Raw genomic sequence first — 72,089 nt, 5'->3', positions numbered from 1 at the left:
AAGGTCTCGTTGTTGGTATCGAAGCAATAAAAAGTTAGGCGAGAACGGACATCAAACGAAGAAGTTATGAATTTATAACGAAGTTTTTCTGTCGCGGCCTACTAAAAATAAATAATAAAAATAAAGTCAAAATTAGTCGACGGAGTCTAAACGAAAGTTGTAGAGCGTAGTCTCACCATCGCGTGGATATAAAGAACGTCGAAAACGGAGTTCGTATGAAGAAGATATGAATTTCCGAAGTTTATTAAATAAATTTTATTTATTTTTAATCTTTTAATCCGGCATTATCCGAAGACGAGTCACCGGTCCGATCCGACGTACGCCCCGCGTACTCCGAAGAGTGTCAACATTTCGGATGACGCATGCAGTGATGATTTCGGAAGCAGTACGCGCTGCGTACTGCAGTACGCCCCGCGTACTCCGAGGCTCCAGCCTCCTATAAATAGGATCAGAAGGCAGCCGAGTCTTTTGCCAATTTCTTAACTTCTCTCTCCCGTTTTGCATCGTTTTGCGTGCCAGAAATATCCCGAAGCCCCGGTATTATTCTCGAGCCCCGAGGCAAGTCCCGAGATCCCGAAGATCCCGAGAAGTGCGGTTCCCGAGCCGAAGCTCTGCCCGCGAGATGTTCGATTTTTGAAGAGATCTTCCAGATCTGCTGAGGATTACTACTTCTGCAAGTCGTAGTGTTGTCCGATCATCTTCTGCTCAGGTGAGTGTATACTACCTTTCACAAACACGATAATAATACAAGTATGGTTTGAGTGTATTAAGTATATTGTTGTTTATACGAGTAAGTGTGTAGTTACTTTCTTCTAACACATAAATATTAAGTATTTTCTATAAAATACGTGCTATGTGTATGATATAAAGTTGTTTATATGTGTGGGTGTATAGTCCCTTTCATAAACACGGGTATAATACAAGTATTGTTTGAATGTATCACGTATATGTTTGGGAGAGTGTGTGGTTACTTTCTTCCAACACATAAATATGAAGTATTTGTTATAAAATACGTGCTATGTGTTCATATATTGTTGTTTATTTGAGATGAGTATGGAATGAATGTCTTATATAGTTTTTAAATGAGTTAAACTGTATATGTATTCCATATCTACAAATATGTTGGGTAGAACATGGGTAGATGAGATAGTTGGTATGTGATAAAATGATGATGTATGTAAGATGATTAAGAATGATATTGGCAGATGCACCAATTAGAGAATGTCATAATACTAGCAGATGCACTCAAGCATAGTATTGGTAGATGCACCAAAGAGAAAGTGACATAATACTAGTAGATTCACTTAAGTATAGTATTGGTAGATGAAAATAAAAGAGCATGCCTTAATGCTAGCAGAGGCGCTTGGGAATAATATTGGTAGATGCACCAAGTAGTGAATGTCGTGATCTTGGCAGATGCGCCAAATAGAGATTGTCATAACAATAGCAGATACGCTTATAGGATAATCTTGGCAGATGCTCTTATAGGATAATCTTGGCAGATGCCCTTATAAGATAATGTCGGCAGATGTGCCTAAAAGAGAATGTCATAAACCTGGCAGTCGCGCCTCATAGTGTATGACGTAATCCTGACAGAGGCGCTTAAAGGATAATGTTGGCAGATGCGCCTTATGTAGCAATGGAAGTTTGTGTAAATTCCTTAGGTCAATCCTTAGGAATGAAGGAATGACGAGTAGTTGAATTCCTAGGGTAAAATCCTAAGAAACATAATAAGGATGAGTAATTGAGTTGATTGTTTGATGTTTGAATATAATAATTGTATTATTGTGGGTTGAAAACCCTATATGCTCACCAGGCTCCCAAGCCCGACCCACTCAGTTTTCTTTGCATTACAGGTAATGGCACAAGAGTATAAGTTGGTGGACTTGATGAGAGATTTTGGATTATAGGCCAGTAGTTATGAATAACTATTGTAAGGTCTATTTATTATTGTTTATGCTTTTGGTCTGTATCGGAACATGACATCCCGAAGTTTTATTATTTAATGAAAATACATTCTCTTTGAGAAACGTTTTGATAAATGGTTATCATATTTTATTTTGGGAACAAATTCCGCAACCGTTTTCTTTAAACGATCACTCTGATTTATAAAACAAAGCATAAACAAATCGGTCTTTTCTGGCCGTGAAAATGGGGATGTCACAGTTGGTATCAGAGCATTAGTTTAAGCGAACTAGGAATTTGAAGGATTTCTAGACTTAAACTTAGAATGCTAAGTGAAATTTTGAGATATGTGTCTGTGATGTTTTAGACACGAGCACTGGTTTATTTTAGGAAAGTTGCCTAAAATGCTTTATGTGCTAAATGTTATATGTTGCCATATATGATATTATTTGTTCGGATCTATGGTCTGTTGCCGACCGGATCTAGAAACCTTATGTGTGTAGGATTCTAAGCGTACGTCTACGATATTAGAACTAGCATGTAAACGTTTCGGAGTGATAAGGAAGATTTGAATATATATCATGATTGAGGATCTGATTTCACCTTATTCGGTGTGTAGATCAAAAATGTTGACAACCAGAAGTGGAGTTGGAAATGCTGACGAAAACAGGAATCAACCACCAGTGATTGAACAAGTACCTGTCGTAGCAGCAGCACCTGAGCCAATAACCATGGCTGGTGTGCAAATGATGATTCAGACGATGTTGGATCATCAGATGGATGAAACTAGACGGTTGCTTCAACAGAATCGTGAAGAACTGTCAATTCGTGTGGAGGAGCCTGAATTAAATGAAGGCCACTCGGAAAGTGGAAACTTCAGTGGGTCTGTTGGTCAAGCCAACCCACCGATAGTTAGGCAAGACAACCATGGTGGACGGAATGATGGAATGGGATGCAAGTACAAGGACTTTCTAACTTGCAAACCATCGACCTTCAATGGAAAGGAGGATCCGATTGGAGTTATGGATTGGATTTCCGAAATGGAGTTAGCCTTCATGACTTGTGGCTGCAGAGGCAAGTTGCAAACTATCTATGCAGTACGTCAGTTCAGGGGTGGGGCTGTTCGTTGGTGGAACACTTTGGGGAAGATCCTAAGTCCTAATGAGCCACTGCAACTGACCTGGGCAGATTTCTTGGTGCAATTCAAGCGCAAGTTCTGCTCGGCTCAAAATCTATTGGAGTTGGAGAATAAGTTTCTGATATTGAAGAAAGGCAGCATGTCAGTGGATGAATAAACTAATGCCTTCACAGACAAGATGGAGTTTGTTTTACGCATCGTCCCAGACGAACTGACAAAAGTCGACCGGTACGCAAAGGGACTCCCTTGGGAGTATGCGGTGCCAATGCGTCAGGCACCTACTCTAGAGGCAGCTATTTGGGCTGCCAAGTCTGTTGAGAATATGATCAAGGGGAGAACTGACAGTAAGGTTGAAGTTGGCGAGAAGAGAAAGTTAGAAGGAACTTCAGGTTCTAATAAGAAAAGAAAATCCTCGAAGTTTGGAGCAGGAGGAAGGGATGAGGCACGGTGGTGCGATAAGTGCAAAAAGAAGCACTCAGGAAAATGTGGCGTGGAGGTGACATGTTTCAAGTGTGGAAAGCATGGGCATTACGCCGATGAATGTATTTTCAACAAAAAGGTGTGTTACGAATGTAACAAAGAGGGGCACTTCAAGCAAGACTGTCCAAGGAAAAATCAAGCAGCAAGGCTAGAGGCGCCGCCAAAGCTAAAGGCAAGAGCATTTCAAATGATCCTTGATGAAGCAGATGGCAATGCAAGGAATCAGGAATAAGGATCTTATATCTAAAGATCAAGTTATAAACTAGCGATATGAAAAGTAACATGTGGTGTAGCCTATTAGAGGCATAGTATAGGGTGAACTTGAACTTTTGTGTAATCGTTTCAAGGAAATTAATATAAACCCTATTTTTGCTAACTGATGTGTTGAATGATTGTCTGATTTTCTTGTATGGTGACTTGGTCGATTGCGGGACTATACTTGGGACGAGTATGAGTAGGTGTGAAAGGTAGTAGATGCATATACTACCGGAAGCACATGACTCGCACTTGGATCAGGGAAAGTCACAAGGTTACCAAGAAGCTAGTGATTGATTCCATTTTATTCTGGTATGTCATTACCATTGTTTCGGTGATGACTAGTAAGATGGTTCTTGTTCCGACCCTAGTGGTCATGTTTAAATTTGAGTTCGACTACGAGGAGTATGTTACGTGGTCTAGAGGACCAAGTTAGATGTAACATCTGACTTAAGACAGAAGGTTGAAGTTAATGCGGTTGATAGTGTCGCGCTCGTTGTTAAAAGAAGTTTGCAGGTAGAAGTGCTACATGCTGAAATGTGATTATATCACATTAGAATATGAAGGAAGGTATATTCCATTCCGGAATTTAACATTATTAAAGACTGAGTCTAAGCGTCGCATCGTGCGATGAGAGGTCAATAGAACACGACCCATCGGTTTGTTACAATAGATAAAGGAAAGTATTTATCCTGAGAAGAAGAAGGAGTCCATAATAACGACTTATTTGGTAACTCGAGGGTTACGATTGAAAGTACAACATAGTACGATAAGCAGATGCAAGATTGAGCATCGTCTGCGGTCAAGAAAGCCATAGAGTTAAATACTCTTTCGAGGAAACATAGAATTTACGGTTATTACCTAGGATGAAGAGATAACGTGTGGAATCATTATGCAAGTCCTATTTCGTTGATGATTCCGGGACGTAATCATCCTAAGGGGGAGATAATTGTAACGCCTGTACATCAGGGCTAGTCAATTTAGAGATGATAGGCGTCAAAAATGACTTTTTGATGGAAGATTATCTAGAAGGATTAATCTTAACCAAGTTATAGTATATGTCACAAGGTTTCCGTGCATATAAAGAACGCCAAAATCCGAGTTATAACGAAGAAGTTATGACCTGTCGAAGTTTCGAGACAGAACCGGCACGGCACAGCGCAACGTAAAAAGTGAATTTACGTTAGAGCGGTATTTAGCTTTAGCAATCTAAACGAGGATCGAAGGTCTCATTGTTAGTATCGAAGCGCTAAAAATTTAGGCGAGAACGGACGTCAAACGAAGAAGTTATGAATTTATAACGAAGTTTTTCTGTCGCGGCCTACTAAAAATAAATAATAAAAATAAAGTCAAAATTAGTCGACGGAGTCTAAACGAAAGTTGTAAAGCGTAGTCTCACCTTCGCGTGGATCTAAAGAACGTTGAAAACGGAGTTCGTATGAAGAAGATATGAATTTCCGAAGTTTATTAAATAAATTTTATTTATTTTTAATCTTTTAATCCGGCATTATCCGAAGACGAGTCACCGGTCCGATCCGACGTACGCCCCACGTACACGAGTATGCCCCGCGTACTCCGAAGAGTGTCGACATTTCGGATGACGCATGCAGTGACGATTTCGAAAGCAGTACGCGTTGCGTACTGCAGTACGTCTCGCGTACTCCGAGGCTCCAGCCTCCTATAAATAGGATCCGAAGGCAGCCGAGTCTTTTGCCAATTTCTTCTCTTCTCTCTCCCGTTTTGCATCGTTTTGCATGCCAGAAATATCCCGAAGCCCTGGTATTATTCTCGAGCCCCTAGGCAAGTCCCGAGATCTCGAAGATCCCGAGAAGTGCGGTTCCCGAGCCGAAGCTCTACCCGCGAGAAGTTCGATTTTTGAAGAGATCTTCCAGATCTGCTGAGGATTACTACTTCTGCAAGTCGTAGTGCTGTCCGATCATCTTCTGATCAGGTGAGTGTATACTACCTTTCACAAACACGATAATAATACAAGTATGGTTTGAGTGTATTAAGTATATTGTTGTTTATACGAGTAAGTGTGTAGTTACTTTCTTCTAACACATAAATATTAAGTATTTTCTATAAAATACGCGCTATGTGTATGATATGAAGTTGTTTATATGTGTGGGTGTATAGTCCCTTTCATAAACACGGGTATAATACAAGTATTGTTTGAATGTATCACGTATATGTTTGGGAGAGTGTGTGGTTACTTTCTTCCAACACATAAATATGAAGTATTTGTTATAAAATACGTGCTATGTGTTCATATATTGTTGTTTATTTGAGATGAGTATGGAATGAATGTCTTATATAGTTTTTAAATGAGTTAAACTGTATATGTATTCCATATCTACAAATATGTTGGGTAGAACATGGGTAGATGAGATAGTTGGTATGTGATAAAATGATGATGTATGTAAGATGATTAAGAATGATATTGGCAGATGCACCAATTAGAGAATGTCATAATACTAGCAGATGCACTCAAGCATAGTATTGGTAGATGCACCAAAGAGAAAGTGACATAATACTAGTAGATTCACTTAAGTACAGTATTGGTAGATGAAAATAAAAGAGCATGCCTTAATGCTAGCAGATGCGCTTGAGAATAATATTGGTAGATGCACCAAGTAGTGAATGTCGTGATCTTGGCAGATGCGCCAAATAGAGATTGTCATAACAATAGCAGATACGCTTATAGGATAATCTTGGCAGATGCTCTTATAGGATAATCTTGGCAGATGCCCTTATAAGATAATGTCGGCAGATGTGCCTAAAAGAGAATGTCATAAACCTGGCAGTCGCGCCTCATAGTGTATGACGTAATCCTGGCAGAGGCGCTTAAAGGATAATGTTGGCAGATGCACCTTATGTAGCAATGGAAGTTTGTGTAAATTCCTTAGGTCAATCCTTAGGAATGAAGGAATGACGAGTAGTTGAATTCCTAGGGTAAAATCCTAAGAAACATAATAGGGATGAGTAATTGAGTTGATTGTTTGATGGTTGAATATAATAATTGTATTATTGTGGGTTGAAAACCCTATATGCTCACCAGGCTCCCAAGCCAGTTTTCTTTGCATTACAGGTAATGGCACAAGAGTATAAGTTGGTGGACTTGACGAGAGATTTTGGATTATAGGCCAGTAGTTATGAATAACTGTTGTAAGGTCTATTTATTATTGTTTATGCTTTTGGTCTGTATCGGAACATGACATCCCGAGGTTTTATTATTTAATGAAAATACATTCTCTTTGAGAAACGTTTTGATAAATGGTTATCATATTTTATTTTGGGAACAAATTCCGCAACCGTTTTCTTTAAACGATCACTCTGATTTATAAAACAAAGCATAAACAAATCGGTCTTTTCTAGCTGTGAAAATGGGGATGTCACATCAACCAACGGGTCCGTATCAACCCTCGAGTCCATAATGACTCCAAGCCCATACTAGCTCTCCCTCTCTCTCTTTATCTCTCCCTCTCTCTCTCTCTCTCTCTCTATATATATATATATATATATATATATATATATATATATATATATATATCAACCATAGTCATAGAATCATATACATCCAACACATACAAATCAGTGGGTCGGCATTGACGCCTTCGACCTACTGGTGTGGTAAGAAGACTCACTTCTAACTAAAGATAACTAACGTGTACACTCAATCTGCTGCGAACATGACTCCTCACACTCTAGAAGATGCACCAAGATGAGGAGATTTTGGATCCAACAAGCATGATAGCAATATCAGAACTCCTAGGATCTTCCTGGAACATTGGCGTTAAAAATCTCCCCCACTTGAATTAGACTTCGTCCTCAAAGTCTGTTGCTACAAATAAGTCTGGGTAATGCTCTCTTATCACGTCCTCAGGCTCCCACGTCCATTATGAACCTTTCTTGTGTTGCGATTTCACCATCACTAGGTTCTCTACTTTCTTGTGCAAAGTCTAGGTCTTCCTGTCAAGAATCACAATCGTTCTCTCTGTATAGTTTAGGAGCTCGTTGACCTGAACATCATCCAAAGGAATCATCGGCTATACACTTCCGCAACTGAGATACATGGAAGGTGTTGTCGATTTGATTGAGCTCATCAGGAAAATCCAACAAATATGCAACCTTGCCCATCCAGGCGGCAACCCTAAAGGGACCAATAAATCGTGGGCCCAACTTGCCCCACTTCCAAAATCAAATGACTCCTTTCCAAGGTGACACCTTCAGAAGCACCAAATCCCCCACCTAAAACTCGAGGTCAGAACATTTCCGGTCTGCATAAATCTTCTGCTGACTTTGTGTGACCCACAACCTATCGTGCACCTGCTGAATCAACTTGGTGGTCTTAAGTACCACTTTTATACTTCCCATGACCCGATGCTCGACCTCGCCCCAACAGACTTAGGTCCTACACCTCCTCACATACAACATCTCGAAGGGTGGTCGGTTAATACTGACATGATAATTGTTTTTGTAAGAGAACTCGTCCAGTGGAAGGTAAGTATCTCAACTCCCTCCAAAGTCCAACACATATGCCCGCAACATATCTTCGAGTGTCTGAATCTTCTGCTCACTCTAATCATCATTCTGGGGATTATATGTTGTATTGAAGTGAAGCTGAGTGCCCAAAACCTAATGAAACATCCTCTAAAACTTGGAGGTGAAATGAACATCTCATTCTGAAACTACCACCCCATGCCTAACCACCACCTCTCGAATGTAAATTTTGGCCAACTTTTCAACAGATATACTCTCGGAAATCAGAATGAAATACACACTCTTGGTCAATCTATCTACAGTGAGCCAAATAGAATTAACTCCTTGTGTCGTGCTTGGCAGCTTTATGATAAAATCCATGGTAATCTCTTCCCACTTCCACATGGGGATGGGTAATAGTTGCATCTTCCCATGAGGCCTCTAATGCTCGACCTTGACTTTCTGACAATTCTGGAACCACTCCACAAACCAAGCTATCTCCCTTTTCATACAGGGCCACCAATAACTCAGCTTCAAATCTCTCTAAATCTTTGTGGCCCCCGGATTAATCGAAAACTTTAACTTATGAGCCTCTTCTAAAGTTGTCCGCAGTCTTGGGCCTCTTTTCCTAGCCCATAGCTGTTTGCACATGCTTTGGCTTGCGGTTCGCCAAAGCTCCGGCTCAATCTCCCGATCATAGGCCTTCTCGATCAAATCATTCAGGGTCTTCCCCCCCTGAAAAGCTCACAAAATCTCTAATGTCATCCCTCAATATGTCATGATATCTCGCCTTCTTCATCTCCTCGTCTAAAATGTACTGTGGAACAAACAAAAATCTCTTACAGAACTTGGCGGTGATCTCCGCCATAGTCTCAAAACTTTTGCGAATGTCCTGAAACTCCCTCGCCAGCTGCTGCACCTTGATCACCGGTGCAAACTCCCTCTAAGATATCGTAACAAACTCCTCCCAAGTCATGACTTCCATAGCCATAGTCCCCATAACTCAACCAACCTCATCCCACCCATCACGTGCCCGGTCCCTCAGTAGGCAGGATGTAAACCCTACATTTTCCCCCCTCATGGAAAAAACTCATCCATCGAGCATTTTCCATGTCAGCGATCCAGTGTCAGCTAGAGATACGATCATTATCCCCAAAGAACTCAGGAGCTCTACAAGCTTTAAACTCCCGAAATGAGGAGTTTGTGCTCCTAACTGACCTACAACAATCTTGACTCGAGCAGCTCTGATCCGTTCATCCATAAGCTCCATAATCCCCTCCTTGATGGTACCAAACACCACAAGGGTCCCATCGAAATGTTGCGGGTAAACTCGATCGCACTAAGCTCACGCAGCCTCTCATCAATCGGTTCTTTGCCCAAGCTAGAACCTGAACTAGTACCAGAGCCAGAACCTACTCCTCAAGTGATCATTACCATTCTTAAACTCTAGCTGAAAATGAAAACATAAAATCGATCAACACAATTTGAGGAAACCCTCACACTACACATCTACTTAGAATCCCCAAGATTGTCATTGTCTCGAGTACAAGTATTATGTTTCTAGTAGTATGGGCATAATACTACATTTTGTACCGATCTGTACTCTCATAAAGCACCATCCCAGATCCTATAAGTTACCACACTAAATCCATATATCAATACTATGTTATACTGCATACAAGTTCTACTATAACATCTCGTAGACTCTTCTAGAAGGTCTCCCTCAACCGCCCAATCAATACTAAGAACTCTCAATCCATACTGTTGGTTGCCTTATGTATGCAAGTTGTACACAAAATGGGATCACATAGACTATCAAATAATGATTCTACCCTAAGTCTACAACCAAACAAGGAACATGAAATAAGGCTAAATCAACCATTTTAGGGCTATATGATCATAATCGTATACAAATTTTAAAGGATACACTTAGAAATTAACTTAGCTGATATCAATTCCAAGCAACATATAACATCCGAATCCCCAAGGCTATAAGGCATCACACAAATCAGGCGACTCTATCATACAATTCCTGAGGGTATCCTTATTCCTATGCTAGCATACAATTAAGATATCAGATATGCTAATCTTAACATATAAATATGGGTATTTCAGGAATTACTTACTTGGGCTCGGCTGATTGCACACATAAGAGTATGAGAATAATCATTAGAGTACAAATCCAAATCATAAAAAAGATTGAACATGGGTGGATGCACTGCCATCATGCATGGACCTTCCATCTTGAACCGTAAGTACCTAAAACCATAAAGATAATTGTAAGCACAAGTCTTAGCAAGATTCCCCAAAATACCACATACAATACACATTTCTACATTTGTCACTCATAGTCGTGGCTTATTGATTTCGTGTGGCAGGGTGTAGGTGCCCATGTCTGGTGGGGTTCGTTAGACATTGTTGGAGGAAGCGCAAAAGTGAAAGTTTTTGATCCATCTAGGCTACAAAGCTGTGTAGGGATCCAATACTTAGCTACTGGTGGCCCTATATGAAGAGGGAGATAGCTTGTTTTGTGGAGCAGTGCTTGACTTGCCGGAAATTCAAGGTCGAACATCAGAGACCCCATAGCAAGATGTAATTGTTAGACATCCCCATGTAGAAATGAGAGAGATCACTATGAATTTCATCACGAAGTTGCCTAAGACGACATGTGAGGTTAATACGATATGGGTTATTGTTGACAGGTTGAACAAGAGCACCCACTTCATCCCAATTTAGGAGAGTTCATCCGCCGAGAATCTAGCCGAGATTTACATTAAGGAGGTAGTTGCACATCACGGGGGTACCAGTTTCTATAGTTTCAGATCGTGATGTACGTTTTCCTTCCAGGTTTTGGAGGAAGCTTCACGAAGAGTTAGGTACTCGATTGTTCTTCGATACTGCTTACCACCCACATACTGACGGTCAGAATGAGCAGACAATTAAAACTATCGAGGATATGCTTAGGGCATGTGTTTTGGATATGGGATACCTTCCTTCTTTTGGATGAGTTGTCTTACAACAACAACTTTCACATCAGCATTGGTATGCCTCCTTTTAAGTTGCTTTGTGGGGGGAAATGTCGAACCTTGATTTGTTGGGGCGAGGTTACTTAGAAAGTGATGTAGAGCACTAAGGTGGTACTTAAGACTACATAGTTGATATAGTAGGTATATGGTAGGCTTCAGACCACACAGAGTATACAGAAGAGTTAAGTTGACCGACGATGTCTCGATCTTGATTTTTACGTTGGAGATTTTATGCGTCTAAAGGTGTTACCATGGAAAGGTGTCATCCGGTTCCAGAAACAGGGTAAATTAGGCCCTAGACATCGGTCCTTTCAGGGTTATTTCTCGGGTGGGAAAGGTTTGCTTATCGATTGGATCTGCCTGTGGAGCTTAGTCAGATCCATAACATCTTTTATGTTTGCATAAATTTTGGATTTTTATAAGTCTTTAGGGTCTCAAGAAGCCTTTTGGAAAGTTTGAGCAAACAGCTTAATCGATTCAGGGCTTAACCCATTAAGTTGTCTAAGTAGAGAAACCATGATGTGGCAAGATGCTCTCCACAACATGGTGAGAGAGGATTTCATGACTTTTTTTCGTGTTGTTGCCACGACGTGGTGGCAGAGCAGGTCGCGACTGTTTAAGTAGCCATGATGTGGCCAGTAGATTGGCAGCAATGTGGGGACCGTTGATCGTCGACTTTTAGAACTCGTTGGCTTTTGGTCAAATTGCTAGTTTTAGAGGGTAGACTAAGGTTTTGACCTTGGGTGTTTCGTTAGCTAGGGTATAGCACGTGTTTTGCGAATATACGAGTTTGGTGTTTTCGACTTTAAGTGTGAGGTGAGTTTCTCACTATACTGTATAGGATGCTAGATTGTCTTTGTGACTCTTGCATGTATGTTCGACGGGACCCGTTATATATGTGGGTGGGGCATGTTATATGTGGGCGGGGCTGGTTATGTATAGGCAGGGCCTGTTATGCATGTTGGGCGAGGCCCGTTATGTGATTTCGGTAGGTCCTGTTATGTATGTTGGCCATGCTCCGTATGATTATGTGGTATTTTTGGGAACTCACTAAGCTTTGTGCTTACGGTTTCATGTTTAAATGTTTCAGGTACTTCTGGTTCCAAAGGGAATGGTCTAGCTTGATCACACTCAGAGGAGAGTCTAAGTTGAAGTAAGGTAGGTCCCATGACCTACCTAATTTTTTAATTTTTCTTATAATATATTTAACAAAAGTTCTAGAAACCACCTTTAAAAAGTTTAGGAACCACCTTACGTTTTTGGGTTTAAGAACTTGCTAAAATCTTGAGAGTTTGGCAGAAAAAGTTCTAAGCTAAGTAAAAAATCAATAAACTGTTAGTGGCATGTATTTACAACTAAAATAAGATATATAATTTTTTTTTACCATACCTAGCACTCAAATTCTCAAAAAATCCAAAACATTGTGCTAATAAAAAAGAAGTACACAAGTCTTGCTTAATCTTATCTTTTATAAACTATAAAAAATAAAAAAATAGATCAAGAAACCTTCAAGTAAAACCTAAAAAAACCCTAACCACATATGTTGGTCTCCAGTCGCCGCTTTGAAATTTACGCCAAAAAATGAATATAACTGTCAATCTCTATCGCCCACGACTCATCTCATCTCAAAGATTTTGTTGTATTAACTCTTTAACTATACTTTTATAAACTCTCATGAATTGTGAATAGATATGATCTATAAAAATCTTTTATAAATAGTTACGGTCTGTATGCCATCAATGTAGAATAGTAGTCTAACATGCATCTCTCTAAGTAGTGTCAAATATATATTGTTTATGTAATAATATTACATAATCAATTTTAATCACTGATTCATGTTTATTGATTGTACCAAATAAACATCGTTTTAAGTAATTAAAATGAATCTAAAACAACATAATTAAGATTCAATCAAACATTATACCTATATATTTTCTATAATCAAAGTATTTTTTTATCATCAATAAGCAATCTACTTGATAGATAGATTAATAAATAAATTTTAATTAAGTTGGAATTATATATATATATATATATATATATATATATATAGAGAGAGAGAGAGAGAGAGAGAGAAAGAGAGAGAGAGAGAGAGAGAGATGATTTAGAGAACTATTAGTAGGGTACACTAAAGAGTTGTTTCATAGGGTATGCAACCTGGTTTTTCACAAATATTGTTGACATTTCTATTTTTATCGATTTCAATTAACTAGAAAACCATATGATTTTGTTTATAGATTTTCCACTAATAGGGAACCATGTGGTTTTTTGTTCTAGACTCGCCACTGATCGCACTGCGTCCCCTAAAGTTTTATTAAGCACTATCTATCTCATATTTTTACTCTGAGGTTTAAGAATACATTATAATCTGATTGCCTTTTGAAGAAATGAAAAATAAATTTTTTACTTAATAGTTTTGGGACGTTACATCTTGTATCAAGGGGAACAACCATACTTGATTGCATCGCATCTGGACTCAATAGACATTCGAATAAGATATTCCACCCAAAATCAACAGGAACAAGAAGTAAGGCTAAACCAAGCGTTCTAAGGCTATGAAATCTGAACCACATACAACCATACAATTTACACGAAGGAAATAGCAATTTTATCTTCAACCCTATAAGAGCATCCACAAGTAATCTCCTAGGCTATAGGGCATCATAAAATCAAGAAACCCTACTTGCAACTCCTGAGGGATCCTTAGCCTACCAACTAGCATGCATTTCTATCAACTCAATCACAGTAACTACAATACAACATATAAGAAAGTTATGGATATTTTGGGAGATCACAGCCTCAGGCACCAGCTAACTGCACACTATTCTTCTTGTATTCCTTCCGTGACATTCATTTTTTTGTAAAAAGGTTTATAAAACTTTCAGATCCTTAGTTTGAGTCTGGAATCGCATGAATGTTCATCCAATTCTCTCAAACCATGGCTCTGATACTCACTTGTAACAACCCAAAATTTTTTAAGAAACTTTTTATTTTTATTTTAGCAACCCCCCCCCCCCGGTATCATAAAACCAAAAAAAGAAATCCCAGTTGTATCAATACAATAATCGCAGATTAGAGTATCAAAATGTGGAAATCATAAAAAGATCTGGAAGGCGGAGTATACAGTCATGCCTTCACCTTCCCACAATCATCTGAGGTACCTGAAACACATATAATCCATAATTGTAAGCATAAAGCTTATTGAATCCCTCCCAAAATATCCATACAACACAAAATAATAAAAAATTATGGGTTATCAACAACCCTGAGCATTATCAACAATCTCAGTGGGCTAACAACACGCCTTATGGATTAACATCACGTTTTAGGGATTATCAATAACCCTAAGGATTTCAGCAGTCCCAAGTTAACAACAATTCAATTCAGTTAACAATAATCAACAATAAAGACCCAGTTGGACACAAGCATACTATCACACATGTATAAGTAGTGAGAAGACTCACCTCGAGAATAGCAGCTAGAAATATGACAACTCTCACACATAGGGTAGGCATGAGCAACGAGAAACCTAACATCTAGTAAAGTCATACCCTATCACCCTACATCCTTAAAACCCTAGTTTGACCCAAAAAGTCAACCATGGAAAAAATTCAACCATGGTTAACTTCATCCAACGGTCACGTCATGACCACCCATAGGTCACGCCGTGACAAGAAAATAACAAAATAGTTACGAACACCACATCTCATGACATGACATGTATTTCTCACGTGGTGAGATTTGTTCTAGATAACTTTGAGCATTAATCTCTTAATCCCTTAAGCCACTCCTTGAGACTTTCTAGAGGGTCTTCCCTAACTCTAAAGACCATAAAAATCATAGCTTTCCAGTCATGCATGTCCAATGCATGACTTGGACACTAAGTAGGTCAATAAGAAGATAGTGGGTTCAAGACTCATGCTTGGAGTCTAAACCAACACCAAACTTCATATATGAACTCATACTAAAAGGAAACACCTCAATGATCCATGAAGTTACTAAATTATAGATCCCATGCATGCTACCCAACCCATCCATGAAAAAGGAAAACATAAATCTTAGATCTAGAATGAATTATAGATAAACACAATAGCTTTATGACTTACAAAGGTCCAAAAGCACTGCAAGATGATGTGGTAGGAGCTTCATTGCCAAAAGGATGCATCCAAGGACTCTTCTTATTCTTTATACAGCCAAAAATCACCAAATGATCTCTTTAAGGTCACCAATGTAAGCTAAGAACGTTTTGGGCATGAAGGAGGTGATGAAGGCTGAGGGTATGCAAGCCCTAGCCCCCACTTCATTTAAATAGAGAGCAAAACACGAGATTAGGGTTAGCCAGATCTCACAAGGTGAAAACCTATGTGTGACTTCGTGAGCCTTAAAAATGGCCACCCGTCTCCGTCGAATGTCACGTCGTGAGACGTTATCTCTCACGTTGTGCCCCTCTTAAATTTTGGGTTTTTCATTCTTAATTAATTCAAATGTTGAAAGATCAAGTACTTGCAACAGATGTTACAGATGATCTTTTGATGAAATGGAATGAGTGGATTTTATCTTTTAAAATAAAAAATTTTCTATGAGATTTCGAGTCCTATATATGGCTTCATTTTCACTTCTTTTCAACACACTTTTCTCTCCAGAACTCATTCCCACACCTTCGAGATCTGATCTTTTGAGTTTTTGATCATCTTAGTGAGGTAATGCAATGACGAAAGGCCCGACAAAAGAAGTATTCAACTTCAAAGTTCTCTCAGCGAAGTTTTCGAGTTTTTCTCTAGAAAAACTGTAAGTTGAGTTGCACATTCTCTGCTTTTAAGTGTAACTTATATTTATGTTCACCAGACCTTCAGTCTATCAGGACTACTTTCAGAACCTTCAGCATGTCTGGTTCGCCCTACTGGGCCTTCAGCCTGTCTGGACCGTTCTCTGGGCCTTCGGCCTAACTGATATGCCCCAATGGGCCTACAGTCTATCCGGGCCCCCTGGGTATGTTGGCCTATAACACAAAGCATCCGGGCCCCCTGGGTATGTTGGCCTATAACACAAAGCAGGTCCGCCTCAACCCACCCCCAAATATACAATCAACACATAGATAACAATGCTAGCATGTATAAAAAGTCAAACCGATCTAACATATCACTAATCATAACATCACCCTATATACCAGGATACCGACCTAACAGGTCACTAAACATAGCATCATCCTATATGCCAGGATACCGACCTAACATGTCACTAAGCATATCATTATGTGATAACCAGGATAATAATCCAAAAAGAAGGGTTGGCATTGGTGCCTTCGACCATGTCAGTATGGTGAGGAAACTCACCTCACAATGTCGATCAAAACTAAAATATCAAACTCCCAAAAAACGGATCCAAACACCAACCCCTACAATCACCATTGATCCAATTCTATAAATTCCCAAATTACCAAAATACCCTCAGAAGTCAAATTGGTCAACCCTTGGTCAAAGTCAAAGTCAACGGTAAAGGTCAACAGTCCATGTTGACCCAACTCGTCGAGTTCCTTCAGAACTCAGAAAATCGCGAAAACCCTAGTCAACTCGCCGAGTTACCAAGTAACTCATCGAGTGCATGCATTATGTAGAATATCGGGAAAAACCTTGACCAACTAGTTGAGTCATCTCCTTAACTTGCTGAGCTCATGTTGAATCCAGAAAGCGGGAAGCCCACATCCAACTCGTTGAGTTGGCTATGCAACTCGTTGAGTTCCTTCTGTCCTTTTCTTATTTAGACGCTTTTAAGCAAAACCAAGGCTCCAAACTATAGATCTAGTCTCCTAGGGTGTAGTTATAACGTAAAGTTGCTAACTTTACGTGCACACAAGGATTCAAGAAGCTAAAACACTCAAAAATAGCCTTAGGAAGAGGTTTAGGACATGGAAAAGGGCTAGGGCTAGATAGTCAAGAACTTTATGTTCATGAGGGCCTAGAGGAGTCCAGATCTGAGACCACATTCTCATGACAAGATCAAACCAGAGAATGACCCCCTTTTTGCACCAAAAATGCCCATATACTAACATAAGAAAAGATCTAAGAAATGGAAAGCCAAGGTAAAGACTTTTTACCTTCAACTGGATGCCAACACGATGTAGATACTGGATCTATAAGCTTCTTCTCGTTCCAAGCCTCTTCAAGAAATGCACCAAATACACACTTTTAGCCTCACACACACTCAAAATAGGGTTAGGTAGATTAGGGTTTGCTTCTAAATGTGAAAAGTGGCAAGGGTGGCTTAGGGAAAGGAATTAAGGTACTTTAAATAGAGTGCAAACCCTAAAAATTAGGGTTTTCATGCACAACCTCTACTCGTCGAGTTGGGGTCCTCCAACTCGTCGAGTAGGTTCCATAAACCACGCATCCCTGATCAGTCTCTACACGACGAGTTAGGACAGCCAACTCGTGGAGTAGGTCTGTAATTATGAATATAAAAGCTTTAAAATTTAGACCTGGGGGTCGGGGAGTTACAATTCTCCCCACTTGCACTAGACTTCGTCCTCGAAGTCTGCTGCAGCAAACAGATCCGGGTAATGCTCTCGTGTCTCGGCCTCCGGCTCCCAAGTCCATTTAGATCCCTTCGATGCTCCCATTATACCTTTACCAAAGGTACCTCCTTGTTCTGTAGAACCTTCACTTTCCTCTCCATAATGGCCACTGGCCTCTCCACATAATTCAGGCGCTCATCGACCTGAATGTCATCTGATGACACCACCGCCTCCTCATCTAGTATGCACTTCTGCAATTACGAGACATGAAAAGTGTTGTGAATCTAACTGGTCTCCTCCGAGAAATCCAGTCTATATGCCACCTTGCCAACCTTGGCAAAAACCCTAAAGGGTCCAATATATCGGGGACCCAACTTCCCCCTCTTTCTGAAGCGAATCACTCCCTTCCAGGGTGAGACCTTCAATAATACCATGTCGCCAACCTGAAACTCCAACTCAAATCGGTGTCGGTCTGTGTAACTCTTCTGCCAAATCTGAGCATTCTATAGCCGATGTTTGGTATGTTGGATCCTCTCGGTAGTCTACAGGACTACCTCGGTCCATCACATCACCTTGTGACCAATCTCACCCCAATAGACAGGTCGGGTGCATGCATTATCCAGAATATCGAGAAAAACCTTAACCAACTCGTTGAGTCATCTCCTTAACTCGCCGAGCTCATGTAGAATCTAGAAATCGGGAAGCCCACATCCGACTCGTCAAGTTGGCTATGCAACTCGTTGAGTTCCTTCTGTCCTTTTCTTATTCAGACGCTTTTAAGCGAAACCAAGGCTCCAAACTGTAGATATAGGCTCCTAGGGTGTAGTTATCACGTAATGTTGCTAACTTTACGTGCATGCAAGGCTTCAAGAAGCTAAAACACTCAAAAATAGCCTTAGGAAGAGGTTTAGGACATGGAAAAGGGCTAGGGCTAGATAAAGTCAAGAACTTTATGTTCATGAGGGCCTAAAGGAGTCCATATCTGAGACCACGTTCTCATGACAAGCTCAAACCCGAGAATGACCCCCCCTTTTGCACCAAAAATGCCCATACACTAACATAAGAAGAGATCTAAGAAATGGAAAGCCAAGGTAAAGACTTTTTACTATCAACTTGATGCCAACACGATGTAGATACTGGATCTACAAGCTTATTCGCGTTCCAAGCCTCTAAATCTTGAAGCCTCTTCAAGAAATGCACCAAACACCCAATTTTAGCCTCACACACACACTCAAAATAGGGTTAGGTCAGTTAGGGTTTGCCTTTGGACGTTAAAAGTGGCAAGGGTGGCTGGGGGAAAGGACTGGAGATCCTTTAAATAGGGTGCAAACCCTAAAAATTAGGGTTTTCATGCACAGCTTCTACTCGTCGAGTTGGGGTCCTCCAACTCGTCGAGTAGGTTCCATAAACCACGCGGCCTGATCCATCTCTACACGACGAGTTGGGGCAGCCAACTCGTCGAGTGGGTCTATAATTATGAATATAAAAGCTTTAAAATTTATACCTGGAAGTCGGCATGTTACATGATAGAACTTAGCGCTCCTTGGGATTAATGAGGAATCTTAGATATTGTTATAATAGTCTCGCATAAAATAAACGATGAATGAAACGTAGTAATATTCGTATTTAGATCGTTTAAAAGGGAAAAACAGAAATTAGGCGAAGAGTTAACCTACTCGAAAGTCTTCCACCTTTAATCCGGTGAGTGTGTAGCTACTTTCATGACTTCCAATCTTAATAAAAGTATATGTTACTTAGAATATTTAATGTATATTGAATGCTTACTATTTGTATTGTGTGTTATAGTATTGCATGAACAAGAAATATTGAAAGTTGATTACATGTATTATAGTATGTTCTAGTTATAAACTAAGACTTGTAAATAATGTTTAATTCAAAGTAAGTTGAATAAGTTAGTAGTATTATAGTGAGGTGTGTGTATGATAAAAACGAAGAGTAGAGCTCTGTTCTTTGACAATATTATGTGTCAAGGTATGGGTTATGCACCAGAGTACTGCACTATTATTCCTTTAGACAACCATAAATTGTAGGTTTATATCAGGCAACCGATAAGGTATGTCTGTTCATCTAGCGAAGTAAAATGACAACCATTGACTATTCTAGGTAGTCTTGTTGAACATTGTTAGGTGTTCATTCTTGTAGGTGTTTTATACTCTATTCCCTAACATGGTTGCCTTAATGGATTTATACTTGCCAAGGAACCCCTAAAGTTGTGTAGTCTAATCATTGCTTACAGTGATCTATCAGGTTAGATCTTAAGGGATCATTGTTATAAGATCAATGTGTGAGAATTTACGGGTTGGGTAACTATGGGTATAATATCTTACAAATATCTATGTTGTAATATATGTCTATGTTGTTTGGTAATAGTTGGTTTTAAAGGATTATTATTTATGGATTATTATCATAATAATAGTGTGGGATTGAAAACATTATGTATCTCACCAGGTTCCCAAACCTGACCCACTCAAATTATATGCATCACAAGTAGCGATAATAAGGTTGTTTGAACTTGATTAGGTTGTCAAGTGAATATGAGACAACCTTCAATAGTATCCAGGACTAATGTGTCTTTACGTTGTAACTTATGCTGTGTATTGATTATAACATTATTAGGGTTTTTGGTATTTTGAAACAACATTTGTACTCAAAATGTTTTAATAAACCGAGACTTTCCAAAATGAAGACAACATGGTTTTAAAGGCATAAAGAACAAGTTTTATTTGGCTTTGAAAAATAAAGGATGTCATATCCATGATACAACGTAAGTTTCATACCTTATAAATAACATTAGTCTACGTTGTATATGGGGGAAACCATAATCCCTTTACTTTGATGCTCAGTCATTCCCTCTTTCTTACAAAATATTGACTTTACCATCAGAGTGTTTTCTCAAGTCCTGACTTGATATAATTTCAGTGAATAATGAAGTCGAGATCGGACGTTCCAGGTATACTTTGTGAATTCAGATACTCATCAAGGTCGTCGAAACATTAGTCAGGTAGCTTTTTGAACAACTATATTTTAAGCTACAAGAGTATTTGACAAGACTAATGTGTTTATTTATTGTCTTTACTAAAAAATATATATTTTATTGGAAATTAGAAGAATTTCGTTGAATTTCGTTTGAAACAAATTGGTATAGTTTTAGTCCTTTTACAAGTAGTCCCATGGTACAAACTACAAACATAAGGTACAACACAACATGATAACAATATATTTTAATGTCCACGTAAACCCTTCAACCTCAAGTCTTTTATGAATGGTCATAAGGTTGAGTGTAGAATGTAGATGACGATAATGTGGTATATATCTTCTCAATGAGAGAAATAAAAAGCTTTGACTATTGTGTCTTTTATCCACTAGGTTATAAAAAATAGAAATACTATAGCATTATTTATTGATACCAATATTAATGATGTATATAAATGTTAATTAATTGCTAGAAATGCAGATGAGAAACTTGACATGCTAGATAAAATATATGCATTTCAAGTTTAAACATAGCAAACGTTAACGGTAAAAGTATGGATGTCAAAAAATTTTGTAGCCAATATGTGATATTTGTTTAAAAATATTGGGGATGGACATGGTTATTCCACTTTGATTTCAATGGTGGGGTCGTATATTGATAATCAATCTTCCGACACCCCTATGAGGGTCTCCCGCCTTTTTTTTTTTTTTTTTTTTTTTAAATTTACAAAATATTTCTAAATATCTTCTATATCTTATAGAAAGTCTTGAACCTATAACATCTCATACCGTAGAGTTATTCTTTATGGTTAGACCTATTAATATATTATATATATAATAATTATATAGATATACTAAATAATAGCATGATTTTGAGCTACCAAAATTTAACAAAAAAAGAATTTTTTTAGTTGTTAGTATAATATTTTTGAGATGTTATAAAATTTTTGTTTTTTAACATGTAATAAATGACTATTGTTTATCTAAAAAATATCTTTTTTAGCAAAAAAAAAAACATTAGCTTCAATTAGTCCAAAAAAAAAGACAACCTAAAATCAAAGGCGAGAGCGGGGATAGAAAGGTTGATGATTTCGAAAACAAATACGGATACGAGGAACCTTGAGAAAATTCTCGGGATAACGACGATGACCGTCCAATTTGACCTCATTGAAATATAAATAAAATGTCAATGGTCGCAATATGTTTGGAGATAACAAAAGTGAGTAGTCAAAATATATTTAAAATATTGACTAATTTAAGAACCGAGTCCATATAATTTTTTATAAAAATGATGTAAAGGTAAAAGAGTGATAGGAAATGGATACAAAGAAAAGATTAGAACTGTCAATAATATTTATAAATGAAGTTGGAACTTGTTGATGATTACATTTTTTTGGTGGCGATAATAATTATTTAATTTATGATTTCATATGATTTATTTTAAAAGAAAAAATATATTTATTCTTTTATACGTGCTATGATCTATCATTTTTGTTTCTGTTTGGGGTTGAATTTTGGTGTGATTACGATCAAACAAAAAATCTCTATAAAATAAATACGATCATGAAAATTTGTTAAAATTTGAAAAAACAAATTCCCTTTGGTGGGCCCCATTAGGGCAAATGCTCTTCAGTGGGCCCTCATTAAAAAAATCTGAAAAAAAAAATTTAAAAATTTAATTATCTACAAAATGAGCATTGTTATGAAAATTTGATTTTTTTTTTAATTTTAAAAACAAATCAGAAAAAAAATCTCTAAAAATCATAAAAATTTAAGATACTTCGACTCAATACTTTGTAAAAAGAATTTTTCAAAAATAAAATTTTGAAGTATTTATTTTTAATTTTAAACGATATTAGTTTTTTTAAATGTTAAATATAATATGATTCAAATTTTTTTTATTCAACTTGTTTATGATGCTTAATTTGTTATGATCTAAATATTTAGACTCAAATAATTTATAATCCTTACTTATATCTTTTATGATTAAAAATTAAATTATTCAAAATAAATAATAATCCATAGTTTTTTTTTTGAACAAAAACTATATTTAATTAAATATATTATTGATCCAAAATCATATGATTCAAAAATGATTTAATTCAAAATACCATGATTCAAAATAATTTAATTTAAAATTTTATGATCAAAAAATAATATAATTCAAAAAGAGTATGAACGGAAAATATTATAATCTTTAATACTCTTTTTATTTAAAATTTTATAATTGTTAAACATTAAAAACTCTAACAGTTATTTAGTTAAAAAAAACAAAAAACAAAATAAGGAAAAACACTAGTACCTTCAAGTATGTAATATCGATATTAAAAAAACGAAAAAAAATAAAAATAAAAAACAAAAATAGTAATAAAATCCACTTAAATGACGTTCCATCGACGTTCGCCACACATGATAAATGCTCGAGTCAGTACTAGTTACCACGGATGTGAGTCACATGCGAACGCACCACAACCAAGTATTAGGGTTTAACGTTTGTGCCCTTGACGAAATGGTTAGTGGAGAATTATCATCGCGGTCCTCACCGAAACGAGACTCTTTATCTCTCTCTCTCTCTCTCTCTCTCTCTCTCTCTCTCTCTCTCTCTATATATATATATATATATATATATATATATATATATATATATATATATATATATATATATATATATATATATGAGATTCAATAGATAACTATTATTAATAAGAAATCAATCGTGACCGTCAAAAATCATAATGATCAACAGCTAAAGGATTGGATTTATATTTGTATATTAGACGTACATACGTCGGATTATACCAGAAAACCTACCTCTTTACCAAAAACTCACATCTTTTTTTTTCGTTTAAATTTTTTTTAAGCCATGTTTTTATATAGAAAAAACGAATATACCGTTGTTCACGATTTTCAACATGTTTCCATAGAGATCATTGTTGATATATAAAATTTTTTTTTTTTTTTCGAGAATCACTCACTTCGTTTTGTTGTTTTTTTTTTCAATATTTAAGTTTATTTTTATCCAAAAAAGCTAGTTATACTAAAAATCTCAATTTTTTTCCTCTATTGGTAAACCTTAATATCGATTTGAAAAAACTCGATCAGTTCAGGTCATACTGTCAATCTAAACTGTAAATATTTCAAGTTTAACATTCACAATATGAATCTGACTTACTATTTCAACTCTTTGATCATTTACAAATTAATTGAAATTTACACATGAATCGAAATTTATTTTCATCTAATTTTTATAATATTTTAACATTTTAATTACTCTTAAATCAGTTTTGTAAAATCAATAATTGAATTTATTCACATTGTGAATCTGAACTGTATATATATATTTTAGTTTTCAGAATACACAATGTGAATGTAACTTATTATTATTCACACTGTGAATCTAAGCAAATTCACAATGTGAAATTGAATTGAAATTACGATTTTTTTTAAACATCAATATAAATTTATGTTTAAAGAGTACCAAAAAATATGAATTTAGATATTTTTATTAATTTTTTTAATAAAAAATAGACCTTAAATTTTCAAAAAACAAAAAAAAAATGAAGTGGGGGGGTTTTTTGAAAAAAAAATCATTTTTCATATATCAATATAGATTTCTATGGAAAGATAATGAAAAATCATGAACAACGGTATATTCGATTTTTTTCGTTAAAAACACGAACTAAAGAAAATGAAGTGAGTTTTGTTATAATCTGATGCATATGCGTCTATTTTAAAAGTTTACAACCCTTCTTTTTACCGTTGATCGTTTTAAATACCGACGTTTTGAATTGATTAATTGGTTCCTCAATTAATTATGGTTCTCTATTGAATATATATATATATATATATATATATATATATATATATATATATATATATATATACACACACACACACACATACGCACACATATAGGGATGTTATCGGACCGGAATCAGACCAAATCGATCTCAAACCCAAATAACCCGAAAACCGAATAAAGGTAATTGCATGAACCAAAAAACGAACCTATTAACTAATACGGGTTCAGTTCGGTTTCGGTATTAATCAGTTCGGTTCGGTTATTATCCGAATAACCCGAATAATATGTACAAGATGATTAAAGACCTAATATAACCGAAAAAAACTAAATAAGTCGTATCATGATTCTATAACCCGAATAATAGAACTATAATGTATTTTTTATACATAAAATAAAACATTCAAAGACTAAGATAATACAATAACACATTGAGAGAATAACATTTACATAGTAGATTAACATAATGAGACTTAATTTCTTACTTGAGTTTCTTAAGTTGGAACCCAATTTTCCATGACCAGACAAAGTAGGAATTCGAGAATCCTTAAAGACAAAAAGAATGATCGATTTTTTGAAAGTCTGAAACATGAGGAAGGATCGAAAAGAATGATTTCGAGTTTGGAAATAGTTGAGAAGATTGATCGATTTTGAAACGACGAGAAAGAGAGTAGTGTTTCTTTTTCTATTATGAATGACGAAAACAAAAATGTGAATCATGATTTTGATTTCTGTCGGTTAGAGAAATAGGACAAGGAATGCGTATTCGTGTCAAGTATTTAGAACTGAATAAACTCTTATTTGAGTAATCCAGACCGAATAACCCGCGAACCAAATAAGCATAATATAGATACCCGAAACCCGAATTGAATTGTTTATTCAGACCTAATTCGGTTCGGACTATGATTCCGTTCGGGTTTCTAGGCCAAATTCTCATCCCTACACACATTGTATTATTAATTATTATGAACTAAGATATATAATAAATTAGTATGTGATGTGTCAATGGGGCCCATTTTGAAAGAGAGATGTTATTACGCTGATGTGGGTAAAAATTGCAAAATGATGTGGCACAACTGAAAGATTAGTGGCGTTGCACGGATGTTGATGATCTTATATATGCATTTTAATAACGTATACGTATTTTCTACAAGTTATAATTTATGTTGATTTTGATGTTTCAATAGTCGTATTAGATTTCATGTGGTCTTCACTAGTTGCTTCGTAACCATGCAAAAAATAGTAACGGCAAGCGGATACAAAGGAATATGTCGAGTATGGGCTTCAACGTACAAATTTGGCAGTATACAATATAAAGTTGTTACATTGCATAATATAGTTGTTAAAGCAAATACGTTGAATATAACAACAATATATATACTAGGATCCCTAAAATTTCGGATCAACAACAAATAGAGACAAATTAGGAATGTATATGACATATTAAAGAAAATATGTTGAATATAACAACAATATATATACTAGGATCCCTAAAATTTCGGATCAACAACAAATAGAGACATATTAGGAATGTATATGACATATTAAGGACGAATTAACAATGGATTATAACGGAAACGCAACAAATTAGAATTTTGGACCCCTTGACCATGGTCGGTCCTGAGGATTCAAATGCCCAGGACAAGCCAAAAAAAAGTTCTTAGGCCCTAACGTGTAACGAATTAAATTATATAATAATTTTTTTAAAACGACAATAAACTTTATAATAATAAACATAGCAAAATCATAGTTTGTGATGTCGATGTATCACAGGTGTTATTATGATACATGTATATATCTTTTGGGTATTGTATAGCTATGAGGCTAGTTGCACATGTAACCATATGATCCTTATATCTCAAGATTGCATTTGTTAGAAAATGAGGATTGAAGTGGTTTAAAATTACATTATTACCCGTGATGCATATAAGATTAGAGTAAAAGGACATCTCAAGGTATTATATCTTTCATTTTCTTAGAATAACCATTTCATTTTTAAGGTATAACATATAATTATCATGATGTTAAATATAGTACATCAATCTTCGAAGCTACTTATGTTTTGCATGATAGCATCTCATGGTTTATGAAAACCTAATATATACAACAATACAAAGAATTATCATATGGGACCCACAAAATAAAAATTATAAATGATAAATGGTACAACACATAAAATCTAGATATGAATATGAAACTAACAAAAAATAATACCCTCAATTGTGCATATTATTTTCTCTAAAATCAAGATTTTATGATACTTTATAGTTCATATGTTATCAAAATAACATTTTTCATAAAATTTATAACATTTCATCATTTAAAAACGCGTCAAGAATTCGAGAATTCGATATTCAATAATCTATCTTCCACCTACATATTTTGTTTCTTTTACTTCATCTTTGTTTGTAGATTCCTCAACATAGTAACTTTAGTTTCTTGAAAAGCTACCACTTAACTTCAAAAAACATGGAAATCAATGAAACCTAGTCCAACAATAGAACTACAAAAACCAGTTAACATGGAAATCAATATAACCTAGTCCAACAATAGAACTTCAAAAATAAAAAACATGATAACCTACCACTTAACTTCAAGTATTCAGTTTCAAATAATCTATAACCTTATCAATGGAATTTCTGATAATCTTATTCATTCAATTACAGAATTCTAATCACATAAATACATTCAATTTATGATAATATGATAACATAAAGACTAGAGTAATTCATTGCCTAATAACGTGATTATCAGGAATCAAGAGTGGACGACAAACCTAGTAATCGATTGAATGATCGTTTCTCGCCTTCTCGCTGAATAACCGCTTCTCGCCTGCTCACTTATGCTGACTGCCTTCATTTTCGCGTGTGGACTACTGATTTGACTATCATTTCCTTTGCATTTGGGCTTGATTAATGAATGTATATATAAAAAAAAAAAATTGGGCCCCTGAAAAAAAATGCCTTATGCACATGCCCATGTGACCCCATCTTAATATCAGACCTGCCCTTGACAACACGGGTCATGTACGGTAACACACCCTACATGTGCTTAGGATCGATCCTATATACAACAAATATATTTATAGCATTTAACTGTATGGATCAATTATATTAAAATAAAACAACAATTATACTATATACAATAAATATATTTATAGTATTTAACTGTATGGATCAATTATATTAAAATAAAGAGAAAATGACAAAAATAGCCAATTATACTAATTGCATTACAATAATAGCCAAAAAAAATCGGGATTACAAAAATAGCCACCCATTTCGCAGGTGAGAAGGCCCCATCTGCGAAATGGGCATCTCATCTGCGAATGTACAAGTGCCTGAAGCACAGCTGTGCTTCAGGCACTTGTACATTCGCAGGTGAGAATTTTTTTTTTTTTTTAATATTTTTCGGTATAAATAGGGGTAATTTCGCAGATGGAATAGGTCCCATCTGCGAAATCCTCTGATCCTATCTGCGAAATGATGATTTTTTTTTTTTATTTTTTTATTTTTTTATTTTAAGGTTGACTACGAAATGAATTGGTTTGACTGCGAAATGGGCTTTGCTATATAAAAATTTTTGTAGAAAAAATATCATTTTGGTTGTTATTTGGTTTGTGAAATACTCTCTATCTCTACAATTTGCTCAAAAAATGATTGAATATTTGGTTTGTCTTGTAACCGGTGGGAGATGGCAAGTTAATGGAACTAATCTGGAATACATATGTCCACAGGGAGGTATTTCTGAATTTGCTTTGATATTTTCTGAGTATATTAGTTATAGTGATTTTGTATCTATGGTAAGAAGCAAAATTGGTTTGTTAGACAAATATAGAATTAGTCTTCGTTTCCACCATCCTGAATTAAATTATTATATAGCTATAGTTGAAGACGTGGATGTTAGAATGTTGATAAACGTAATCAAATGTAGTGGAGGAAGGGCTGTGAAAGTGTTTGTGGTGGTTGATGAAGTTGAGGAGGTTAATGGGGGCGGTGAAATTGGAAACGAACTTGTTGGTAATTTATGCAGTTTTAAAGGGAGCAACGATCCGATAGGTACTTTCAATACTCCTAGTGTACCTCAGTTTCACAGTGTTGCTGAAAATGTTAATGTTAGTTATTCACCTATTCAATATGTGGATCCCGAGAATTACAAGTATGTTGGTGATGATGATGTTGGTACATATCTTAATCATGTTGGTGGTCGTTGTGATGATGTTGCCGAACAAGAAGTTAAACTTATGAATAGGCGTGTGGTAGATAAAACTAAAAAGAAAAAAAATTCAACTCAAAAAAATGAAAAAAATCATGTTTACGGGCATTATGTTGATGTTGGTGATGTATGTTTAGATATAACCGAGCTACAAAGTAATTCCGATAGAGATGAGTTGGGTGATGAAGTTAAAACTAAGTATCCCGATAACCTTTTTTACGGTATGCCCCCTGTACCAGCATGGCCAGTTGATAATAATGAAGATATCCCAACACAGATGGTAGACATTAATCTTCAAAAGATTCAATGTGAGAGTATATTTAAAAACAAAGAACTTTTAAAGCGGTGTATTGGTAAAAAATGTCTTCGAGAAGGTTTCCAGACGAGGACAAGTAGATCCACCAAATCAAGGTATGAAGCTGTGTGTGTTTCGAAAAATTGTTCTTGGTTACTAAGAGTAAAAGCAATTAAAAATACTGATGGACTTTTCCAAGTGAATAAATTTGTTGATGTACACACATGTTCTTCAACATTGTTGCAACCTAATCATCGACAAGCAAACAAATATGTTTTGGGTGAATATGTTGCTGATGTTTTGGCTGAAGACTATAGTAGAGTTTATCGGGGAAAAGAAATTGTTAATGATATGAATGCTCAATTGAATATCAATATCTCATACCATCAGGCATGGCGTGCGAAACAATATGCATTGTTGTCGTTAAGGGGTACGAAAGAGGATTCTTTTACCAAACTTCCGGCGTATTGTCACAACTTGGCCAAACATAATCCGGGTACTGTCACACATATTAAAACAGATGCTGATGATCGGTTTGAGTTTTTGTACGTCGCACTCGGTTGCTCGGTTAGTATTATCATGTTCTAATTTTTTTTTAATATTTATTTTGGTGTATTTGAATAGATATACAATGTATTGTAGGTACGAGCTTTTGTCAATTTTTGTAAGCCGACCCTAGTAGTAGATGGAGCTCACCTAAAGGGCGAGTTCAAAGGTACCATGCTACTTGCAGTTACTAAGGACGGACAAAATCAAATATTACCGGTTGCATATGGTATATGCAAAAATGAGTGTACTGATTCTTGGACATGGTTTTTTCAAAAACTACGTGATTGCATAGGAAATATGCAGGAGCTTACAATTATATCTGATAGGTCTCCATCTATAGCAACATCCGTTGCCAACATTTTTCCTCACGCTCATCATGGAATATGTGGTGTCCATTTGTATTTCAACATAGAATCTAGATTCGGCAAGAGTAAGACGGTTAAAGGAATTTTTTGGGAGGCATGTAGGGCGTACACAGTTGATGCTTTTGATGCTGCCATGGATGTTATGAAAAAGACAAAAGAACCAGTATGGGAGTACTTAAAAAGTATAAATCCAGAAACCTGGTCAAGGGCACATTTTAAAGGGAACCGGTACAATCTTATGTCGTCCAACAGTGCGGAGTCTATAAATGCATTATCTAGACACGCACGTAAGGTGCCAATACTTATGTTGATTGATTTTTTTCGTGCTACAATGCAACAATGGTGGTTTCAAAGACGTAACTTTGCAGGTATTACGTAAATTTGTAATATTAATGTTTTATTAGTTTCGATGTTATTGATTTTAACTTCTTCATTTTGGCTGTTTTTTTAGCGGAAGCAACAACAACACTTACCCCTTGGGCGGATGAAGTTGTAAAAGAAAACAAGAAAAATTTTACCAAATGGGATGTTCGCATGATCTCAAATACGAAATGCGAGGTCAAAAAGGGGGCACAAAATGTGATTGTTGATTTTCAACATATGACATGTACATGTAGGCATTGGCAACTTGATGGGATACCTTGTGGTCATGTCATAAGATGTTTAACAGTGAACAATTACCAAGACTGCTCGAGGTTTGCATTAAATGCTTACTTTACCGAAACACTGAGGAAAACATATGAGGAATCAATAAACCCTCTGCCGAAGCCATCCGAATGGGAGATCCCCGATGATTTGATGATTGTTAAGCCACCTATAATGGATAAACGTCAGCCAGGCAGGCCAAGAAACACAGACCGCATTCCATCCCAAGGCGAGGGTCCAATTATAAAAGAGTGTTCTACATGTGGTCACCTAGGACACACGAGAAATAATTGTACTGGAAGGGCGTCTGGTAGCAGAGCAGGTCACATAATTTCTCCTGCAGAAATGGCATATAATATTGGTGGTTCAGCGGGTTGCTCACAAACCCATAACGCTGATTTTGATATAAAACAACCTTGAAATTAAGAGTAATGACGAGTTGTTAGGTTATTATGTATTGTAATATTTTTATTAACTCTTACAAGACATTGCTATGCTTTCATATTTTAGTTAAGTTTGTTGATTATAACAATGAATGAAGCCTTTATATCATAAAATATAGTTTGCAGATTTATTTTAACAGTTACAACATGTTATTTAAAAAAAACAACAAACGATCATTTGGCAACCTAATCTGTTTCATGATAATATTACAACAACTTTATAACTAATTTTTAAACTCAGGGAACTGCAACGGGTACTTCTCTTTCTCCATTGTTATATAGTCATCCCTAATTCTCATTTTGTCTTCGAAACGATCCTTTTTTACCATAATGTGTATCAACTGCTCATCCTTCTCAGCAAGCCGTTTTTCAGTCGTTTTGATTGCCTTCTTACTCTTTTTTATCCAATCTTTATGCTCTTTGATTTTGTTTTTATTGAGGTCAATCCATTCTTCAGCTTGTTTGCATTCCGAACCTATATCATTAGCAAGTTGAGTGAGAAGTCGGGATGACTCTTTGTCCTCTTCTTGTTGTGCTTCAGCCTTCTTTAATTCTTCAAAATTTTCATGTGACATATATGACCCGGCTGAAGAGGGTGTAAAAAAAGGGTCTACCGAATCACAGTAGTAACAATCTACTTCGTTGCATGAGCAAATTTCGAATTTGTGTGAGGAACTCATAATAAAATCGATGTTGTATTAAACTGGAGCAATAAGTGGTATTTATACATACTAGACAGTAATGAGAAGTCCAACTTTGAAATGACTAGACAGTAATGACAAGTCACTGTAGTAACCTGCACATCCCAGTGGGTCCTTTTAGTGACAAGAGATAAATGACAGTTTGACATGACAAAACACTGCATAAAGCTGAAATTCATAGTCCAAATATAACCATTTCGTAGTCAAAGTATTATTTCGTAGTCTATTTATTTATATAAATAGATGTTTAAGATCTATAAACCAAACACCCAAATCACCTAAACGAAACGAATTCCCATTATTAGAAATGTCGTCGAATGCAGCAATAGGTGCGAATGAAGTACCTGGTTCCAATTCTGAAAGGCCATGGACGACAAACGAGGAAGTGACATGGTTCAATCGAGCATGTAGTTATGCGAAACGTAACAATGTTCGTTGTCGTGACGAAGAAGAGTTCTTGGAAGTTGTTACAGAGTTTTACATCTTTGAGCATGAAGGCAGAGACTTCGAATATGAGGAAGTTTGGAAGGTTGTTAGAGATAAACAGTATTTCAAGTAGACCGCTCTAATTTGTGTTAAGAATAAGCCATGGACTTGTGTTTTACGTTAATGCCTTGATCGTATTATGTCGTTTTTTTCATGTAATTGTTGTGATGTTTTAATGGTTCATGGAATCTTGTTACTAATGTATTCTAATATATTTTGATAACTAATGCAATGGCCATTTATTAACCCAAGTTAATCATACGAGTTTCTCACATACTAAACTAAAATATATTTTAAACATATGAAACACATACGAATTACATACGAAATACATGAAAATAACCTAGTACTCACATAATAAACTAAAATAGATTTTAAACAAACGAAATACATACGAAATACATAAGAAATACATGAAAATAACCTAGTACATGAAAATAACCTAGTACTGAAATAATAAACTAAAATAGATTTTAAACAAACGGGATATATTTCAAAATATTCCAAGGGGCTTCAAACTGGAATTCCAACCCGTTACTTAATGACTTGTATTCCTCCTTAGCAGCTTCCAAGATGACATCCTCAGTAGCATTTAGACGGGCGTCGTCAATTTTGGTATAAAGATCGTTGAATAATAGAACTTCGGTTTTCATTTCATACCATCTTTCTAAGATGTCTAGTTCGTCACGATCGTTTCTTGTAGCCATTCGGTTTGCAGCATTGAAAATATTTGTTAGACGGCTCCAAAACATTGGATCATTCAACTTGCTTGTCTCGTACACATGAATGTAAGCATGTGTAAGAACCAAGAACTCTTCATTGCTCCATGATATAGAAGTCATTTGGATTGAAACAAAGAGGGTAGAATCTAAAAAACAATATTTGAACAACTATATTGGTTATTTTAATAACGTTTTGCGTGTAACTTAGGGTCAATTTATAGTAGTTTCTACACAAAATCGCAGTTCAAACTTCTAATATGTCTGCAATTCATAGTCAAAATTAACTGACGAATGCAGTGTACTATACTTATAACACAACAGATCACTGTTCGAGTTGACAATTCATCCCCAGTTGAATGACAACACAATACATTGCTGTTTGAGTTGACAACTCATTGCACCAGGAAAGTAAGGAGTCGTTATAAATAGATTTCAATATCCGTTGTAATTGTATTCTATTACTTCCCTCCTTGCAATTATGGACTCACCACATATATGGAGGAACGCAGAGGAGGTCGCTTTGGTTCAAGCTTGGATTACAACTGTAGAGGTGGATTTTCCACCGGGTCCCCCACAAGTTCGTGCTGGATCATTTTGGTCTCGTGTCTGTCATTTGTTTCACCATTTAATGAACCGCACTCAATATCGAAGAAGAAGAGATGTCAAAGCGAAGTTTCTGAATATGAAAATGAAGGTGAAACAATTTCAACGTATTTATAACGAGTTGGATAACGAACATGCAAATACGGATGAAGACATTCTACGGCAGGTGGCTTTGGAACTATACCGCTTTCAATACGATGGTAGCGAGTTTACCCACTTAGATGCATGGAATGTTTTAAAGAATGTCCCTTATTTTTAATATGCATGTTGGTTAAGTTAATTGTTTTTCGTTATTTAAGTTGCTTTTTGTTGTATGTGTCTAGTCGTTACTATTTAATAAACGTCCATTTCTTTTAATGTATGTTGTTCCCTCAATAGCCAATATTTAGAAAGCAATAAAATAAAATCGGGGTACATAAATAACTAACACATAATACGACATAAAAAATAAACTGGATACATGGATAACTAATACGTAACACAACAGTAAAATAAAAACAGAGTACATAAAAAACTAATACATAATACTACATAAAACATAAATGTGCTACATGAATAACTACTGCATTGAGGGAGGTAACAGGACCACCGTTTCATTTGGTATTTCCCAATGCTCATATGATGGTATACCATTCACCAACTCAGATCCATATGCAACTCGATACACATAATTAGTGAACTTGTATTCAACCATTCTCTGAATGGACTCAGATGTACGGGTTCTTAGACATGCTATAGCGTGGCCACATGGTATACCGCTTTTTTGCCATTTACCACAACTACATACCCTTCGTTCAAGTTGTACGTTGTTGGTGGCAAAAGTGTCATGGACTTCAAATGTATCCCCATACAAACGTTTTGCATTACAATTGTAAGACTTGCTGAGACTTTTTTGAACCTTACTCTCAACGTAAGGGGTCAACCCACCAGACAACCTCCCTGTAAAATTTGATATTTTAATAAAAATAGCAGCACAATAAAAAAAACAAAACATAACAATCTCCCTTACCAGCCAGTTCGGCCCGCTCAGCATACTTTGATTTTATCGACGTGGTGGTTAACTCAATTATCGTTGTTATAGGAAACTCACGTGAGGATATAATTTGCAAAATTTCAGGGACGTCAATCGATTTAACATTGTAACGTATTTTTGGGAAAAATGCTCTTGTCCATTTTGAAATCGGTATATCGTCAAGCCAGTAAATTGGACTCATAAGCAAGGTGCAGAAAGGTGGTTGCCTACATGTACTTTGCAACCTTTCGAAACACAAGTAAAAATCATCAACGCTATATGCATTGCATGACTTCCAAAACAACGATTCGACTTCCGTATTGTTATGTCCGATAGACTCACGTATCTTTCGAGCTATATCTTTAGGACAATATCCATGATAGGAATCCGGGTAGGCACTGTCAACACCAAAGTCTATGTTATCACACATGTTGCTTATGAAACCAACCTCTGTGTCCTCACCTAAACAATCTCTTAACCTCATCATGAACCATCTCCATGATTCTTCACACTGTAAGGTTCCCAAACCAAGTGCTAAGAGTAGTGGCTCATGATTTCCATCTAAAGCCACTGCGAAGTACATTGTTGTCAGAAAGCTCCCAAGAAGGGGTAAATAACCTACATATATCAGCGGTATCATGCACCTAAGGAAGGTACGAATCTACATAAAAACGAAGACATATTAGTGTTATGTAAGAACTAATCGACATAGATTACCATGAAATATTGTATAACTCAATAAAAGAAGTATGTTATACCACGCAACCTAAAGCCACAAAACAGAATTGAAAGCGGTTGTTATCGGTTTTCTTAATGGCTGTGAAGGTATTAGGATTTGTTCTTTGAAGGTTATGCAAGAAAATTGGTAGTTGAGAAAAGGTTCTTTGGCTGTGACTACTCATTTTCAATACCGATAATTGTGCTCTACAATGATCACACAAATGGAATTATAAATAGAAGATATTGTATCTCTACTGATCAAAATTCATAGTTTAACCCTTTAAATTCGTAGTTGAACATTTTGAATTCATAGTCAAACCAGTTCATTTCATAGTCAAATTTCACTGACCGACATGACAATACTACAGAATGTACTTGTCTGCATTTCATAGTTGAACTTTTATGAATTCATAGTCAAACCAGTTTATTTCATAGTCAAATTTCACTGACCGACATGACAATACTACAGAATGTACTTGTCTGCATTTCATAGTTGAACTTTTATGAATTCATAGTCAAACCAGTTCATTTCATAGTCAAATTTCACTGACCGACATGACAATACTACAGAATGTACTTGTTTGCATTTCATAGTTGAACTTTTATGAATTCGTAGTCAAACCAGTTCATTTCATAGTCAAATTTCACTGACCGACATGACAATACTACAGAATGTACTTGTCTGCATTTCATAGTTGAACTTTTATGAATTCATAGTCAAACCAGTTTATTTCATAGTCAAAAAGAATTGTCCGTTATATGATTTATTCTATAAATGGGTGTCACTCATTATGAAAAAATTTAACTGAGAAAGTAACTCCGATTTAAAAGAATAAGAAGGCTAATGGCATACTGCAATTGTGGAGGAGAACGTATCGTTAGGATTTCGGGTACAGCTAAAAACCCAGGAAGATTGTTCTACGCTTGCCCGTATTTGGTATCATGTTCTTACCGTCATTCAAATTTAAACCCTTGTGTTTACATGACACAAATTTATTTTCTTACTGTGGATATTAAATTTAACAGGGACCAAAATGCGGGTTTATCAGTTGGGTTGATGAAGAGAAGGACCAATCTTCTATGGTAATAGCTAAAGTAGCTAACTCTAATAAGCTCTTTCAATCAGAAAATAAGAAGTTAAAGATAGCGTTGGTTTGTAGTTGGGTGTTGTTCTTGGCAGTTCTTGTTTACAAGTTGTAAGTTTTTCAATATTGTTTTTATGGTTTTGAAGTTGTTTGGTCAATAAATTGTTGTATTTGTAACGTTAAAACAAAAGTTGTGGTCGTTCTTATGTTGAATTTATTGATAAGTAATTAGTAGGTCATTAAATTGTTGTAATTGTCGTAACGTTATATTTTTTGTCATCCGTTGAGTAAACTCTAAAGATAAACTAATAATGAAATCCAACATTAATTTGTATATACATTTATATAATCCAACTACAGAGGAGCAAGACTAGACCCCCAAATAATTTTTGCCATCCGGAGACGGAACTCTAAAGCTGCGTTCTTTGGGTCAATAAGAACACGTATTGGTTGACCTGAAACCAATTGCTCCATAAACATACAAAGAAAAACACCGCAATCTCCCAAATGACTACTTTGTTGGGGAACGTTTTCTTCATAAATGAATTGCATATTCAATGGAATCCTTGGGATGTTCCTCCGCGCCCAATACTTAATCTTGTCCAAATAATTTGCCACCCGACGTTCAAATTTGGAAAAGATTCCTTCGGATTGGAATTTTTCATAAGCACCTCTACCAAGACTGTCATAAATATGCACTTCCATTGACGCTAATCGTAGTTCCCCAAATAGCCAATGATTAGGGGATGAATGAATCGGCAATAAGACCTGTATAAGGATCAGAAAATAAAATTATGTTTATTTACATCACAATACAAAAACATCACAATACAAAAACATAACAAAAAAACGATATTATTTTCAATATAAACTATTAAGTTTACCGTATCAACATCCCACCAAGCAACCATGAAGTTAGGGTATGTAGCAATACCAGCCATAAACGCCCTCCAGTCCTGTCCTTCTTCCAAAGCATGAGAAACAAAAAAATTTGGAGGCATTATTGTATGTCGGTCGCTCTCAAACCGTCTCTCCATCAAAAGTCGGTACCAAATGGTTATATGCTGCACACATGATACTTTTGTTATTGACTAAAAAACAATTAACTTTTAAAAGAATTTATTAACAATTTATTTACCGCTGACTCCAACCATCCGTCGTGTGTATGCCCAAACAATGAGCTCCAAAAATCTCTATCTAACACGAAATTAAACAAACGATGCTGCACATCGTATGAATGCAATACATAATTTTGGATGACATCCTCACCGCCTGCTACGTAAGGTTGCAGGCGCAACATGGAGAAGTCATGAGCAACACCAAAAAATGGAGGAGGAACGGGGCATGTTGATTTCGTACCAACCTTCTTTTTTGTTCTTCTTTTTTGTTTCGGTGTCGTGTGCAACTAAAAACAATATTCATATGTTTAAATGTATATCTTTCAGATAATTCACATAAACATAGATAATTCACATAAACATAAAATCATCAGTTTATAAATAAAACGAATACCTCGGTGTAAGGAGTGCATAAAAATTGTGATGGTTTTCGACTCCTAGGTTTATCGGGTGTAACTTCTTTGTCATCATCATCATCATGAAAATAATCTACATTTCCCGTTATTATTAGTTCGTCTTCATCCGGCACATCATCATCAAATTTGTTCCCTGCATTGTCATTCCTCTCCTCCCACTCCTACATTAAAGATAATACTTTATACTTAATAACGAAATACACATAATTTAATAAGCAATAATATCTAAATAAACAAAATATTAATATAATATTAATGTAACTATAATAACCTCTTTAACTTCACTATAATCGTTTACATCAAACACATCATCATCAAATTTGTTCCCCGCATACTGATTACTCTCCTCCAACACCTACATTAAAAATATAACTTTTTACTTAATAACGAAAGACACTTTATTAAAAAGTCATTATTAAAATCGTAAAGGTAACATCTATAACAACCTTGTCGTCTTGAGTATCACCAAAAACATTTTGAGTTGTATTGTTTTTATTCATCTCTTCATCTTGCACAACCTATATTTTCAAATATAAAATATGAACACAGGTATTCATATATGTTAATAAAATTTAATAAATAATGTAGCGTGTAGCTAACCTGTTCATCATAATTTCTTTGTGACACTGTCGGGTCCTCAAAAAAAATGTCGTTCCAAAATTGGTCATTATTCACTTTTTCAACAAAAACCTCTGTAGGTTTTTGTTGATTCATAAACACATGCTGCTCCAGTGCATGTACCCGTTTCAACAACTCGTCTAGCTTGTGTTTCCCACTGCCCCGACCTCTACCATGAGAGCGACCACTGGACGACATACTAGACGAAGATTCGTCTTGTCTCCTAAAATGGTCCCGTACTGGGGATGGAACTGCTTTCCCTTCACCATATACATACTCTTGAAATGACATATAATAAAAAGATGTCATCTCACCATCACCCGGTAACATGTTTTGTCTTGGTGGTAGCCCCTCCTAAAAAATTAAACATATTAAAAATGCATATAAAACTATAATAATCAACTTTATTAATAATAAACGAATTATTTTTAAACCTGCATCTTTGACCAAATCTTGTTCACGTCAACCCATTTCAATTTTTTTGTTCCGCTCCATCTTTTCATCCGAGGCAAGTCTTTATTTTTTCTCAATGCAAATCCACATGCACGAACAGCCGGAATCATCTCATATATCCATATCTACAATTTTGTACAATAACAGTAATAAAAGTTAAAATTAAAATAAAAAATATAACAATAAAACAATTTAAATAAAATAAAATTTTTATACCCTAATTGGAGCAGTAAATCCTGAGACGGAATACTTTAAAGTTTGACCACGCTCAGGAAGTGATAAATAATGATGTATCTTATTCCACGTATCCTCAAGGTCAACATAAGTAAAATCCCATAGATAGCTACCCCAAGCGAAGCTAACAAAACAAAAAAAAACAAAATTGATTATTATATAAATTATAACTTTAATAAAATAGAACTTTTAACGTAAAGAAAATATACCTATTCCAGAGATCCAAATTCTCAGCCAAATAAAACCAATCTTGTGGCACCCGATCGTTAACTTCTTTGCCCAAAAAACCTTCACACAAAATGTATATCAAACATACTCTAACTGCATCAAGGTCGTCAAGTGCTAGGAATGTTTGATTTAAAATTAAACTTTTCAGGTCGCCGATTTTCACCGAACTATTAGTATGGTCCGGAAATAGCCGTTCACGCAGTAAACATCTTTTTTTACTGCTTATTAATTTTTCCGACCCTTTTCTCCCAATGTTTTTTGGATACTCCCCAAAATTGAAGCCGGTAATCAAACAAAACTCTTCCGGCCCATAAACCATTTTGGTATTGCCTACTCGAAAATATAAACGTTTTATTCCATCTGGAGATAAAACAGGGTCCGGCCGGATCTGATGAAGGAACATTTTATGAAACAATAAAGTGTCCCCTTGTAAACGAGGGACATCAATAAAATAGCCAAAGACGGTATTTCTGAAAATAGCACGTCGGGCATCATCTAAAACTTCAAAGACTTCCCATATGTTACCGCCAGAGCCTTTTAGGTTCGCAAAGGCTTTCGTATTCATTAAACTAAAATCATGCTGCAAAAAAAAACACAAAAACAAATTAGATAACTAAAAAATATACTTTTTTTTAAATATATTACGAACTGCAAATACTTTCTTAATTACTAATATATATATTTCCGATAAAAAACAATAACATACACATATATAAACAATTTTCCAAGTTATACAACAAATATATTTACGATAGATCACAATATCATACATAATTATATAAATATTTTCAACTTAAACATATTTTCAACTTAAACAAATTTTCAACTTAAACGACAAATATATAAACAATTTTTATCTTTCTAATTAAAACTAACATTATATAACCATAACCATATAAACAAAAAAATTTAAAAATAAAACGACAACCAAACTAACAATTTTGCAAGTTATACGACTATTTTATACAAATTTTTCAACTTATACGACAAATAAAAACAATTTCTAACAATATATATACGACAAATTTTCAACTTATAAATGTTATACGACAAATATATATACAGTTTATATAAACAATTATAGGATAAAAATTTACAAGATTTCAGGTTATACAACAACTAAAAAAACTATAAAAATAACAAATTGTAAACATTATCCACGCAGTCTCTACTTGTCTCTACTTGCATTTAAACTTCAAGTATACTAAAAATATACTAAAACTATCAAACACAACAAAATTACCCTTTTTTAACACTAAATAATACAACAATTGATAAAAAAAAAATAACTTTAAACATTAAAAGAGTTAAAATCTAACCATATTTGCGGGATTGTTGACATAATCCTCCATTTTCTTCAAAAACTAGCCAAAATTCCGAGAAAAGCCCAAAGTTAGAGAGAGTTAGAGAGAGTTTTTGTGTAGAGAATGGTGAAAATGAAAAAAAAAAAAAAAAAAAACGTTTTTATACCTAAAAACACCCATTTCGCAGGTGAGAAGGCCCTATCTGCGAAATGGGCATCTCATCTGCGAATGTACAAGTGCCTGAAGCACAGCTGTGCTTCAGGCACTTGTACATTCGCAGATGAGATGCCCATTTCGCAGATGGGGCCTTCTCACCTGCGAAATGGGTGGCTATTTTTGTAATCCCGATTTTTTTTGGCTATTATTGTAATGCAATTAGTATAATTAGCTATTTTTGTCATTTTCTCTAAAATAAAACAACAATTATACTGATCTTAAAATGACTCGTATATAATGGATGTGATCATTAAAAGTTTCACAAAATGAATGATGGACATGTTTCGCATTTTCTTTTAGTCAAAAGTTAAGCGTCAATTTTTAGTTTTACCTTTGATGTATTCCCATGACCCATGACATCCTTATCCGATTGTTGCTAAGGAAGAATGTGATGGTGATCTTTCTAAGTGATCCACTTTTTAATTCCGATGTTGATTTGATTTCATAAAAATTAATTATCGCGATAATCATTTATATTGCACATACATCACATAATGTGACATGGTGCATGTTTACCAAGGTTCTAGAAATTTCGCTATGACTCCACGGTTTGTGCCTGTCGTAAAGCTTTACCAAAACGTCACCTTAAGTCACGCCTTACAAACGATGTGGCTTGTCAAAGCTCGAAAAAACTTGAAGTTTGACATTGCCACCAAATCACGCTTTATGTTATTTAGAACCTTGATATTTACACATTGTTTCCGAGTTCAACTCTTATGCTCAACTTAACGAGGGAAAAGAAAAGAAATTGGTGGAAGTGAAAGAAAATAAAAGAAATTAATGTTTCTAAGTTTCATTAAAGGAAAGAAATGAAAAAATCATTTTCCTTTCTAACTTTCTTTCCAACTTCCCATTTGAAAAGAAATAACAAAATATTTAATTTCCTCTCACTTCTTTCCAACACGGAAACACAAAATATAATTTTTTTTTCTTTCTCTTTTTTTTTTCCATTTTTTTCTTTGCTAAAACTTAAGAACTAGGAATTTACGAAGGAAATGAAAGAAAGTAGGTAGAAGTGGAAAAAAAGTAAAAAAAATTGGTATTTCTGAGTTTCGTTAAAGAAAGGAAGAGAAAGAAAATGAAATGATCATTTTCCGTCCTAACTTTCCTTTCGAGTTAGTCGGATTTGAAAAGAAATAATAAGATGTTTAATTTTTCTTTCATTTTTCTCTAACTAAGAACACAAAATACATATTTAATTTCCTTTTTTAATCTTCTTTTCTCTTTGAGTAAATTACATGAATGGTCCCTACGGTTTGGGATAATATGCACGTTTGATCCCTAACTTATTTTTTTAACTCGTAAGGTCCCTATTGTTTATTTTCGTTGCGCGTTTGGTCCCTACTGTTTGTTTTTGTTACACGTTTGATCCCTATCTTACCTAAAAAGACTGTTATTTAAATAGTGAAAAATAGTGGGGTATGTAAGGTAAGGTGAGGGGTGAAATTGGAGGTGTGTTTATTTAAATAAATCAAAAAATCAAGGGCAAAATAGTCTTTTTTAGGTAAGACAGGGACCAAACGTGTAACAAAAACAAATACTAGGGACCTTCCGAGTTAAAAAAATAAGTTAGGGACCAAACGCGCAAATTACCCTAAACCATAAGGACTATTCGTGTAATTTACTCTTTCTCTTTTTATTTTATTTTCCTTTCTTTTATATTCTTTACTAAAACTCTGAAAAATAAACGTTATTGTAACTTGCTGGTAAAGTAAACATGACAAAAAAAATGAAGTTAAATACTTAAATTTACCTTGTAGTCATGTACTCAAGATTCCGAATTATCATCCTTGTATATAGTTTTTTTTCTACATCATATTTCAACTAATTTTCTTAAACAAAAAGATATTGTTTTAATTTTCTCTGATAATTATCAAATTCTTAAAGTTATTTTTTTTAAATTAACCAATTTATCTTATTTTTGTTAAATGTTTTATAAAATCTTTTCGTCTTAGTTGTTATTTCTAAGCACATGTAATATTTACAGAATTAAAAATACTTAACATCAACGTTAAATTAAGTCAACATGTGACAATAAACACAATTAAAACAAATACTAATAAATTAAAGTAAAACCTAATATAGATTTGAAGGTTAAATATAATGAGAGGAGTAAAATAAAACATCATTGAATGAACGAGTTTAACTACATGTGAAACTAAAAAAATTATAAAATAAAATTGTTGTTAGAAAAAATATAACCCAAAATGCACGTAAAGAACAAAAATCAGAAATTGTTATTGAGACCAGTGTTTGATATAGTTTTCTTAAAACAAATCCGTCTTATATGAATGTTTGTTTCAAACAATACAAAAATAGTAAATGACTCATATATATCACCCGAACCCTCACTTGGCCCAAAAATTCTCTTGATTGAAGCAAGAGATGAAACAAGAAAGAGAATCGTAAGAGAGGAAGTGAGTGATTTCATCGGTGTTAACTAAACAGTCACTGAGAGACTCTATTTACACTGTAAATCGTCATTGATGTCATTAAATATCTAAACGTAACAGTCAATTAAATAGCAAGAGATGAAACAAGAAAGAGAATCGTAAGAGAGGAAGTGAGTGATTTCATCGGTGTTAACTAAACAGTCACGGAGAAACTCTATTTACACTGTAAATCGTCATTGATGTCATTAAATATCAAAACGTAACAGTCAATTAAATAGCAAAACCGAAATTTATTATTAATAGCCTTTAATTCTGGTTTGTTACTGTTAAGCGAAAAGAAAATAACTGCAAAAAGGTCTTTAAACTTTTCTGGTTGGTCGATGGTGCATCCATAGCCGCACACAAGTTCAATGAAATAAAGTCAAATTGGCTCGCATTTGCACCCCAGCATGCAAGTGCAAGAGAGAGCATTGGTTTCTATTAATATCATAAAGGTAGCTAGTCTATGTAGTTATAAACCAATTTCCTTTTCATTCTCTCACCAATGTGGGATGAGTTAAAACTCACTTAACTCTTTTATTTTCTCTTCCAATTACCCTACTTTGACAAATAATTTCTCATTCAGTTTTAAGCCGTTTTGGACGTGTGATATATCGAAACGAAGATATCATGGAGGAGAACACGAATATATAATCAATCGTCCGTTTTGATGATATTTAGAGTCCAAAATTTATGCTCAAAATTGGGAAAAAACCCATTTTTGGAAATTAGTAAAACTAATTTTCCAACAATTGTTTGATATTGTTGAACAAAAAACTAAAAATATGTTCCCTGTCACCCAATGCAGCTCTTTGTTTTGCGGAGATAGGAGGAAAATGTGCGCTATTTGGACGATATGCTAAGATACAGAGATGGCTATATACATTCTCATGGTCAACTCTTAATTGAAACTCTTGATGATTCAAACATTGAACTTTTTTTATATTGAAAAGTTGGTACCTTACCCCAATAAGCCATTATGTAGTTGGTTATGGAACAAAAATGTTTGTTCACTCCGTATATAATGTTTTTGTGATGTTTAAATCCCAAAAACCTTTTATTAGAGGCTCTTCAACTAATGATATTATTTTCTTGATCTTGAGCATGACATTTGTTTATATTATAAGACAAGTTGTATGTTTTTACGTAGCGGTTTTCAAGAATATATGAATCCTTAAGTTTAATTTGAATTTATTTTGAATTTTGGATCTTCATATTTTCATATATCGGAAATTTGGATATTTGGCTTTTTCGGCTTCAAAAAAACATTCTATGAATTTTTAAATATTTGGATTGTATGATAGACTTTTATGGACCTATTCCTAATTTATAATATTTATGTTAGAGGGAGTGATAACATTTATAACACATTGTCATATTATTTTTTTAAACACATGTCATTTTTTTTGTATGTCACCTTATTTTTAGCATTTTACAGGGAGTGGTAACACTCCTAACAGTCTATTATTTTATTTTATTTTTCAAATTTAATTAAATTATATTTTTTGAAACACAAACAATTAATATTAAATAAAATTTATTTTATTAAGCTACAGGCAATTAATATCAAATGAATTATATTTTTAAAACAAAAAGATTTCATATTAAATTAACAAAGTTACTATAAATTAAAATAAATTAAAGACGATGTCGATATCTTTTTTATAAAGGAAATAGCCAACTTGTGAGAGAAAGAATGATAGTTTGTTTGTATGAAATCTTGAAGTGTAATGTTAATTTATAGTGGTTGAATTGAAATTTGAAATTGGATAAAAAAACTTTTTTTTATAGAAAATAATGAAAATTTTGTTTGGAAAATGGTGGGTATGGTCAAAGCCCTTGCAACCATTCAAATGAAAGCAATCATTTCTCTCTCCTCTCGTTATACCCGTAACGAGACATCGCTAGCAAGTCCCCTAGCAAACGTTAGAAGATGGTGTTCCAAGTGCTTAACGACCCTTTGGCGAGTGAATTTGCCAAGCGACTCCCTCTAGTCATCTAGACCATAATAATTAATTATAAATTAGGAAAACTTCTATGCGTCCAAGTTTCTGATAGCACTACACCTATTCCCAAGCCACAAATAACTACCCACGAAGGCACAAGGCATTAATAGCTTCGTTTGAGTTATTTCCTGCTTATCATATTTTTTTTTTCTTTTTGGTTTGGAATGGTTTATCCAAAAACTAAGATGCTTTTAATATGGTTATTGGTTAAGACTATGTAGATAAAAAGCTAACTGATAGCTGAAAAACTAGTTGTTAGCGGAAAAATTTGTTTGTAGCTTATAAGTTAGCTGATAAAAAATTATGTTTTGTAAAAACTAGCTGATAAGTTAGCTGGAAGATATAAAATGACATTTAGAACAATATGATTTTTATAATTAATTAAGGGTATATTTGAAAAAAAAAACTAAAAAACTCCTGAAAAACTAGTTAAGTAGTTTTTTAAAATACTAGCTTATAAACTACTTTTTGGTTTGACGAACATGACAAATTAAAAAACTCAAAAAATAAACTAGCTTATCACCTAGCTGTGTTGCGTCAAACATAGCCTAAATGTTGTTTTATTTTTCAGGATTTGCTTAAATGTATTGATAAAAAAAAAAATCAAGGAATCTAGTATCCGAAATTTTGGATACGTCTACAAATATCATAAAATACTATTATTATTTTCATATCCAAAACTTATAGTGTATTTAGTTTTGATCACCTCTATTTTAATTGTATGCGGCACTCCATATATTATGAGGTGGTATAGTTATAAAAAAGGGAAATGACACAAATACCTTATAATGTTTCTAAGGTTGGTCGATTCAGTCCCAAAAGTTATTTTGTTGCTTTATATGAGAATAAGGTCGGAAGAAGCCTATTTTTTCAGTCACTGTGACCTATTTTAGCAACTTTTAGTGGACACATCAACGTTTTTTTTACCACCACACTTTCTCTCCTCGTTGAAAGGGCAAAGATCAGAGCGAGATGGTTTTAAACAAGTTGAATCCATCAATGGGTATGAACATCAAAACTTCTTCTCGCTAGATCCTTACATCAAAAGCCTTTGGATTAAACCCCAAATTACCACAGTTCTAATTTTACTTCCCATCTTAAGGTCTTGAAACCTGTTACTGTATCCACAACCACCAATCGACACCACAACGAAGATACAATTGCTCCAGTAAAAACCACACAAAAAAACTCGACCATTATTTCTCTTCTTCACCAAAGGTTAATTGTCATACCCTAAATGTATATGTCTTTGCCTCAATTGGTAACACCATAACCATCAAATGGTATTTCTTTTGAGCACTGATTAGTAAAAGAGTAAAAAATGGGTGATAATGCTAACAATAATGGAGTATGAGACGACCAAGTGAATAAAATGATTTCCGACAAGCTCACTCCTAAGGCTTTTGGTTTAAACAATACCAGGTGGCACGCACGAAACAATCTTCAGAGAGCTCCTCACTAAATTGCACCAAACCAAGGGAAGATTTTTTTATCTCCTTCTTACAAAGACCATCCATCTATGTACATTTTCCTTTTTTGCTTAATTGAATGATTTAGAAGGATATATAGTGTGTGTGGTTCTGATACTCCACTAAAAGTGGTAGCAAAAGGGGGAAATAAGATATGCACTATGTGTATTCGATAAAATGCTTGAGATGGTAGTCTATCCCATCTATCAAGAATACATCACAACAATTAGTTTACGTATTGAGATCTACAGTGTTTACATGCCTATTCCAAAAACCCATCATCAAAAACAGGGGAGACGTAGTGTCACCATCATCATCCTTTTACCAGTATGTGCAACCATTGACTTCATTCCATCTATTTCCATTCACTTCAGTGATGATGTGGCAAAAAAACACTTATGTGTCCACTAAAACCTGCTAAAATAGGTCACGGTGACTAAAAAGACAGGTTGTTTCCAGCCTTATACCCATATAAAGCAACAAAATAACTTTAGGGATTGAATCAACCAACCTTAGAAACATTGTAGGGCATTTGTGCCATTTCCCCTTATATAAATAGTCACATCCCATTTAATTTATGATTATAAGGGTCCAACCTTTATTTAAGTGAGTCAATGTTTATGCAGCACACTTTTACTGCTTTGACAATTTTAATCCTTAAACCCAAAATGTTTCACCTTTCCAACTTTTATACCTATTATTAATACTACTAATCTTTGTTTTTTTAATTATTTTAATTTGTTTATTTATTTATTTTAATTAAATTATTATTTACCTAACTAATTAAAACAAAAAATAATTCAAGATGTTACAAATTCTTGTCTAATCATATGTTTCAAAATGTTAATAACATGTTTAGGATGTCATTTGAGTCTAATAATACAATTAGAATCAAATTAGATGAATGGATGGGAAATGAAACTTAAGGCTAATTTAGGAGTTTGATGACTTCTATCAAGTTCAATCAAACTTTTGAAACATTAAGACCTTTAATCATTCATTCATTAATGAAATAATATGTACATGAGTAGTAAACTAAGTTATTACGTCGTCTTACACATATAGTAGTCATTTAGAGGGGCAACTGAAGGTTTGAGAGAAATTACATCAATTTATAATACCTAAATAAGACAAAAATGTCGAAATAGATATGTATGGGAATTACACCTCTCGTATGTTTCTAAATGACTAAACTACACGACATGTGTATTATTTTGCCTCAAAATCATGGAAATGTTATAACTTTTTCTTGGGTGGCCTTTTTGACCTCTAACCAATTCCACTGTTCTCTAAATGGCTTAATTAGCTTACTTATGATATAACTTTTTTTTTTATCATGGGTTTGAATTTATTTAGATTACTTATGATATAATTTTTTTTTATCATAGGTTGATTTTATTGAGAACTTAATATAGCACTTAAATTATGGATATTAGATTATTGTATATGTTTAACTTTAGACATCCAATACATTAGCATTGGAATTTGATAGCTACTACAAGATAAGGTGAGTTACTCTCACAAATACATGCCTTATACCTATTTTGTGAAGTATGAATTTTATTAAAAATTTTCAAAGAGTAAGTGTATGTTATTTCTTAAAGTGTCTTTGACTGGAAAAATACATGTGGTTGTTTTGAAGAGTCTTTGGAGAGTAACAACCTATTTGTTTGTTGTAAATAGTTTTAGCATAATCATTACATTCATATAGGATATATTATGTAACATTCGGATTTTGAGGTACTATTCTTTAAAGCTTCCATTGTGATTAAATTTGAAATGTGGACTTTGACCTTACCACGACGTGGAACTTACAGTACCATGATGTGGTAGTGTCATCCGTACCACGACATGGTGATTTAATTACCACAATGTTGTGCCGCTCTCCATACAAAACCCTTAGCTTCGAGCTTCGGGTCCTATATAAAGGATATGAGGATAGGGTTTCGACCACCCTCAACCCCTATTGCCTCATAAGAGCTCTTAAGAAACCCTAGCCTCTTATGATCGTTTGGAACTAATTTTTATTTTTTTGGTGATTTGTGGTATTTGGAAGGTGAAGGAGGATCTTGTAGAGTTAGAAATCATCAAGCTAGCTCATCTGCAACTTTTTTTTTGCATATTTTAGACCTTTATAAGTCCCTCAAACCATCATCTTTATACTTGTTTCCTACTAAAACTAGGTTTTTGTGTTTAGTTCTTCTTGATGGGTTCATATAAATAGTTAGTTTTGATGAATTTGGCCACTTTATCATTCCTTGAGGTCCCACGAGCTACATATTGTCTAGATTGTAAATAGTTCACTTGTATGATTCCATGCATGGGGTTTTGACTCCATTTTTACCATTCTCACCTAAGTTTGAGGGAGGACATACTGTCCATAAAGTTATCATTTTTATGGTCCTTTGTGATGGAAAGAAGCTTTCCGGAAAGCATAAAGGAATGTATTAAGGGATTAAGCTCTTAAGGAGGAAATGAATCTTCTGACCGAAAACCACGACAAGGAAAAAGGAGGGCCCACGATGTGGTGGCACGCTGCAACACATCTGTTTTGTCCGGACGTGACCACATCGTGGCTTGAAGATCACCAAGCCGTGGTGGCTAATTGTTGACCATTGACCATTGTATGTTGACTTTTTGACCATGTTGACTTGTGGTCAAATTGATAGCTTTGGATGTTAGACTGAGGTTCGATTTGTGATTTTTATCTAGGTAGTGTGTAGTAGCAGCCTTTACTTTCGTACGAGCCAAGATGTAGTCTATCTTGATACGAGGTGACTTTTGTCACTATACTATTTAACACACAGGTAAAGATGAGTGGGGGCACACGCCCCTAATGAATGGCAAATTTCTACACATAATGAATTTAGATTCCATAAGAAAAAATTATTAGGCCCCCATTGTGTCTATTGGGTTGTAAAAATTGAAGTCGCCTAGTTTCAGTATGGAAGTATGTAGACGATAGTTTCCCAAAATCATCATTGCAAAACAATAAATAATCAAGAAAATAAAAAATATTGGCCCTATTCTTGATCATAATTGGAACTTTAGTCCATTTTTTTGGAAATTATCCAAAATCATCCCATAACTTTTGTTTCTAATTGGCTATTTTCCCTAACTCAAACAAAATGACTTTTATACCTTTCTTTAGGATTTATAATTACTAACTAGTAGTCAGTAGTTAATATAGTATGACTCGACCCAAAAAAGTTTGGTATTTGACTATAATTTTGTGCCCCCAACCTACATTTATTGTTTTGCAATGATGATTTTGGGAGGACATACATGTCCATAAAGTTATCATTTTTATGGTCCTTTGTTATGGAAAGAAGCTTTCTGGAAAGCATAAAGGAATGTATTAAGGGATTAAGCTCTTAAGGAGGAAATGAATCTTCTGACCGAAAACCACGACATGGAAAAAGGAGGGCCCACGATGTGGTGGCGTGCTGCAACACATCTGTTTTGTCTGGACGTGACCACATCGTGGCTTGAAGATCACCAAGGCGTGGTGGCTGATTGTTGACCATTGACCATTATACGTTGACTTTTTGACCAGGTTGACTTGTCGTCAAATTGATAGCTTTGGATGTTAGACTGAGGTTCAATTTGTGATTTGTATCTAGATAGTGTGTAGTAACAACCTTTACTTTTGTACGAGCCAAAGTGTAGTCTATCTTGATATGAGGTGACTTTTGTCACTATACTATTTAACACACTAAGGAGGGGCAGATACAGGTAAAGATGAGTGGGGGCACGCGCCCCCAATAGATGGAAAATTTATACACATGATGAATTGAGATTCGATAAATTTTTTTTTATTAGGCCCCATTGTGTCTATTGGGTTGTAAAAATTGAAGTCACCTAGTTTTAGTATGGAAGCATGCAGACGGCAGTTTCCCTAAATCATCATTGCAAAACAATAAATAGTCAAGAAAATAAAAATATTGGCCCTATTTTTGATCATAATTGGAACTTTAGTCCATTTTTTTTGGAAATTATCCAAAATCATCCCTTAACTTTTGTTTCTATTTGGCTATTTTCCCCAACTCAAACAAAATGACTTTTATACCTTTTTATAGGATTTGTAATTACTAACTAGTAGTCAGTAGTTAATATAGTATGACCTGACCCAATTTTTTTTTGGTATTTGACTATAATTTTGTGCCCCCAACCTATATAAATCCTAGATCCATCATTGACACCAAGTGTCGTGGTATGCTAGATTGTCTATGTGACTTTTGCATGAAATTGTATGGTGAGATCAAGCACTTGTATGAAAGACTATGGTTAGATCACACCGCTTTCATGGAAGAACATGGTGGGACAATGGCGAGAAAGACTGTAGTGGGGTTGTAGCAACGAAAGTAACTGTAAAACTATGGAGGGATCATAGCATATACATGTGTAATGTCCCATTTTTACAACCAAAATTTTTCATTTTTATTGAAGGTAAAACTTTCAAATTTATTAATCCATTATTAAAGAAAACCATTTATTCCAAATTACATTTATTAAAATCAAAGTATCATAGAAAACGCAGAATATTCAATGTTGCTGATGAGTGTGTACAACCCCACCTTCGCCTTCCCCCAAAATACCCCATACGATAAACATACAAGCATGTATAACTATCGTTCTTTGGCCTTCGGCCTGACTAGACCGCCTTGTAGGCATTTAGTCTATCCAGGCCGGTATACCAGTGTTTGTTGGCCTACCGCCCCAACCCAAACGCTTCTCCCGAGTCTCCGTTCCTATGGCTTACAACCGACCCGCAGTCTCACTACCAACTAACCTCCATGAAATGTGTAACCATAAGTAGCCAAAGGTGAGATAGCCACCCGAACAGATGATCCTACTCTAGAGCCACAACCAAACAAGGAACAGGCAAGAGAGCCTATACCAAAAGTTCTCAGGCTATCCTACATAACCACAGACAGTCCCTATGGCACTCCACCATATGATAACTAGTAAGTATAGATAAAATACCGATCCAACAGTGAACTATAGCATAGCAACATCCTACATACCAGGATACTGATCTATCGGATCATTACAACATAACAACATACTCGATACCAGGATATAGATCTAACAGATCACTACAAAATAACAATGTACTCGATACCAGGATACAGATCTAGCAAATCACTACAACATAATAACATAATCGATACCAGGATACATATCTAGCAAATCACTACAACATAACAACATACTCGACACCAGGAAACAGATCTAGTAGATCACTACAACAAAACAACATACTCGATACCAAGATACAAATCTAGCAGATAATTACATCATAACAATGTACTAAGTAGCAATAATCCAAGAAATACATAACTGTATATATAATCAGAGGTGAGATAGACACCCAGGCAGGTGATCCTACCCTAGAACCACAACCAAACAAGGTACAGGTAAGAGAGCCTAGATCAAGAGTCCTCAGTTTATCCTACGTGACTATATATAGTCCCTAAGGCATTCTTATACTAACAGATAATCGAAAACTAGTGGGCCGACGTTGGTTCCTTCGACCAACGGTACATTGAGGCGAAACTCACTTGAAATGAAGAAACGCGAGAATACCACAATCAATTCTCTACTACACTGCTTGTTCCCGCGGATCAACTAACATCAACACCATATAAAATCTTAACCACTAATCCAAACCCTCAAGTTTGACCTAAAGTCAAACTTGGTCAAAAGTCAATGGAGTCAGCAAGAGTCAAAGTCCGTGGTTAAACCGGTTAGAAATGCATAAGTCAAATGAGTCAACCCAATCGGGCCAACCCAACCAAATCAACTCAGTCGACTTGACACACTGCATGTATGCAGGGCTTACTCCTAATGTACGTTGGGCGTACTCCATCATTGACCGCCAACGGGGGCCTGGACCACATACGCGTTGCATACTCAGATTACACAGGACGTACACCCAAATCTCCCAGACTTCATTAAGTGCTTAATTCCATAAGTCCTTATGTCCAACTTTCAGATCTGAGGCTAAAATACCTCTAGAGTCATAAAGTTTCCAACTTTATGATTTTACATGTTAATTAAGAGCTTAACTCAACATCCTAACCCATTAAGACCCTCTAAATGATGCATGGAGCAAAACCAACCACTCAGATCCCATTTTTATGACTTAATACCCCTCCTATGGTCTGAAAGGACAGCTTAATGGGTCAAGAACATGCTATGTTCATGAATCACCACATTTGGGACAAAAAGGAACCAAAAACCAACCCTACACAAGATTTAAATGAAACTTCACCAAGTTTAAAACATTATACCTCCAAATGATGCCAAAAGTTGGTGAGATTCTGGATCTAAAGAGCTTCACTCCTCCACGATGGCCTCCACTCCTTTCCTTCTTCTTTAAAGGCACAAAACACCCACACTCAAGCTTAGAAATGCTCCACAAGATGGATTATGGTTGCAAGAAAGTTTCAAGAGGATGGAGGTTGATGAGGTGAGGGGAAATAAGGTTATAATGGTGTTTAAATATGAGCCAAACCCTAAAAAATAGGGTTTGCATGATTGGCACGTACGCCCTGTGTACAGATGGACGCCTAACGTACTAGGAGGTGCCCTAGTACGCTCAACGTACACACATACGCACGACGTACTCCTTTAGAACCCAAAATTACGAAAATGCCACTAGGGCCCTTATTGCACTCTTCCTTATACTTAGGGTCCATACTGAAATATAAATAAATCATAGGGTCAAATTAAAAATACCTCATCGTGGAGATGTTAGAACCCGAGTTTAAATACATCCTAGGGTGGGCCCACTATTATGTATGGTATGTGGTATTTTAAGGAAGTCATTAAGCATTGTGCTTACTGTTTAAGTTTAAATGTTTCAAGTACTTTCAGTATCAGGGGAAAAGAGCCAGTTTGATTGCGTTGCATCCACTGATGATTTCCGCACTACGAGATTTTGGAATTATTCTAATATTTTTAAGAAAAAAATATACCCATGTTTTGGATTACTTTTCTTGTGATGTTATTTGAATGATTTTATCACTTTAAAATTAAAAAAATTTCGTAGTATTTTTGGCTTGTTACAAGTTGGTATCAGAGCCTTGGTTTGATAGATTTAGGCTTGCACAGGGTGCGTCTGGACTCAAACTGAGGATTAATAAAATCTTTTTAGCAGAAAACATTTTCTAAAAAACAATGCTCTAAAACCGGTTTGAACCGGCCGATCAAAATGGTTAGACCGGGAACTGCGGAAGGGAACAGTTCAACTATCACCAGTTTTATGTCTATTTCTAAATCAGATTGTACCTATCAGTTTTTAGAAAACCTAGTTGAACCGGTTAAATTGAATAAAAACACATGGAAAAGAATGATTTTGTATAATAAAGTTTTGTGGTCTTTTTCACATCTATTTAGATTTATATAAATAAAAACATATGGTATACGTTATGAAGTTTTTCATGCGTTTGTATTCATCTAAAACTGTAACAATGTAAATTTTCAAACCAAAAATTTCAAATTTTAAAACACATTTTCTCAATTCAAACATATCAACAAGTGTTATAGTATCAAATCATCCAACACATATCCCAAAAACTAAAAATATAACAAATCCAGGATCCTCTCAAACATGACTCAAATCTCTGACGTGTGTACAATCAAGTCGGTGCCTTCCCGTGATCCTGAGAAGTACCTGAAACACATAACATATAACACGGTAAGCACAAAGCTTAGTGAGTTCCCCAAAATACCACACATATCTCATTAGCCTCTCATGGCTATACTCAGATAAGACACTCCGGTCAATGTGTCTCAGTGGGACCCTCTGGTCCCACAACTCAGTTGGACCCTCCGGTCCCTCAACTCGATAACTCAATACAATACACACCATATAAATCACAAGAAAACTAGCAGGATATATTAATACATAGTATATGCACATAAGACCCTCCGGTCACACATAGAATACCACTCAAGGTAAGTATAGTGAGAAGACTCACCTCGTAGAACTCGAAAAATCTCGAAACCGAATCACTGGTCTAGCCTCCGCCTAACACAATAATAATAATCCCTAATTAATAAGGCTCTCACTGAAGCTAAACTAACCCTTCTACAAACTTACATCAGGGAAAAAGACCATTTTACCCCTCTATGGCCTTATAGTCCACAAATTGACCAAACCCTAAAAGTCAACCGAAAGTCAATGACAGGGAGTAAGCTGCACGTACCAACTCTCTGATGGGTTTTGGTCATAATACATCCTATGTGCTCATACAAACCCTAATGCTTGGATCTAGGTTTCTCTATTGTACATGCAAGTTATCCAAGGCTATAAACCCTAATTCTAGCACATGGGGAATCAATATTAACATATAATTAGGTTCAAGATATTACCTTGATTGTTATGTAGCAATAACAATCCCAAATCTCCTTGAATTGACTTTGGAAGGCTTAGAGTCACAAGTGTCACTCCTCTAATGGCTTACAAACACCATAAGCAAGTGGAGAAGGTATGAAGAGAGAGGAGAGAGGTAGAAATTCGTCCTTAGATGTTCTAGGGATCAAGTGCACGAAATCCTAAGGCCTTAGGGGTCTTTATATAGGGTTGGGATTAGGGTTTCAGTCCTTATCCTTATCTAGTTACTTGCCCATCAAGCAACCATAAGATAAGGCTTGAAAATCCCTATCTCTTGGACCTTAGACGATTTTAAGGATATCCTTATCCTTGAATTCGTCCATCCTTTAACAAGGATAACCATTGCCCTATTTTACAACTATCACATAATTACAATTCAGCCCCTCTAGTTTAATTAATTACACTTGATCACAAAATTAATTCTTAATTAATTATTGACCAATATTAATTAAACAAGTATGATTTCTCCTTTAATATATTATTCTTATAACATATTAATAAATCATAATAACCTCTCTCTTTATTTATTTCTCCAATCAAGTTGCTTTGGTGAAGTCAACCCAAAAGGACCATGCACCATCGGGTCAAGTACATACCAAAATAGTTATGGACTTAGACACTAATCCAACAGTCTCCCACTTGGATAAGTCTAATAACTATTATGCGTATGACTTCAGATCTTGATCTGCAATCGTAGCTTTCCAAAGCCGCTGTCAACTCTGATCATATCAGATACGCGTGTCCTTTAGATAAGGGATCATATATTCCTCCATTCTAGATATCATATGAGATATGATTTCAAATCATTCTCTTTGTACTATATCTCGATTTCCGATTTATGACGACTGACTAATTGAACAAATCAAATTAGCCCTAGCCCGGCCGAGCATTTACGTTTGTCATCGCTAAATCATCGAGGTGCCCAAAGATATCGCTTTTATCCTACTTTGGATAAAATGGATAAACTTTGATACAATGCTTGCTTGCACTTACTCACCGAATCACACACAACAATATGTTTTATAACACCAAGTTACTAGTGCGTTTACATATTATCAATGTGCAACCGATTCGCAAGATACAACTCACACATCTTGGTTTCAAGAATATAAGATGTTATCGTCTCACCAATCACTCGTGATACAATTCATGGAGTGATCCAAGTGAGCGTGGGTTTAATCCAATGCTCAAATTCATATTCATAAGCACTCACGAACGTTGCAACAAACATTTGCTTATGTCTAATATTCTTTTAGACAATCCACACACCAATTCATGACAGTCTTCATTCATATCTACTTCCAACATATGAACGACTGTGGCACGTTCGAATAATTCGATTATTCTTAATAAATTCAATTATTCAGGAAGTGAAAACATGCAAATGTGAAGCACAAGAATAATACTAATCCCATATGGCCTCAAACTTTTGAGTATAAATAAAACGCCTTTTATTTATCACCATATTGATTACTCATTATTTGTCGTTTCGGGTAATCAACTTCTTACTTGAATTACAACACTTGTCCCATGCTCCTAGCATGCACACAATGTTTACCTATGGTTCTTACTTTGTGAAATAGATCACATTGAACACATTTCCAATTATTCTTATTTCACAACTCCAAATCCTTTTCATAAGTGAAAGAATATCAAATTCTTGCTACTTGTAGAATATGCTAGATTCTAACATTTTATGCAATGATCCTTTCATAATGTCACTGCACCAAAGTCACAAAGACTATTTCCAATGATATTAGTCTTCTATCGGAGATTGTTACAAGACAATTCCTTAGATATGATGTCTCTCACTCAAAGTACATTCCTTTGAACATCCTTTTGCATAAAAGTTTCTAATCTTAGACATAGATTTTTTCAATATTCAATTCCCAATATGGACACGCTTCCATATTTTCCATATGACAACTTATTCTTAATAGAATATTTTCTATTCATAATAATGTCGATATGGTCCATTCAATACCATGCTTCCAACTACTCACAAGCAACCAATTCTCGTCGAACTTTGGATTGTTCTTTGATAATTGTTTAATTATTTTAGTCAAAACCAATTCTAGTCCCTTTTCCCTCTAAATGCGCTCGACATTTGAAAATTTTTAGAATGGTCAAACATTAAAGCATTTGCAATCGATCCTATACCCGAAGCGTATGGGACACGACGCATAATGTTTTATTTGCTATGTTCTCAAAATTCGAATTGCGAAGAGGAATGCCGTAATCATAATCGATATTTTAAAAACACACTATGTACTCTTGACTAAATTTATTAACATTTCTCAACCTAATCCTTTAGATTTGAAATGAAGCATAATATTCTCTCCCTTAATTATAGCAAAACAACTTTACAACCCTTACAACTTTGCAAGGTATAACTCTTGTTTTCTATAATTAATATTGCCAACTTGCAATACGTGCCTTAATAATCATACAATCATAACTTTTATGCTCCCACTATCATGATGATTATTATAAAACATAACACTTATGTTCCCACTAGCTTTGACATGTATTCAGAAACAGCTTAACTTTCAGAAAAACAATGCTTATTGAATTTCTTAAGTTCATGTTTCTAATACTTAGTGCTTTGATAATCTTTTATCAAGGCTTCTTGAATTTATACACCTTTGCCTTAGATAGTTCATATGTGTGTGTAAACAATTGCCAAACCTCACAATTCAAATCATGGAAAGGGATACCGTAACCATAATTGAATTCGAGAACGCAATTTTACAATCACTATCTTCTTAAAATCTTTCTTAGTGAAAGCATTTCCTCACAATCATTTTCATGAAGGAGGAAATCTTATGACACTTAGATTTAAATGGTGTATTTGTTCCTATCCATGTGAATTTGTCAAAACCAAAGTTTACGACAAATTCAAACTCATATGGATCGAACTTTCTTTATCTCGATTTCTTGCCTTTATGGTAGCACATCTGCCCACCATGTATTCCAAGTAGTTAAGCAGCTCACCTTTTCATATCAATGTACTTTCCATTGATCAAGGTGCTTTGCCTTTTATGCGTTCAAAAATGATAACTCATAGAACTCACATGCATAGTTAACTCGATTGGATTGGCACAGAAACAAAATAATGTCATCACGATAGGTTGTAAACCTCAACTCGTGTGCTAGTGATGATCGATAAGGTTTATTTGATTTGTTCTTGAAACCTTTCAAGACCATTAAGACTCCCACTGGCTCCTTGACATATAAGATTCTCTTGTCAAAACATTTCTTGACAAACAAATATTCAAGAGTTAGTGTAGCTTTTATCAAAACTCTTCATAAATTGGTCCTAGTTGGTCTTTGTCTTATCCAAGACATCACAACTTTCCACATTTGATGAATATTACAAACCTTTTTAATACTTTTCACTCAATGTCACAATCTTAACTTTAAGACTTGTTTTGGAACGAAGTATGATTGACTTTTTGATTTAACCATTTCTTCATTTCTTGATTCCTCTTCTTAGACATACAATTGTGCTAAGACTCACTTAGAGGATCAATTGAGATATGGTTCTTAATCATTAAGACCTATCATAAAGCATAAAAGCTACTCTCCCTTCTTCTTAGAATGGAGAAACTTTTATCTTTCTGCCTACTTGATTCTTCTTATTCGTTTTGCTATTGATTTAAACTTTTTCAATCAATTCATAATTACACTTAATCTTGTAAGTATAATCATATTTACTAACCTTTAGCAAATCATGACGAATATCATTGTAACTCTTATGGTGGACTTGATCAACACGCAACTTTGTGTGCTCGATCTCATAGTCCTTCACTTGACACTTTGTCAATGAATTGGTCTAATTTCCAAATATGAAATTTCTCATTCATCGTGCAACCAAGTTGCATGATTCCAAGTTTCTATCCAATTGAAATCTGGGCGATGAGAAACTCTCCCTATTTGGTAAACTCTCGACTTTCCATAAATAACATAATAAGAACCAAATCCATTATTGCTAATAATAGAAACATTCAAACATCAAATTTTCATATACGCCATTGCAAGGATAAATAAATAATATAAAATCAAAATTTATTTTATTGCGGAAAAATTTGTCCTTACAATGCAATTCATTGAAAAACTATGCTAATACATCTTTCTTAGCAATCTAATTCTAACTCTAAGTAGTAGCTCAAGAATCTAATCTTCGAGAAATGCGATCGAAATCCATTCCTTCACGGTTAGATTCTGCTCACTTCTTCTCTTAAGCTTCCTTTCTTTTCTTCGATCCTACAAAACATCAATTGCAATCTTGTCACATTATGTATTAAGAATCTAGAATAGAAGCTTAAAAGAGTTAGTTAATGGATTTTACCTATATTAGAGCCATACGTTTCAACTCTCCCATCTCTTAGATCTCTTAGGTAAATGGGGCAGCTTCGTCTCCAATGCCCTTTCTCTTGGCAATAAAAGCAAATTGACTCATTTGGAACATGACATGGAACTACTTCAGACATTGCCTTTCTCTTATGATCAAACTTTTTGATCATAACATGTCTTTCGTTGCCATTGTCTATATCCATAGTGGTCTTGAAGGCAGATTCACTAATCAACTTTGCTTTTCCATTGCGCCAAAACATTTCTGATTCAGCAGCAATAAGCATATAGGTGAGATCTATAAGGGTCACGTCGTGGTTAATCATATAGTACTCTCTTACGAACTCACTATATGAGTTAGGAAGTGACTGAAGAACCCAATCAACAACCATTTCCTCACAGACAACGGATCCCAACATTCTTAGCCTATCAATGTGTGACTTCATCCCTAGGACGTGTGCACTGTTGGAATAGTGTCTAAGGCTGCAACTATATTAGGCAAGTATTTGACCCGGTTGTGCATGGTCCTTTTGGGTTGCCTTCACCATAGCAACTAGATAGGATGATTTATTAAGAGAGAGTAAATATTATTAATATATTATGGGAATAATATAAAGAATAATAATATTGTTATTTGATTAATATAAGTCATTAATTAATTAGTATTAATTTGGTGACTTAAAGAGATTAATTAAATAAGAGGGTATAAACTGTCAATTGTTTGATAGTTAAACTTTAGACTATAAATCCATATTGGATAGGGGTGGACGGATTCTAGAAGATAAAGGATAGCTTAAAATCGTCCAAGGCTATCTAAGGAATGGATTTGGATAGCTTTAAGAGAAGATTATCCAATTTGGGTTTAAGCTGTAACCCTTAAGGAGTCTACAAGTATAAATAGACCCTATGGAAAAGGGAAATCGGCACTTGATCTAAAGTAGAGAACCCCTGGCCGAATTCCCTCCCCTCTCCTCTCTCTTAAATCATCCTCCTTGCTATTTGGTGTTTGTAAGCCATTAGAGGAGTGACAATTATGACTCTAGAGCTCCAAGACAACAAGATCAAACAAGAGATTCAAAGGTATGATTCTAGATCTGATTTAGTATTGTTCTTACTTCTAATTAGTCATTAGAAGTCTTGGATTCAAAGCATGTCTAATTAGAAAGCCTAGATCCGAGCATTAGGGTTTTGCATGCGCACATAGGAAAGTTTTTATGGCTAAAACCCATAAGTGGTATCAGAGCCTAGCTTGGTTTTCATTAAATTGTTGCTTATTTGTTTGAAACTTAACTGAAAAATTCGATTTTGTGTTTCTGAGTCATGGACTCGGCGAGTTCCATAGTGGACTCGGCGAGTTGGCCTGACTCGGCGAGTCCCTTGGTGCACTCGGCGAGTCCAAGCGTCAGGAATGGCCAGATTCGGGATTTCTTCATGATTATCTTATGGAAACTTACCTTAATCATATTAGATCAACCCTAATCCGATTTTTTGATATACATGACTATAATCTTGATCTAATTAAAGATATTTATCAACTAATAAAATATTTAATTTCCTTATATGATAATTAATTAATTATTTTGATCAATTTGGTAATTATCTTGTAAGAAATCTTGAATAAATCAAATATAGATAATTAGGAAATTAATTGTTAATTAAAATTATTTGTTATTTTATCCTCCATGTTTTAAATGTTTAAAACTTGTCCTCAAGTTTTGAAATTTACATTTTGTGATTAAAAGTTTTAATTTAGACAATTTAAATTTCTAACCCTAGATTTTAAAATGTTTAAAATACAACCCTATACTAATATAATATTACAAGAATAATATATATGTATAACTAAAATGCTAGTCTTACCGTTAGTAGGCCTCATTCACGAAGCCGATCTATAAGGTGGGTATAAGGTTGCGGCCTATAAAATGGCGCTTAATGGGTGTACACTCACACCCACCTCTTGCTTGATCGGTGGAGGGTCGTTAGCCGAATGGGTAGGATAGGGCAACCTCATCCTCTCATTAAAAGTATAATAAGTAATACAAAGTAACTACACATATTTCCCAATCATAGTTACTTTAGGAAAAGTGAATTGATGCAATCCCATGAAATTACACTTTTCACCCTTGCTAAGAAGTTAGTGGAGCGTGTGTGGTTTACCGGCACACTAATTGGTTCTAAGCAAAGGTGGCAAAGGGTGATTCATTGTTTATCATAGTTCGATGGAGCGTGTGTGGTTTACCGGCACGTCGAATAGGTGATCGTTACAATGAAGGCACCATGTGAATTTGCATGGTAATTCACACCCGCTTTGTGATCCTCGGTATCCCAGTCACAAACTAGAGGGGCATATCGAGATTTAAACATGCCATTGAATAGTTTCAATGAATCTCATCCGAACCTAGGAATTCTCAATACATTTAGGACTTAAAGTTTTGTTGGTGGAGAATTAGTGAATCGTCATTCACTTACCTTCAATTTATTTGCATGTTAGATTACGGCATCCCTTTTCTAATATGTAAATGTTGTTGTTGGATCCTAGCCCTAATTTTTCTTATTGGGTGATAATTAGGGATTCACATTCTAATCTATCTTTGTTCTTTTCTATTTGTAGATGTCGAACGCAAACAACGTTGCTGCTAGTTCCTTCACGTTGATGAGCCTTTGCCAAAAGGTCACCTTCGATGGAACGAACTTTAGCGAATGGATAAGATACATTCGCACCATTGCTCGCTATGAGGATAAGGAGTATGTCCTCGATGAAAAGCTCAAGAAATCAACCCTGAAATCGCTACTCCGGCTGAAATTATCGCTTTTGAAACTCATGAGCGCGATGCAACGAAGGTACATTGCATCATGATAGCTACCATGAACTCCGAATTCCAAAAGTCCTACGAGGACATGTACCCGTACGAGATGCATCAAGACTTATTGGAGAGATACCACCAAAACTCAAGACAAGAGCGTTATGAGATTTTCACTAACATGATTTCCGCAAAGATGGGTCATGGAGAGTCTCTTACCGTGCACCTGCAAAAGATGCAAAGGGATGTCGACCGCCTTCGCAAGTTAAATGTTGACTTTGGGGAAGACTTGGCGATTGACATGGTGCTTCACTCTTTGCCTCCGATGTAAAATCAATTTAGGATGACCTACCACATGAACAAAGAGGAGGTCACCCTAAGCAAACTCCAAGGTCTCTTGAGAGTCGCTGAGAGCAACTTCAAAGACAAGTCTGTTGCACCAACTCCCAATCCACCCGTTGCTCCTGTCTTGGCTATTGGTCAAGGAATGGGAAAGAAGAGGAAGGTTTCGTCAAAGAACTATCGCAAGGTTAAAGCCCAAGATGGTGCCTCTTCTAGTGGGACCAAAGTTGATCCCGCTAAGCCCTGTCCTAACCCTAAGGAGGCAGAGTGCCACCACTGCCACAAGATAGGACATTGGAAGAGAAGCTGCCCAGAGTACCTGCAAGTCATCAAGGAAGGAAAGATCAAGCCATCTTTCGCAGGTATATACACTATTAAATCTAACGATTCTAATCATGCTATTTCTTGGGTTCTTGATACCGGTTGTGGTTATCACATTTGTTCTAATGTGCAGGGACTAAGAAGAAGTAGGGATGTGGAGCAAGGAAGGATCAATTTAATCATGGGGAACAGAAGATCGTCGCCTGTGACCAAGATTGGAGTGTATTCTTTAGTGCTTAGGAATAATTTGTGTTTAGATTTGAACAATTGTTGCTATTCGCCAGAAATGGCTAGAAACATCATTTCATTTCATGGTTTGTTTAGACAAGGTTTTAGATTTTCTTTTAATAATGAGAATGGTTCTATTTTAGCTTATCTAAATTGTGTCTTTTATTTTGAAGCTATACCATGTAATGGAATATATGAAACTGTTATGATTGTTGATAACCTAGGAAATGATGTTTTGAAAATAGATTCTTCCAATAGTATGGATAAAGCATCCTTGTGGCATTGTCGTCTTGGACATGTCAACAAGAAACGCATAGCCCAACTCCAAAAGGATGGAGTGTTGGAGTCATTCGACCTTAGGGAAGATGACACGTGCGAGTCTTGTTTGCTTGGAAAGATGACTAAATCACCCTTCACGAGTACGTGTGAAAGGGGTGAGGGTCTATTGGACCTAATACATACCGATGTATGTGGACCATTTAGATCAACCACGAAGGATGGGAACCGCTTCTACGTGACTTTTACCGATGACTATAGTAGATATGGGTATATCTATTTAATCAAGCAAAAGTCAGAAACCTTTGAAAAGTTCAAAGAGTTCAAGAATGAAGTGGAGAATCAATTGGGCAGGAAAATCAATATGCTTCGATCCGATCGAGGAGGAGAGTACCTAAGTCTTGAATTCCACGATTATCTCAAGGAGTGTGGAATAGTTTCACAATTAACGTCTCCTAGGACACCGCAGTTGAATGGTGTGGCAGAAAGGCGTAATCGAACCTTATTAGATATGGTTCGCTCTATGATGAGTCGTGCTTCACTATCAATCTCTTTTTGGGGGTATGCCTTAGAGACTGCCGCCCATATCCTTAACCGAGTCCCTACAAAGAAGGTTGCCAAAACACCTCACGAGATGTGGACACGGAAAGCTCCCTCGTTGGCACATATCAAGGTTTGGGGTTGCGAGGCTTTCGTAAGACGAGATACTCACGACAAGCTTGAACCTCGTAGTGAGCGATGTATTTTCATCGGCTACCCGCAGAGATCCTTTGGATATCTCTTCTATAGACCGAAGGACAATGTTGTCTTCGTTGCGAGGAGAGGAGTTTTCCGAGAGCGAGAACTCATAAGCCAAGGAGACAGTGGGAGGCAAATCGAGCTTGAAGAAATTCAAGAGTCGATTGATGAAGGAACCTCTACCGTTGGCACTCAACCCGAGGAGGAAACTCCGGTTGACCCAATTGACGAGTCCTTACCTCTTAGACATTCCGATAGAGTTAGAGTTCTACCCCAGTTTTATGGTTTTCATATTACTACCGAAGGGGACACGTATGTTAGTGATGGTACACTAATAAATCTTGATGAAACTAATAGCTATAAGGAAGCCATGGCAGGCCCGGAGTCTGCAAAATGGAAAGAGGCAATGGATAGCGAGATCCAATCCATGCATGATAACCAAGTTTGGAATTTGGTTGATAATGTGCCCGGACGTAAGACCGTTGGGTGCAAATGGATCTTCAAGAAGAAGACCGACGTGGATGGAAACGTACACACATATAAAGCGCGATTGGTCGCGAAGGGCTTTACTCAAACTCCCTGAGTTGACTATGATGAGACCTTCTCACCAGTTGCGAAGATAAAATCTATTAGAGTGATGCTAGCAATTGCCGCATTTCATGATTATGAGATTTGGCAAATGGATGTCAAGACCGCTTTCCTTAACGGAAAGTTGGCTGAAGATGTTTACATGGCTCAGCCAGAGGGGTTTGTAGATCCGAAGCATCCAAATAGAGTGTGTAAGCTTGAGAAGTCCATTTATGGACTTAAGCAAGCGTCTCGCAGATGGAATCTTTGCTTCGATGAGAAAGTCAAAGAGTTTGGATTTGTACGAAGCGAAGATGAATCTTGTGTATATGTCAAAGCCAGTGGGAGTATACTAAGCTTCCTCGTTCTATATGTCGATGACATATTACTCATAGGAAACGACATCCCGACTCTGCAGGAAGTTAAGTCCTGGCTCGGGAAGTGCTTCGCTATGAAGGACCTCGGAGAGGCTTCTTACATTTTGGGAATAAGGATAGTAAGAGAAAGAAGTAAGAAACTAATTGGACTTAGTCAGAACACTTACTTAGAGAAGGTACTAAAACATTTTAGTATGGAAAACTCGAAGAAGGGAGAATTACCGATACAAAGTAATGCCAAATTGAGTAAGACTCAAAGTCCGAGTACCGAAGCTGAAATAGCAGAAATGAGCCGAGTACCATTCGCTTCCGCAGTTGGCTCAATCATGTAGGCTATGACTTGTACTCGCCCTGATGTAGCCTTCGCCTTGAGCATGGTTAGTAGATATCAAGGGAACCCTGGCAGAGCCCATTGGATTGCGGTGAAGAATATCCTTAAGTACCTTCGGAGGACGAAGGAATGGTTCTTAGTCCTTGGAGGGAGTGATGACTTGAAGGTGCGAGGGTATAGTGACGCCAACTTTCAGACCGACAGGGACAACTACCGTTCGCAGTCGGGCTGGGTCTTTACCCTGAATGGAGGAGCAGTGACATGGAAGAGTTCCAAGCAGAAACCGTAGCTGATTCAACGTGCAAATCAGAGTATATTGTAGCGAGCGAAGCGTCGAAGGAGGCAATATGGATGAAGAACTTCATCGGTGATCTTGGAGTTGTACCTGCCATAAAGGAGCCCATGGAGATTTTCTGTGATAACGAAGGAGCGGTTGCCTTGACCAAGGAACCAAGGGATCATGGTAGATTACGACATATCGACATAAAATATCACTTTATTAGACATCGTGTAGAAGAAGGACAACTCGTAGTGAAGAGGATATCATCAGAGGATAACCCATCAGATCCGCTTACGAAGGGACTGAGTAGGGTTAAGCACTTGCAGCATGCTAGGAGTATTGGGCTGAAGGATGATATTAGCATAGATTAGATAGTATTAGAAACGTGTAATAGATAATGTAATTAACATTTTGATGATTAAATAAAGGAGTTTTATTTATGAGTAATGTTACTGTCTTATGTTAATTATTTAATTAATGTTTCACTTTGCATGTTTTGACATCCAGAATAATTGAGTTTATTAGGAATAATCGAATTATTCAAATTGTCCACAATCGTTCATGTGTTGGAAGTAGATATGAATGAAGATTGTCGTGAATAGGTGTGTAGATTGTCTAAATGGTATTAGACATAGCAAAAGGTTGCTGCAACGTTCATGAGTGCTTATGAACTAGTTTTGAGCATTGGAACAAACCCGCGCTTGCTGGAATCACCTTATGGAATATGATATAAAAGGGTGATCGCAAGACGATAACATCATATAGTCTTAAAACCTAGATATATGGTTTGTTATTTGTTAATTGGTTGTACATTGATAATGCGAAAACGCATCAGTAACTCGGTGTTATAAAACGCATTGTTGTGTATAGTTGATTAATGAATAAGTAAATGCATATAAGTCGAAGTTTATCTGTAACTTTTATCCCAAAAGGGTAAAAGCGATATCTCGGCCGCTCGATGATTTGATTTGACTTATGTGTCGGGCCCGGTCAGAACTGAATTGTTGTGTTCGATTAAGTTCTATGTCAAATAAATCAGAGATCGAGAAACCTAAATGCTTGACTAACCATTCAATAGGATTGTCAGCATCATATCTAACAGAGGACTGTACGATCCCTTATCTAAAGGACAAGATTGATTAGATCAGAGTTTGACAGCGTCTTTAAGAGCTACGATTGCAAATCGAACTGTACTTGGGCATATAATTACTAGACTTATCCAAGTGGGAGACTGTTGGAATATTGTCTAAGGCTGCAACTATATTAGGCAAGTATTTGACCTGGTTGTGCATGGTCATTTTGGGTTACCTTCACCATAGCAACTTGATAGGATGATTTATTAAGAGAGAGTAAATATTATTAATATATTATGGGAATAATATAAAGAATAATAATATTGTTATTTGATTAATATAAGTCATAAATTAATTGGTATAAATTTGGTGACTTAAAGAGATTAATTAAATAAGAGGGTATAAACTGTCAATTGTTTGATAGTTAAACTTTAGACTGTAAATCTATTGGATAGGGGTGGACGGATTCTAGAAGCTAAAGGATAGCTTAAAATCGTCCAAGGCTATCTAAGGAATGGATTTGGATAGCTTTAAGAGAAGATTATCCAATTAGGGTTTAAGCTGTAACCCTTAAGGAGTCTACAAGTATGAATAGACCCTATGGCAAAGGGAAATCGGCACTTGATCTAAAGTAGAGAAACCCTGGCCGAATTCCCTCCCCTCTCCTCTCTCTCAAATCATCCTCCTTGCTATTTGGTGTTTGTAAGCCATTAGAGGAGTGACAATTGTGACTTTAGAGCTCCAAGACAACAAGATCAAACAAGAGATTCAAAAGTATGATTCTAGATCTGATTTAGTATTGTTCTTACTTCTCATTAGTCATTAAAAGTTTTGGATTCAAAGCATGTTTAATTAGAAAGCCTAGATCCGAGCATTAGGGTTTTGCATGCGCACATAGGAAAGTTCTTATGGCTAAAACCCATCATGCACACACCGACTTTCCTTCTTTATGTTTACTTGCCAAAAGGGCTTGAGTGATCTTGAACTTTTCAAGCCTTCGAACTTGTGGGTTAGGGAGAATAATTGGAGGAGGAGGAGGAAGTGAAGTATGATCTCTTGTTCCTCGATCGAATCGTGGAATATCATCTTCATGTGGAATGCTTGTTCCACAGGATTTGAGAAGACCATAGTTTTCAAACTTTGACATCTACAAAACGGGAGAAAAACAAATTCAAGTTAGTTGATAGATTGAGTCCTTAGTAAATCACCCAAATGATACACTAAGGCTAGGACCCAACACAATATTCTACAACTCGGGAGAGGGATGTCGTAACCCTAATTGCAGAATATTTGAAGGTAAGTGAATGACGATTCACTAATTTCCACCACGAAAAACGAAAAAGAAATTTAAGTTTTAAATCTATGAAAACTCCTAGATCCTTTGAGATTCATTGAACTTTCAATGGCATGTTTAAATCTCGATATGCCCCTCTTGTTTGTGACTGGGATGCCGAGGATCACAAAGCGGGTGTGAATAACCATGCAAACTTACATGGTGCCCCCACATGTTACAGTCACCTATTCGATGTGCCGGTAAACCACACACACTCCACCGAACTATGACAAACATTGATTCACCCTTTGCTACCTTTGCTTAGAACCATTTAGTGTGTCGGTAAACCACACACGCTTCACTAACGTCTTCGCAAGGGCACAAAGTGTAATTTCATGGAATTGCATCAATTCACTTTTGCCTAAGTAACTAAGATTAGGAATTTAAAAACATTTAGTTACTTTAGTAATTCATTATATTTATAATGGAAGGTTTCGTCCTATCCTACCCGTTCGGCTAACGACCCTCCACTAGTCAAGAGTGCGGTGGGTAAGAGTGGATACCCATTCAATCGCCATTTTATAGGCAATTTCCTTAAACACCCCTTATAGACCAGCTTCGTGAATGAGGCCTACTAACGGTAAGACTGACTTTTACTCATACATATATATAATGTTAGAGTTTTAATGCTATATATACATATATATATATATATATATATATATATATATATATATAGTATAGGGTGTATTTTACACTTTTAAAATATTAGGTGGTCTAATTTAACAATTATACTTTTAATTCAATTAAATTATAAACCTAAACTTTTATGGATTTATTAAACCTCTTTTAATTATACACATTAATTAATTAATAAATCCATAAGGGTGTGATTTGAACCTTTTCAAAACTATACTAGAGTTTTAGAATTTAACATTCCTAATTAAACTTTTAATCAACTTTTAAATTCCAAAACTTGAGGGCAAGTTTTGAAACATTTCAACACATTAGGGTTTAGAATTTAAATATACATCAAAATTAAACTATTAATCTTAAATTCCAAAACTTGAGGGCAAGTTTTGAAACCTTTTTCAAAACATTAGGGTTTCAACTATTTAAATTTCAAAACAACAAAACTTTTGGGTTCAAATTTAAACTATAAAACCTAAAGGGCAAAATATGAAACTTTTCATAACAACAAGGATCAAATAACAAATAATTCAAATTAACATTTAATCACATAATTATCCATATTTGATTTACTTAATGATTTCTTGCAAAACAATTTATCAATTTACTCAAAATAATTAATCAATTATCTTATAAGAAAACAATTATCTTATTAATTGATAAATATCTTCAATTAGATCAAAATATAGTCAAATATATCATATAATCGGATTAATATTGATCTAACATGATAAGGTAACCATCCATAAGCAAAAACAGCAAGAAATACCGAAGTATGCTCCATCTGACGCTCGAACTCGCCGAGTACCACACTGTACTCGCCGAGTTGAGGTCTACTCGCCGAGTACACTGTGGTACTCGCCGAGTTCATCAGCCAGGAAGCCCAAAAAACGATTTTGCAAACATATAATGCATCAATACAATTGAAACCAGTCTAGGCTCTGATACCACTGATGGGTTTTGGTCATAAGACATCCTATGTGCTCATACAAACCCTAATGCTTGGATCTAGGTTTCTCTATTGTACATGCAAGTTATCCAAGGCTATAAACCCTAATTCTAGCACATGGGAATCAATATTAACATATAATTAGGTTTAAGATATTACCTTGATTGTTATGTAGCAATAACAATCCCAAATCTCCTTGAATTGACTTTGGAAGGCTTAGAGTCATAAGTGTCACTCCTCTAATGGATTACAAACACCATAAGCAAGTGGAGAAGGTATAAAGTGAGAGGAGAGAGGTAGAAATTCGTCCTTAGATGTTCTAGGGATCAAGTGCACGAAATCCTAAGGCCTTAGGGGTCTTTATATAGGGTTGGGATTAGGGTTTCAGTCCTTATCCTTATCTAGTTACTTGCCCATCAAGCAACCATACGATAAGGCTTGAAAATCCCTATCTCTTGGACCTTGGACGATTTTAAGGATATCCTTATCCTTGAATTCGTCCATCCTTTAACAAGGATAACCATTGCCCTATTTTACAACTATCACATAATTATCGGGGCCCCATCTTGCCCCGCTTCCTGAATCAGATCACCCCTTTTCCATGGGGATACCTTCAGGAGGACGAAATCTCCGACCTAGAACTCTAGCTCGGATCGTCGCCTGTCCGCATAACTTTTCTGGCGACTCTGGGCCGTCAGTAATCTCTATCTAACCTGCTGAATCTACTCAGTCATCGTTAGCACTATCGCAGTGCCACCCATCACTCTCTGTCCCACCTCCCCCCAACAAATAGGAGTCCGACACCTCCTCCCATATAAAATCTCAAAGGGAGTCATACCAATACTCGAATGATGGCTATTGTTGTAGGAAAACTCAGCCAGGGGTAAGTATGTGTCCCAACTTCCTCCGAAGTCCATGACACAAGCACACATCATGTCCTTAATGTAACAACCATAAATTTTACGCCAAATTTAAACTTTTTCAATAATAGATAAAAACCGTAAAGCATCGTTTACAAAATGTTTTCAAATCATTTTCCATCAGAGTGTCCCAAAAATCATAACACAAGGATGAGGAGCGGTACGGTCACACCTTCGCCTTTCCATGGACTCCTGAAGTACCTGAAACAATAAATGTAAGCCCAAGGGCTTAGTGAGCTACTCCCAAAATACCAATACCACATTGACAATACCATATCAGTAATAATCAATCAATCATCATGCATACTGGGCCATCGGCCTGACTGGACCGCCCTACCGGGCCTACAGTCTGTCTGAATCTATCCCGAGCCTTCGGCATGACTGGTCCGCCACGTGGGCCTACAGTCTCCCTGGACCACTCATAGAGTATGTTGGCCTTCAGCACAAAGCAGGATCACCTCAACCCAACCAACAAGCAAATAACCATGTGTGCATAGCTATCATATACTGGCATATACAAATATCAAGCATATCTATCTCACTGATCATAATCATAGAATTCTCCTGTAACTAGAGTAACGACCTATCAGGTCACTAACACACCAATTCCTACGGATCATAATGGCATAACATACTATCTACCTTGATTCCGAACTAACAGATCATAACCTGATGCAACATACCATAACAATAACAACTAAATGGTCGGCCTTGGTGTCGTAGACCCTATCAATATAGTGAAGATAACTCACCTCGCAGATGTCGACACGAAAGGTAAACTCCAACTCTCGGATCACTTGACACAAGTTCCACCACCTATCATCAAAGTACATCATACTCATAAGTCCTTAACCTTACAAGATACTCCATAAACCACTAGTCAATCCGTGGTCAAATTCAAAGTCCTCAATCAAGGTCAACAGTTCATGTTGACCTTAACTCGCCGAGTACCCTAGGCTACTCGCCAAGTTCCCTGAAGTACATTCCAACTCGCTGAGTCATCGAAGTGACTCGTCGAGTTCCTTTGATCATCGATCAAACTTAAGGTCACACGTTGAGTTCCCTCCTTGCAACTCGGCAGATACACATGCATACATAATCTAGGGAAAACTCATCCGACTCGCCGGGTTGTTGTTCAACTCGTCGAGTCTTATGGTGATCTTCATCAGACTCGCCGAGTTGTTCATCCAACTCGTTGAGTTGACGGCCATCTTCATATGACTCGTCGAGTCACCTTGCGACTC

The 72,089-nt window shown here is 35.7% G+C and overlaps 3 protein-coding genes across 4 annotated transcripts; 1 reads left to right on the top strand and 2 right to left on the bottom strand.

The window, feature by feature from the left end:
• The first annotated feature begins 28,118 nt into the window (after window positions 1–28,118).
• LOC128133789 (uncharacterized) lies at window positions 28,119–30,056 on the top strand. 2 transcript variants are annotated; one of them, XR_008232088.1, is made up of 3 exons: window positions 28,119–29,213; window positions 29,488–29,664; window positions 29,740–30,052. XR_008232088.1 is itself a non-coding variant. In XM_052771320.1 (2 exons), exons 1-2 carry the CDS (start codon window positions 28,243–28,245, stop codon window positions 29,522–29,524), a joined length of 1,008 nt encoding a protein of 335 aa, XP_052627280.1. In that variant the 5' UTR covers window positions 28,119–28,242; the 3' UTR covers window positions 29,525–30,056. The 2 variants fall into 2 exon arrangements, 1 of the variants encoding a protein (XP_052627280.1); XM_052771320.1 differs by having other exon boundaries at window positions 29,488–30,056.
• A 6,319-nt stretch (window positions 30,057–36,375) lies between these two features.
• On the bottom strand, window positions 36,376–37,486 carry LOC128133788 (uncharacterized). The gene is made up of 2 exons (XM_052771319.1): window positions 37,313–37,486; window positions 36,376–37,196 (listed from the first exon to the last, which is right to left on the bottom strand). The coding sequence occupies exons 1-2, from the start codon at window positions 37,463–37,465 to the stop codon at window positions 36,783–36,785; spliced, it is 567 nt and encodes a 188-aa protein (XP_052627279.1). The 5' UTR covers window positions 37,466–37,486; the 3' UTR covers window positions 36,376–36,782.
• Window positions 37,487–38,144: 658 nt separating this feature from the next.
• LOC128133787 (uncharacterized) lies at window positions 38,145–40,942 on the bottom strand. Its single transcript, XM_052771318.1, has 7 exons — window positions 40,815–40,942; window positions 39,477–40,075; window positions 39,250–39,391; window positions 39,015–39,158; window positions 38,563–38,934; window positions 38,409–38,480; window positions 38,145–38,317 (listed from the first exon to the last, which is right to left on the bottom strand). Exons 1-7 carry the CDS (start codon window positions 40,845–40,847, stop codon window positions 38,204–38,206), a joined length of 1,476 nt encoding a protein of 491 aa, XP_052627278.1. The 5' UTR covers window positions 40,848–40,942; the 3' UTR covers window positions 38,145–38,203.
• Window positions 40,943–72,089: the final 31,147 nt, after the last annotated feature.

This window comes from Lactuca sativa, chromosome 4 (assembly GCF_002870075.4).
Source record: "Lactuca sativa cultivar Salinas chromosome 4, Lsat_Salinas_v11, whole genome shotgun sequence".
Classification (NCBI taxonomy): domain Eukaryota; kingdom Viridiplantae; phylum Streptophyta; class Magnoliopsida; order Asterales; family Asteraceae; genus Lactuca; species Lactuca sativa.
The sequence above is the reverse complement of the archived record's forward strand: the minus strand, read 5'-3'. Positions and strand labels throughout refer to the sequence as shown.

Excerpts from the sequence above, each read along its gene's own strand:
- LOC128133788 (XM_052771319.1), bottom strand. The coding sequence starts at position 37,465 with ATGGAGAGACGGTTTGAGAGCGACCGACATACAATAATGCCTCCAAAT. Across the intron at positions 37,197-37,312 it reads CTTGGTGGGATGTTGATACG|GTCTTATTGCCGATTCATTC; the intron begins GTAAACTTAATA and ends ATCCTTATACAG.
- LOC128133789 (XM_052771320.1), top strand. The coding sequence starts at position 28,243 with ATGATTGAATATTTGGTTTGTCTTGTAACCGGTGGGAGATGGCAAGTT. Across the intron at positions 29,214-29,487 it reads AGTAGATCCACCAAATCAAG|GCATGGCGTGCGAAACAATA; the intron begins GTATGAAGCTGT and ends TCATACCATCAG.
- LOC128133787 (XM_052771318.1), bottom strand. The coding sequence starts at position 40,847 with ATGGAGGATTATGTCAACAATCCCGCAAATATG. Across the intron at positions 39,392-39,476 it reads AATTTGGATCTCTGGAATAG|CTTCGCTTGGGGTAGCTATC; the intron begins GTATATTTTCTT and ends TTGTTTTGTTAG. Across the intron at positions 39,159-39,249 it reads GATTTACTGCTCCAATTAGG|ATATGGATATATGAGATGAT; the intron begins GTATAAAAATTT and ends ACAAAATTGTAG.